The sequence below is a fragment of the Nuphar pumila genome, chromosome 15, assembly GCF_984573655.1.
Source record: "Nuphar pumila chromosome 15, dmNupPumi1.hap1.1, whole genome shotgun sequence".
Classification (NCBI taxonomy): domain Eukaryota; kingdom Viridiplantae; phylum Streptophyta; class Magnoliopsida; order Nymphaeales; family Nymphaeaceae; genus Nuphar; species Nuphar pumila.
Window position 1 is genome coordinate 24765568 of NC_143263.1, and position 72089 is coordinate 24837656.

General features: G+C 37.1%; 2 protein-coding genes across 3 annotated transcripts in view; one reads left to right on the forward strand and one right to left on the reverse strand.

The window, feature by feature from the left end:
• Positions 1–1153: 1153 nt before the first annotated feature.
• NINJA (Putative interactor of JAZ) lies at positions 1154–30113 on the reverse strand. 2 transcript variants are annotated; one of them, XM_089988713.1, is made up of 3 exons: positions 29866–30113; positions 26607–27849; positions 1154–1873 (listed from the first exon to the last, which is right to left on the reverse strand). In XM_089988713.1, exons 2-3 carry the CDS (start codon positions 27766–27768, stop codon positions 1443–1445), a joined length of 1593 nt encoding a protein of 530 aa, XP_089844839.1. In that variant the 5' UTR covers positions 27769–27849; positions 29866–30113; the 3' UTR covers positions 1154–1442. The 2 variants fall into 2 exon arrangements, with proteins under 2 accessions (XP_089844839.1, XP_089844840.1); XM_089988714.1 differs by lacking the exon at positions 29866–30113 and having other exon boundaries at positions 26607–27391; positions 27495–27646.
• A 38349-nt stretch (positions 30114–68462) lies between these two features.
• LOC149814853 (uncharacterized) overlaps positions 68463–72089 on the forward strand; it is an 8707-nt gene continuing 5080 nt past the window's right edge. Inside the window, exon 1 of the mRNA XM_089988830.1 lies at positions 68463–68961. Coding sequence (XP_089844956.1) covers positions 68508–68961 — 454 coding nt within the window. The 5' untranslated portion in view covers positions 68463–68507. The remainder of the gene's footprint in view (positions 68962–72089) is intronic.

Genomic DNA, 72089 nt, shown 5'->3' on the forward strand with positions numbered 1-72089 from the left:
GAAGGAAGGAGATGTTCGAAATGAACTGCTGCCACCTCCGGTTGACCTTTACATGCATCTGACTGATAATGTTTACTGCTGGTTTTCTTAGATTCGAAGCCAGAAATCACTGTCTACCGTGTCATGTTGTCACCATTACAAAAAAATCAGCAAGCAATTGAATTCAAACTCAAACTAGTTGGTTAAAGAAGTTTTTTTTATTGTCGTTTTCAAAAGGGAGGAGGCAGTGCTTTCCTTGGCTTCACATGCATCCTCGGCCCACGGTGGTCGGGCCCAGCCTAAACCCTTCCCCTACTTAGAAGAGGGCCACGTGACACGTCTAAGAGCGTGTACAAGGATATTTGGTGTGTAAGCAGGACGTAGCACACTTTGAGTGTGTTGTTGCATATGACTGCTGTTATTGCCAGTCAGTTGTGAGGCCCAACAGAAGATGGAGGGCAGATCAGGTGCAGTGGCGCACTAAAGTGGGAAATGTGATTGCACCTAATATGTTGTCGAACAAAACAAAAGTGCCATTTGATTCACTCTACAGTTCTTTTTTATTGAAAAAGTTTCAAGAACTGATTCCTATAAAAACAACTTATAGATCACATCTGTACTGCCAAAATTTTGAAAAAACACCAAAAATCCAATAAAATGTTTCTTTGTCCATCTTTTTGAATGGAAAACACTTTTAATCATGTATTCATCGTTTAGGTAATTTTTTTCCGTAAAAAACATCCTCAACTATGGGTTTACTAGGACTTTCACACGAAAACATCTTGACCTACATTGACACTTCGGTGCACTCATGGCAGGTAGGAATGTTGCAAAAGAGCCATAGTCAAGATGAGGACCTCCCTTATCACGACACTTTTGCTCATAAAACCACCCTCACGACCCTGAAACACAGTTTAATAGCCATAGAAGCATTTTTCTGCAAGGGTTGGGTCATTCCAGATTATGTAGGCATAGTAGTGGCCTGATACCTATCAGAGACCGATAAATCACCCTCGCAAGCCTCATCTCCATATCAAAAATTTGCAGGTAGACACACTTGAAAATATGCGAGCGACTCTGCATGTATGCACACGTCTAGTGAATCCTAGTAGAGTGTTTTTCCTTATTCTGTCCCTTAGTCTACGGTCTGTTGAACAGAGAATCTGACTGGATATATGACAATACTTTCCCATTAAGGTCATATTGAAAGAGATATTACAAAGCAATATTTGGTTAATAAGAACATGGCAGTTGTTGAACTATTGCCAGTAGTATAGGACTAGAAACGTATGATACCACAAAAGGATGCACTAAAGCAGGAGAGTTACAGATTTTGGGCATCAACCACAATGACACAGATAAGATTACCTACACGATCCAACAACTGCACTAAAGAGAGGGCATCAGCTTTTTGCTGATGATGATGGATTGCCTGCAGGAAATGAAGACAATCCAATGTTGCTTTATTGGTTAGGGGTGTCAGCAGTTGCATGCTGCACAAACTCATCAGGAGACATATGAGTGCCATGGCATGCACAAACTATTCTGATCTGGTTCTTATCATACGTGTAAGCAACCCCTGAAATGGTCTTTCCATTGGGTCCAGGACCAGTTGTTGAAACCCACGGCAGATCTGGGTATGAACCACTACCCCCAAATTTCACATCAGCAGCAATACCTGGCCTAATACCAGGTGGCATATCATGGGGAAAAGCTTCCAGAACCAGAGGTTCAGCAGCTACATTGGGCTTATTACTCTTCGTGATGTTGTCATTCTGAGATGAGGAAGACATGCCCACCATGTCTGGCAGTTGATGTTTGACACCATTCTTGGAAAGATCTGGTGCTTTCCCTTCATAGGGAGAACTTTCAGATGAGGCAAGAGGCAACTGACCTGAATGGGAAAAGCATAGTGAGATGTCAGCTGATGCCTTTTTCTTGACCAAGATCACAAAAGTGAAGCAAAGGCTAAACAACCAAGAAGAAACAAAACAAGAAAGCAAGGTACTAGTCATTTCAAGGACAAGCCACTTTAACGTTATGCAGAAAAAGGATGCTAAAATACAGTAAACCCACAAAGATTTGCATGCAGATTTGACCTTACACTACTTCATGCCAAGCAGCATCCTAAAGGATTCTAAATTCCACAATGAGAAGTTGGTTCAGCATAAATAATTTATGCATCCAAAATATTGTTCACTCACGTCAACTGAAATATCCAATTTAAGTAAACAAAATCAGATGGAAGCAGGTGCAAAAGTGTGGGTCAAAGATAATGATAGAGCCAAAAGAATGCATATTTAACAAAGCAGACAAGTGAATAAAAGACGTGAATGAACCATCATTAAGAGTGAAAAGGAAAACAACACAGGAAGAAAAAGAACATTGACTTCATAAACAAACATTTGAAGAAGCAACTACTGCCAAGCAAGTTCTCCAAGATGCTAGTGAAACTTCAAAGATATAGTGTTTTTACTCATCTTACATGGAGCAATTATTGGTAAAAAAGTGAGATAAAATCTACTCAACTCTCGGAGTTCTGGTTAAACCATGGTTGTATGTATCGTACGATACGGTACAATACATATCATTACTTTTGGGTTTTGCAATACGGTACACAATCGTATTGTGATACGAGTATGTATCATATCCGTATATGTAATCAGTTTTTAGTTACTTTTATATGTTAATCTCATATTTTTTAGAATAATCTCATATATTTTAACTTTTGTTGGTTAATCTCATATTTTTCAGTTATGTAATCGGTTTCTTAGTATATTTTATCTTTTGTTGGTTAATCTCATATATTTTCCAGTTATGTAATCAGTTTTTAGTTACTTTGATATGTTAATCTCACATTTTTTAGAATAATCTCATATATTTTAACTTTTGTAGGTTAATCTCATATATTTTAACTTTTGTAGGTTAATCTCATATATTTTCCAGTTATTTCAGTTATATAATCAGTTTCTTAGTAAATTTTAACTTTTTTTGGTTAATCTCATATATTTTCCAGTTATGTAATCAGTTTTTAGTTACTTTTATATGTTAATCTCACATTTTTTAGAATAATCTCATATATTTTAACTTTTGTAGGTTAATCTCATATATTTTCCAGTTATTTCAGTTATGTAATCAGTTTCTTAGTAAATTTTAACTTTTTTTGGTTAATCTCATATATTTCCAGTTATATAATCAGTTTTTAGTTACTTTTGTATGTTAATCTCATATTTTTTAGTACTTATTTGAGATTTTCTATTTCTTATTGGTTGTTATTTCATCAATAAAGCATTTCTTTATTTATTTATATTTTTAGATATTTTTTTATATTTTTTTTAAAGTTATCAAAAAAAATTTTGAGGCTTACGCTTTACGCCTCGCGTCGGTTTTTAGTGGAGCGGCTCGCTACGCCTCAACGCTTTTCACAACACTGGGTCAAACTGAACTTAATTGCCAAATGCCACATTCTCTGCCACCAGTTAAGATGCCAATCAAACCAAATAACTAGTGCATGTAGTCATGTTGCAAATACTGTATTCTTAACATGGTATAGCACCAAGATGCAATATGCTACAAATATATTACCATAATATATGGTTCATCATACCGTATAGGTCTAATGCATGACAGGATGTCTTGTATTGTGTCATATGTTGCATAGTTACAAATATTGGTCTCGGATAGGGATAGTAAACAAGCCGAATGAACCGAATATGTTCGGGCTCAGCTTGTTTACCTATGAAAGGAGATCGTGGCTCAGCTCGTGCTCATGTTTAGGCGAGCTGAGCTTGAGCTCGGCTCGTCTTTGAATGACACGAGCCGAACACAAGCTAGCTCATGTAAAAACTTTACATGTTATTTATAAATGAAATATATATGTTTTTTATATATTACACTTAAAATGTATATATTATGTATTACACTTAATAGTTCATATTTTATGTATATATTTTCCATTCATCCTTCTCTTTGTGTGTATATATATATTCTATGCATTCTTTTCTTTATATATTACACTTAAAATATATAATATAATAAAAATTTATATATTTTTAACTATATGAGCTCTCCCGAGCCGAGCCGAACACCATGTGTTTGGGCACGACTTGTTTAAGCTACACGAGCTGCTCGTGGCTCGGTTTGCCAGCGATATGAACCGATCACGAACAAGTTCGTGACGAGCCAAACTGAACCGAGTCACGAGCTGCTCGGTTCGTTTACCAGCCCTAGTCTCAGCTATATCTTGGCAAGGCAAACTCTTGCAATAAGACTGGTTTAGTTGATCAATCTTGGGAAAATGTTGGCACTTTAAAAATATTAAATTAGCAAAAAGAAGCAAGAAAATAACATGTTTAGATAATAAAATGCATAGAAGAAAGAAGAAAACAACATATTTTAACTGAAAATATCATGATATTTTTGTGATACTATCGCTGTCAAATATTTTTGAAAATATCGCAATATTTTTCTTTTTAAATTGCTTTACCTTGAAGAAAAACTATCTAGCTGATATTTTCAATATATCAGCGCTATCTGTGACTATGGTATGTAAAAACCTGTATCATACGAGTTGGCTCAACATTTTTGGTTATGTCTGGTTTTCAGATATTTTTTGGACTTTTAAGAATAAATGGGTTTTAACCCCATTTCACACCAGAAACTTAATAGAGCCCTTTCCTTTTTCATGTTAGACTTTTTCACACCTCAAAAGGTGAAGTATCTTGCGATTTGCCCTAATCCAGTTCCCAAAGTTCCCAATTTCTGCATGATCTTCAAGGGTATGCTCTAATCTGACCAATGGGACGTTTAGATTCATATCTGAAGTGGCCAGATCCTGAAAGCAGAGATGAAAGTTTTTTCCTTCACTCTAGGCTTGCCAACTCTTCAAAGATTAACAAGTTTAGCTATTTTTCTCTAATCTGACTACTGAAGGTTGATTTGTACATGAGGTGCTAGGTCTAGGGATCCAAGGAAAGACAAATGAAACTTGAGATATGAGGCCAAATCTGCATTGAAATCCTTCAAATCAATGTTACTTTCTAATGTTATTTTTTTAAGATCTCTAATTTTGCAATGTAGGGTTCTCTACTTTAATGTGAAACTTACAAGACTACAAATAAAGGCTTATTTGTGTGCCTTTATTTGTGTTAAAAAAAGTATTGACTATAATATTTGATATAAGATCTACTTGTGGCATCAGGAGGAAGAGACAAAATCTAAAAATCATTTGACATGACAATTTGTTGTATAGGTTGAGCATGACACAATAAAGTGTACTTTTGTGTGTGCCACTAGAACTCGAGATCACATATATAAGTTGAAATGCCATCTTACAAATGAAAAGCAATTTATAAGGCTGTACCGCCATCCTAGTCTTTCAAATAGCATAAGTATAGAAATGATAACTAGATTACTAAAAATGGGAAGATAAACACAACAAATGCCAGAAATAATAGTAGAAAAATAGTGAAGAATGGAAACCATCAACACCAGAAAGTGAGGAAATCAACTACGTTAATAAAAAAATGTAATTGTACATAGGAAGTTGGAAATTTTTGTGTATATGAAGAAACTATGAAGAAACTCAATGATGAAATATTAAAGATTCACTTGAGAAAAAATGAAGCAGCAAAGCAGCTTTAGTATATTTAGAAACCTAAATACTTGAACAGTTTCACCTTCGATGTTATGTAATATTGTCTTTTATTGCCTATCACTCTTGTCTTTTATGTTATCATGAATTATGAACAAGTTTGTAAGGAAATGAGTTCCTTCAAAGATGTTCACTCAATCACCAATAGTGGATACTCAAAAGAGTTCCACCAAAATACCAAAATGAACACTCAAAGAACCACAAAATGGGTTCTCTCACAAACACCCACTAAAAGAAAATAGAAACAAAAGATAAAAATAATGATTTTATTTATCTCAACTTATGCAAGATTCATACATTTGTAGTGGGGCTTTGCCCCATATTTATACACAAGTGAAGGAGGCCATAGGGAGTCGCTGGGATGACTCTAAATAGAGCCGTTGGGAGCCCAACGGTTCCTTATGTTGACTAGTCAACATGTGTTGACTAGTTCAAATGTAGCAAAAAAAAAAGGAAAAAACTAAAGAGACTATTCCTAGTTACATTACATATGACAATATATATATATATATATACATTTACATTTTTTAACACTCTCCCTCGAATTTATGGTTGGATAACCGAAAGTTTGTCCAAGATAAAGTAAAATCTAAGAGCAGCGAGAGGTTTGGTGAAGAAATCCGCCAATTGATATTCTAAAGTAACATAAGGAAAATCAATAGTGTCGTGTAGGAATTTCTCTCGTACATAGCGACAATCCATCTTAATGTTTTTGTTTAGTTCGTGAAAGGTCTGATTGCTGGCAATGTATATGAAATTTTTGTTGTCACAACATAGTCGTGATGCTTCTTTACTCTGAACACCCATTACAGCCAGCAATCTCCTTAATCAGACCATTTCCATAGTGGTTGGAGTCATGACTCTGTGTTTTGCTTCAGTTGATGAGAGAAAAACTTTCTATTGCTTCTTGCACCTCCAAAAAATCAACGATTCACCTAAAAATACACAAAAATCAGTGGTTGAGTGACAGTTATTTGGAATCACCTCTCTAGTCAGCATCAATATAAGCAATTAAATCTAAGGATGAAGAAGCAGACAAGAAAAGTCCTCGAAAACAGAAGTTTTAATATATCTAATAATACACAAAATTGCTCCCATATGAACAGTGGTAGGAGCATGTTGAAACTGGCGAGCATGTTGAAACTGGCTTGCATGTGTGAACTGCATGGACAATGTCAGGTCTAGTAATTGAGAGATATGACAATGCCCCGACAAGTTGTCTGTATGGTGTTGGATTTTCAAGTGGTTCCCCTGTCATCAATCTTCATTTTGACATTAACAACTTTGAGATCAACCTTCTTATTATTTGAGATATCAGACCTGTCAACAATATCTAAAGTAAACTTAGATTGAGTCAGCATATAACCTCTAGAAGAATAAGCAACTTCTATACCAAGAAATTTAAAAAAAAAAAAAAACAAATCAGTCATTTCAAAATATGTTTTGAGAAGTCTTTTAATGTGTGAACGATATGATTATCACTACCAGTGATAATCATATCGTCCACGTAGAGGAGAAGGATAATAATACCTGCATCAGAAATCTTAACAAACAAAGTCGTGTCAGTCAGACAAGATTGAAATCCAATATCAAGCATAACTTGACTAAACCTGTCATACAAAGCCTTTGGTGTTTGTTTAAGACCATGCAGGGTCTTGTCTAAGTGAAGAGCTTTTCTTTTAGGGATAACTATGTCAGGCGGTGTTTCCATATAAACTTCTTTAACCAAGTTTCCATTAAGAAAAGCATTTTTAACATTCATTTGATATATAGACCATCTTTTCACAGAGGCAAGATCTACAAAGGTCCTAACTGGAGCAAAGGTTTCCTCATAGTATATTTCGTACTCTTGAGAATATCGCTTAGTAACTAATCTTGCTTTGTACCTTTCAAGAGTTTCATAACTCTTGGGTTTAACCTTATACACCCATCGACAACCTATAGGTTTTTTTCCTAAGAGAATGTCTTGAACAGTCCATGCATTCGCCTTTTCTAAGGCATCTAATTCCACTCTCATAGCTTCTACCCACTTAGGACATTTTTTTTGCTTCAACATAGTTGGAAGGTTCTATATAAGAATGTATTAATACAATGTAGGCTTGATACTTAGGTGAAAATGACTCATAAGACACAAAATTTTCAGGGATTTTTTATACTCTAGATGACCTTCTGGTTTGTATCTCTACCTGTTTTTCATTATTGGTATACTTTTCAAGAGCACGTGGATGTTCTAAATTACCACGCCTGGAATATTGGATAAAATCTTTATCTTTATGAGATTGTTCTTCACTTATCACATCACTTTTAAATTTTTTATCTTCATCAATATCACAATCACCAATCTTTGAAATTAAATCCAACAGAAAAGAATACTCATTTATTTCCTTAATTTTCTCAATTTTAAAAAAAACTTCCTTTTTCTAAAAATGATGCATTCCTTGAAACATATATACTTGTAGTTTTAGAGTCAAAACATCTATAGCCTTTTTTATTATTTGCATATCCTAAAAAGACATAAGAAATAGCACGAGGAGATAGTTTATCATTTTTATCAGTAAAAAAAAAACACTTACATCCAAAAACTCTCAATCTAGAGTTATCTGGGACTTGTTTAAAAAGTTTTCAATAGGAGATACCGTTTTTAAGGAAGAAGACAACATTTTGTTAATAAGATAATTTGCAGTTAATGTGGCTTCACCCAAAAATCTTTAGGTACTTGGTTTGTAATAAGTAAAGTCCTTATTGTTTTTATAATATGCCTAAGCTTCCTTTTAGCTAAACCATTTTGTTAAGGGGTATAAGAACAAGATTTTTGATATATGATACCGTATAGGTCTAGGTCATCTTTAAATTCTTTTGATAAAAACTCTCCCCTGAATAAGTGCGAAAGATGAAAATATCATTCTTGAATTGATTTTTGACTAAATTGTAAAATATTTGAAATGTGAGAAGACTTCAGACTTGTATTTAAGGAAATATATCTAGATGTGTCTCGTAAAATCATCTACAAAAATTACATAATACATAAAACCACCTTTTGATATAACAGGTGCAAGTCCCCACACATCTGAATGTATTAACTCAAGTGGTCGAGAAGAAACAAAGGTTCTTTCTTGAAATGATAATCTCTTCATTTTACCAAGAGTACAATTTTCACATGTAAAATTTTCAAAATTACAAAAAAAAATCATCTTTGAAAAAAAATGAATCTTAGATATACTAGGATGGCCAAGTCTCTTATGCCATAGATCCAAATCCAATTTCTGAACATTGCAACAAAATGTATTATTAGGTATTTCCAAAAAATCCATGTAGTACAAGCCTCTTTCTCTATGCCCTTCCCCAATCAACTTCCCTAACTGGCGATCATGCACTCGACAACCACAAGAGGAGAAAAAAACATTACATCTATGGTCAGATAATTGAAAAACAGATAAAAGATTTAAGTTTAGTTTAGAAATATCTCTAATTTTTTTAATACAAAATCTTTTTGAGTTTTGAGAAATGTTTTCAAATTTTTCTATTCCTTTTATCTCAAGAGATGTTCCATCAACAGTGAAAACATTTGACTCACTGAGTTATGACATTCGGATAATATATCACCATTTGGTGTCATATGAAAAGAGGCACCTGAGTCAAGAAGCCAAAGATATTTACCGGGATTGGAGAGGCCGAAGGAAGAGATCGTGACTCCAGTGGATTAGGATGCTCCTTTGAGTAGAGATTGAAGAGCCTCCACTAATTGTGTTAAGGACATGTTTCCAATAGATGGTTCACTTGACTCTTGTGGAGGTCCAACAGAGGCAACATTCTTATCATAAGGTTTCTTCAATTTAGGACAATATGTGTAACAACCCCAATCCATACCCTTTTAAAATACGAAATATTTATCTTTTTTTTTAAGAGTTGCGGAAACCTTCCCAGAGATCTGGGGTCCTCACAGTTCCACTTTCCATTGGATAACCCAACCACCACAAACGAAGTTGCAATCATCATCCATATCAACCAACTAAAACTTTTTTATTAATGAGTAAGAAAATTTCAAAGACAAGGTTTTATTCAACTGAAAATAAAGCGACAACTGGAAATAAGCAGAAAAATTTAAGAGAGAGCCCATCTGTCTTCTGTTGAAGCCGACAAGCCCAAGTATGACTCTCATCCACCCTCAAATGCATGTCCAACTTCACTGTTCACCATATCCTATGAAAAACCAACAAAGTAGAGTGTCAGAACCGAAATTCTGAGCACAACTACTTCTAAAGAAACCAGGTGAGATAAAGAACATGGATAAGATTTCATGCAATGATTTGAGTGAGTGCAGATATAAAATTTGTAACATTCAAATATCCATAACTACCAACAATTGCATAGACTCACCAGTCAAGAACACTAAAGCAGTGTCATATATCAAGAACTAAATAATCACACCTTGCAGCATGACTTCACAAAGTAAATCATATGCTACTACCAAATTATGTCATGATATCAAGAATGATTCAAACATGCATGATCTAATTCATAACAGAAAAATGCATGATTATGTGCAATGCATGATTTCTTCTGTTCTCTTTCATTTAAGTTCCATCTTTCCATATGCATGCCCTATTAGATGCACACATCCTTAAGTTCCTCTTTTTAATTACCGTTGCCCGCGGATACACCAAACGGGTACAATCTCCGAGGTCAAGAAGGTCCTCAGGGTAGCTTAACACACAATTTGTATTTTATTACTAGGTTCCAACTTAGCCCTCGACCGATATCAGGAAACAACACCATTCATCGGAACATTAGACTTCCACATCTAATGTCGGGGACACAAGGGACACCCCACGCCCACAAGTGCCACTTCCTTGGTACCATAAACAACAGCTGTGTCAAAACACACCACTCCCGGGTAAAGTGGCGGACTCTCCCTAAAACCGTGGCCAGGAGAAAGAACCTCAATATCGGGTTCTAGGGACCAAATTCACGCACACGGAGTTTTTGTATCCTCACGGTCTCCCCAAGACCGGATATCCAAGATTCTCATACTCCAGATGAGATATCTCAGAATGTATATTACGTTGTTCTTATTCATTATATTTTTATTAAAGTTAATTTCTTTAAGTTTGCAACACCATATGCAAAAGTAAAGTAAAAACCCGCATCCTCCCTTGCGGGGACCCATTCGAGACTCTAGCCCGTATAAACCACTAGAACAGTGTAGTAATGTGTCAAACCATCTTATGTGGTTCAAGTGATGCAGTTAAAAACATATATGAAAACAAACCAAACCCACGGCCCTCCAGGCCGGCGATGGTCCATTTAGGTCATCAATGCATCACACAATAAAACCCAAGTAGTATTTATTCATACACTAAGCCAAAGTGCCAAAAGCATGTGCACTCATGCAATCATAAACATAAACATATGCATGCCCTTGCTGATTCATATGCATGTCCACTATGTGTGTGTTACCTATATCACATACGGGTATTAACCAATCCATGGTTTCTTTAAGTGTATGAGTGTACATGTACTATTTCACATATAAATCAAGTGTACATGTTCAAGAAGACTTACTATTAATTGAATCATGCGCACACTCATGTGTACCATAATCATAACAGTCAAATGAAAGCATAAACCTCCACGACAAGTGTTTCCAAATGCACATCCATATATGCCAATATAACCACAGACATGAAACAACAACACTCACAGGCATGGTTTCAAAGATTCATGTGCAAGGATTCACATATTTATACCAACAAGTATGTTGTCATTCTTTGATTAATTTTATTATATCATGTGAACACGTACTTGTAAATGCATGTTTTTCACTGAAATAAACATCAAATGCACATCTTCTTTCAAATGTGCCCTGGCTCGGTTTGGAAATGTCATCTGCCCATCAACACAAATTTCTATCAAGCTCCACCTGATTGTCAACTCAAAATTTTATTAAGTGCATGCCTATCTTCTGCATAATGTGGTCAAGTACAGACAACATGCAAATACTAATTCTTAACACATATATTTATATATATATATATATATTTACAAACGTATTTAAAGTACGAAGGTCTCTCTTCATCAAGAGATTCACATCCAGTTTTTGCTTTTGCTTATAATCCACAACCTAAGAATAAGTTCCCAAAAAAAGAATGGAATTCTGAACCAGAATGGAAACATCCAACCAAGATAAACTGGAAAGGTTCTGAAAGAAGAAATAGACAGATTGATAACTTCTTTCTACCACAGGACATTATACAAGGGCCAGAAAAGTGAATCTTTTCTTTATCAAATTAGACCAGGTGGGTAGCTCGTCTATCGAAGTTAACCAGGCAATGACTCTTGCTCTAGGAGATAGAACCAAACTGATGTGGATTCCTTACAAAGAGGAATTGGTCCGACAGCATTTTTAACAGGCCATTGTAGCATGGTGCCAAAAAACACACACTAGATAATGTGCTTCTCTACCAAACTTTGTTACCAACATCATTTGAGTGTTGGCCAGATTTATCAAGATCAAATGGGAAAAAGCTTACCTAGTCTTTTTACTCTCACTATCCGAGATTCAAGCTTAATATAACAGATGATAATTTACTTTATGCAAAGGTAAACCCTGAATGAAGCTGATGTTGATAAGGAATCACAAAAAGTAATTTGTAAACAAGCAACCATCTAAAGTCTGAAATCATTAATTGACTAAAAAGAATATCCAACTCAAGATTACAGCTATGTACAGTTTTACTCATGATGATTGCTAAAGCAATTCATGCCTGAAAGAACAAATAAAGTGCACAGTGCCACATGGACATACTTTAATCAATAGGACAGCCGAGACATTCAATTTTCATATAGTTGGCTCCAAACAATTATCGAATACAGCAAAAAATCCAGGATATCAAACACATCACCACATTAAGACATCCTAAGTATTACGTTTTCAGAACTTACACTAATTCAGGAATCAATTAGGGAAATAAAATTGAGGGGTCACGATTATCAGGGTATATCCCCTTAACAGAAATCTGAAAACCCCTCTCTATTATTCGAACACCCCTGTAGCATCTAGATTTTTTATGAATCAAAGGTATTCTCCCTCGTAATAAAAAAAAACTGAAAACCCCCAAATCACAGATTTGGGGTTTTAGGTTTAGGGTTGATATAAACCCCAAATCCTACCCTCAAACCCCCAACATGGAATCGAACCCCTGTTCAATTCCTCACCCGAAATCCAAGAAGCACCGTACCTGTTTCCGATGGGTTTCCCGGCGATCGAAGGCTGGAGGCGCGTAGGCACGGTCAACTGGTGTCGCTCCACGCTGCTGCCGTGAAGAAGGGAGCTCGCTGGAGGTCGGCGATGGTGGATGTGGGCTGCCGCAGCTCGCCGACGACCTCCTCCCCTCCGATGCACACCCAACTCGACAGAGAGAGAGAGAGAGGGAGAGAGAGATCGAGTGAAAGAAAGAGAGAGGGACTGAGTGGAGAGAGAGACGAGGGAGGGAAAACCCCTAACCCTACTCCTCCTCTTATCGGCCCCCTCCAGTCCGAGATGGGGGGAGGTCGGTTACGCCCTGCGTAACCCCCCCCCCCCCCTTCCCCCCTTTCCTTTTCTGTTACGGCATTTTCGGGCAACCCTTATCGGGTTGCCCTTTTCTCTTAAAAGGGCTGTTACATGAAGTGGGGCTCGAGTCCGAACCCGGGACCCGTAACCCGGCCCCAAAACAATATGGATCCACAAGTTGGATCCAACTGTAGATCCTCGGATAAATTTTAAAACTTAAAATTTTATTTATTTACTGTTATTATTATTATTATTATATCGAGATTCATATCATTTATACCTAATTTCCCTTTTATGGGTCCTAGATCCGAAATATGGATCTAGGCCCAATTTGAATTATTTTATAATAAAAATTTTGGGTTTTACAATATGTTTTTACATGTCCCAGTTCATGACAACAGTAGCAAATAACTTTCTTTCATACTCATTGCCTTACTTCTCATCATTTGGCCTTCCATAGTGTGGTGATTTGTAGGTACGAACATAATTTTCTGGTCTAAATATAGTTAGAACCGAATCATCATCACTCTTAGAGATTTGCTTTTTAAGCCTGTTTTCCTCCATACTTAGTTCTTCTATAGTGTCTTCTATCGAAGGGACTTTCCCTCGATGAAGAAAAACGCATTTGGTGGATTCAAACTCCGATATCAATTCATTAATAAATTGGTAAAAGTGTTCCGCATATATTTGATTTTTGCGGAGTTCTATGTCTTCCGGACAATGCCACTTTGGTTTAAGAAGAACCAACTCTTTCCATAGTTTGGACAAACCATTATAATATTCTCTAATGTTTTTGTCTCCTTGAACCATATTTTGTATCTTGTCTTGCAAGTTGCACACATGTGCAATATCTTTAAGAGAATATATTCTCTTAAGATAATCTCATGCATTGTTTGCATGTTCGAATTTAGCAAGACTTGAACACTTCTTAATGTCGACGCTACTAATGAGCCAAGACATAATCTTGGCATGTCCTATTCTCCATTCCTTCCACTTTTTCTCATAAGTAGCCATTGCCTTATTTTTCTTAACCTCCATAAGAGGTACCTCTTTCTCACCATCTACTTTGGTAAAGATTAATTTGGGTTCCAGATTGATCTGATCCATTAATTCCCTTTTTCCCATATAAGGTGCTTCATAATTGAAGCCCATGTTACATAGTTTGAATCATTGAGCTTAATGGGTTTTATGGTAACATTTTCATTGTCATCCATTTTTACAAGGGTAAGACAAAAGAAAAGAATAGAGAAAGATAAGAGAAAAGAACGAGAGCAAAGGTGGAAGTCACGAGTACTCTACTACCAAGCAAATGCTACCAATCATGAGCACTTCAAATAAAAATTGCAAGAGATCTTCAACATTTTCAAATTTGGAGTGGCACACTTCCTAATGTACCGAAAACAATTTCAGCTTGATCACCAAGCTCTGATACCATGTAAGGAAATGAGTTCCTTCAAAGATGTTCACTCAATAACCAATAGTGGACACTCAAGAGAGTTCCACCAAAATACCAAAATAAACACTCAAAGAACCACAAAATGAGTTCTCTCACAAACACCCACTGAAGGGAAATAGAAACAAGAGATAAAAAATAATGATTTTATTTATCTCAACATATGCAAGATTCATACATTTGTAGTGGGGCTTTGCCCCATATTTATACACAAGTGAAGGAGGCCATAGGGAGTCGTTAGGACCCCAATGGTTCCCTATGTTGACTAGTTCAAATGGAACAAAAAAAAGGAAAAAACTAAAGAGACTATTCCTAGTTACATTACATATGACAATATATATATATATGTATGTACATTTACATTTTTAACAAAGTTATGATTATTAAGACTTAAGACTGGTTTAAATTTATAAGACCACATGCTTTTGCTTATATATGGTCAATTTAATAGTTTATTAACTACAATCTACTTCTTAGAGGTAAAAAGGTCAACTGTAGAGTTTGTTCTATAATTTTAAATATTTTTACTTTAATAAAGTTGTAACTTTTAGTTTATAGTTTTTTATTTCCTTTTTTTTATATTTTATGATATGATACACTATGACAAATATGCCTTGGACTTTTTTGATATTTTAACAATGGTCGCAAGTGGTCCATCCCAAATTTCCTCTCTTCCTTTATTGGTTTATTGCATTGCCTAGGAAAAAGGCATGCGACCAGCATCAAACAAAAAATTCAGATTAGTCATAATTCCACTTCAAATGTTCCATACCTAATCTAAAGATGACTTGAAAGTTTGTAATAGCTTGTTTTGTTTCCAAGCCAACCAAGATAAAACGTTAGGTGAAATCAGATACAAGTAGATGTAACAAAAACAACAAAGTAACCCCAAATATGTTTAACTCTTTCATCGCTTTTGATGATAACATAGGATAATTTATGACCTGTTTAAAAGTTAGAAATGTCACAAGTAGAAAGTAAACCACTACTGCAAATGTCGCTTTCCTCATTAATTTATCACCTGTTTATGATACCAGCTCTTCTATTTTCTTTTATGATTGCAACTGAGAGAGAATTGAGGAGAGAGAGAGATAAGGGAAATATGAGAGGGAAAGAGGGAAAAGCAGTGGGAGGGAATATCACTTGGAATTTCTAAGAGAGCCAAACCCTAGCCATGAATTCCTAACTAGACCCCATCCTACTCAGACAAACCTAGAGAGGCCAAGAAACTCAAAGAGTTATATTGATTTTGCCAAAAACATACGAGTACATGATCACCTATTTATAGCACCACATGAGCTAAGCTTCCTTTATGAAGCCTCTCTAATGCTATACAAGAGAAAAATACTCCTACCACAAAGTAAAATTACCCAAGGGACCAGTCCTATATGGACTTGGTTCATGTACAATGAGTGATCCAACCCATACACATTCTCAACCTAAAATACAATGACTGGTCCAATTATAATCCAATTATGCCTTGTGGATAAGGTAGAGACATCCAAGCCTGCTATTCTCCTTCAATTTCAACATGGGTCTAAATAAGAAGTGTAAAAATATCTCAAAAGAGATAATGTGCAAAACAAGCACCACCTTCATAAAGGAATAAGTGCACAAAGGCACAAGAACACTTAGAACAAAAAGTACCCAAGGCACAAATGAAGAACACAAATGCCAAAATATAAAGAAGTTTATTGAACAAATTGGAGAACAATGCTCCAAGCATTGAATACATTTATGAGGGGGTTTCACCCCTATTTATACTAAAGAGGGACCCTTGGAGGGGCTCCCACTAGACGTTGGAGCCCCTCCAACAGTTAGAAATCTAACCGTTGGAGGGGTCCAACCTCTAGTATTGGACTAGGGTTACCGGAAGCGCCTAGCTAAAAGGGGAAGCGCGCTTCGGAAGTGCGAAACGTCGCGCTTCCGAAGCGTGGGGGGAAGCGTCCCCCTTTTTTGGGAAGCGTGCTTCCCTTTAATGGGGGACGCGCTTCCCTTTAATGGGAAGCGCGCTTCCCATCACGCTTCCCCTGTTTTTTTTTTCAATTTTTTGTATTTTTTATTTTTTCGCTTCCCCCTCGCTTCCGAGACGCTTCCTAGGTCGCTTCCGAGACACTTCCCGAATCGGTCCTAAGTGGTCCCACGCTTCCCCGCTTCCTAAAATTTTGAAAGGGCCTCGCTTCCCGCTCCTGCTTCCCGTATCGCTTCCCACTCCCGCTTCCTCAACTGGCAACCATGTGTTGGACCCCCTCCAAGAGTTGACTAAGTCAACAAGAAGGAAAAGAAAAAGGAAAAATAAGAGAAAAAAGAAAAGGAAAAGAAATGTACAACATATTCACTAATGTGAATATGCACAAAAAGAGGAAAATTACCAAAATACCCTTGGGGGTTACATGATGTAAATATATATATATATATATATATATATATATATAATGATAGATGTATATGTATCTTTATATATATATATATATAAATATATGTATACAAAAATATAGATACAATTTAACACCCTCCATCAAACTTAGGGCACAATGACCGAGAGTTTGCCGAGAAGAAAGTTGAATCTTGGAGAGCAGAGCGCCTTGGTGAAGAAATCTGCCAACTGAAACTCTGAGGTCACGTAAGGAAGATCTATAACTTTTTGCAAATATGCTTCCCTAACCTAGTGGCAGTCCATCTCAATATGCTTTGTGCGTTCATGGAACATGTAATTTTTAGCAATGTAGATTGCACATTTATTATCAGAACATAACTTTGTGAGTCCTTGAACCTGAATCCCCATGTCTTGCAGCAGTTGATGAATCCACACAATTTTCATGGTTGTAGAAGCCATGGCTCGATATTCTGCTTCGATGTATGATAGAGACATCTTCTGTTGTTTCTTACATCTCCATGAGATCAGGGATTCACCTAGAAAAATACAAAAACCTGCAGTGGAGTAACGATTATTTGGGTCACCTCCCCAATCAGAGTCAGTATACGCAATTAAATTTAACTCAGAAGATGAGGAAAGAAAAACTCTGTTGTTTACGGTTCCCCTTATGTATCTGACAATTCGAAAACCAGCACCCATATGGACGAATGTAGAAGCATGCTGGAATTGGCTTGCAGTGTGCACGGCATGCGAGATGTCTGGTCTTGTGATGCTAAGATACATTAGAGACCCCACAAGTTGTCGATAAGGAGTAGGATCCTCCAAAAGAATCTCATCATTGATCTTCATTTTTTATCCCACAATTTCAGGAGTCTTAGATTTTATCGTCAGAAATACCTGATCTGTCAAGAATCTCACACGCAAGTTTAGTTTGAGACAATAAATAACCTCTATGAGAGTAGGCTACCTCTAAAACAAGAAAGTATGTCAAATACCCCAAGTTTGACATTTCAAACCTTTCTTTTAAAGTGGTTTTAATACTTTTGATGTCTTTTATGTCACTGCCTGTTATCAACCTGTTATCAACATGTCATCAACATACAACAGTAAAATCACAATTCCTGCATTTGACATTTTGACAAACAGAATAGTGTCAGTGTAGCATGAAGTAAAACCCTCTTGAATCAAAACTTCATTAAATCGATCATACCAAGCCTTAGAGACTTGTTTTAAACCGTAGAGCGCTTTTTGCAAACGAAGGACTTTTCCCTTCGGTACGTCCATTCCAAGAGGAGCATCCATGTAAACTTCTTCATTAAGATCCCTATTTAGAAAGACATTTTTAACATCCATTTGGTAAATGTTCCATTTTTTAATAGATGCAATGGTGATCAAACATCTTACAGTGACCATCCGAGCAACGGAGACAAAGGTTTCTTCGTAATCAATATTGTATTCTTGACTATATCCTTTTGCGACAAGGCGGGCTTTATATCTTTCAAGAGTGTCATCACTCTTGGTTTTGACTTTAAAAATCCATCTACATCCTATTGATTTTTTTTTCTTTTGGAAGATATTGAAAAGTCCAAGTTTTGGCTTTGTTGAGTGCTCTAAGTTCATTATCCATGGCGTCCCTCCATTCTATCATTTTCTTAGCTTCTTCAAAATTCCTAGGCTCTTGATATGAGTGAATGGCACTAAGACATGCTCTATGTTTTGGAGAAAAAGACTCAAATGATATAAATCTAGAAGGATTTTTCCTAGATTTTTCGGTTCTTCGAGAGTGGTTGGAAGATTCATTAGGATCACTATACTTCTCTATTGCACTTCTAAAGGTACTTTTATCTCTATGTGAATAGGTAATTGGTTCAACTATTATTTCTTCTTCATGTTGGATGGGTTGTAAAGTACTTACACTTATGTCCTCATCCTCATTTAATTCATCATCACTAAAGAAGTCCTCGTTCCTAAATAATAACTCAAACAAAAAAGAGTAATCGGCATTATCTTCATGAGTTTTATGTTCTTCAAAACCACTCATATTTTCTAAAAATGTTACGTTTCTTGAAACATATAGTTTGTCATTTTTAATATCATAACACCTAAATCCTTTTTGTGTTTCTGAATATCCCCAAAAAGCACAAGGGATAGCTTTGGGAGATAGTTTATCATTCTTGTCGGTGAAGACAAAACACTTACAACCAAAAATTCTTAGTCTATTGTAGTCGGGTTCCTTTTTATACAAGGTTTCAAAAGGGGATATTTGATTCAAATTTTTGGATGGAAGTCGATTTATGAGATAAACCGATGCAAGAGCCGCTTCGGCTCAAAATCTTTTTGAAATTTTTTGAGAAATAAGTAAGGTCCTTATAGTTTTTATTATATGTCTACATTTTCGTTCGGCTAATCCATTCTGTTGAGGTGTTTTTGGGCAAGACCTTTGATGAACAATTCAATTATTCTCAATGTAACTTTTGAAATCATTTAAAAGATATTCTCCCCCGGAATCGGTTCTAAAGATTTGTAATTTGCTATTGAATTGATTTTGTATCATCATATGAAAAACCTTAAAGGTAGAGAAAACCTCATGTTTATGTTTGAGGAAGTAAATCCGACTATATCTTGAGAAATCATCAACATAAATAACATAAAAAAAACCTCCCTTAGATACTACGGGTGCTAGTTCCCATACATCCGAATGCATAATTTCAAAAGGTTTAGATGAAAACATAGTTCTTTGTCCAAAATATAAGCTTCTCGTTTTACCAAGAATACAATCATTATAATTGAAATTGTTTTTACAAAAAGTTTTAGCAAAATGTAAATGAGAGAACTTGGCAATATTTGGATGCCCAAGGCGTTTGTACCAAACATTTATATCTTTATGTTGTGCAACATTACAAAAAGATTGTTTTGAAATTTGAAAAAATTTCATAAAGTATAGATCTCCCTTCCTAGAGCCTTCCCCAATCAACTTCCTGGACTGGCGATCCTGTATCCAATATTTATTTGATGAGAACTTGATATCACACCCATGATCCGATAGTTGAGAGACGGAAAGCAAATTTAAATTTAGTTTGGGGATAAATCTAACTTTAGGAATAAAAAAATCTTGGCTTTCAAAATCTTCAATTCATTTTATTTCAAGAGAAACCCCATCCGCGGTAGAGACAAAAAAATGTGATTTTTTTTTAGTATTTAGAAAGAACAAAAACATTTAGAGTCATATGAAAGGATGCACCCGAGTCTAAGAGCCAAAGAGTCTTACCGAGAGGAGAGAAGGTGGTCATGGTGGCTCCGAAAATGGATCCCTTGAGGAGAGGTCGAAGAGCTTCCATGATTTGATTTAGAGACAAAGTAGCATGGTTGGAAGTTGAAGGTCCTTCCTCTTTGGTTGGTTGGAAAGTTGTAGACATAGCCACCATCTTTTTCCATTTAGGACATACCGGTTTAATATGTCCCGGTTCTTTGCAAAAGTGGCATATGATCTTACTATAATCGCTTCTTCCATAATGCCCACCATTTTCTCTTCCTCCTTGACTTTTGTTAAAGTGAGGGGGTTTATATGTTTTGACATTATTCCCCGGTCTTAAGACGGCATAAGCACCCTCATCCTCATCCTTAGAAGGAACGACCAACACACTTAGATTGGTTTTATTCATTCCCAATCTAGTTTCTTCTCCACTTAGTTTGGTAAGCACATCTTCCAATGGAAGAGAAGAAAAAGAAAACAAAAGAGAAGACCTAGTTTGTTTGAACTTGGGTCTAAGTCCATTTAAAAAGTTGAAGAAGTGATCTTCTTCTAACTGTTTGGCTCTCAATTTAATTGCCTCTTCACTCTATTTAGGTTCTTGGAGAGCAAGTTCATCTCAAATCGTGGATAACTCCGCAAAGTACTCTCTAACGGACATTTCACCTTGTTGAAGAGTTAATGCCTTCTTTTGGAGATAATATTTATGGGACAAATCTCTTGAAGTATACATTCTTTCAAGATACTCTCATACTTGAAAATTTTTCTTGAATTTCAAAATATTAGCATTTATTTTCGTTTCAACGGAAGAAAAGAACCATGAAAGAATTTTAGTTTTTCATCTCCCATTCTTCATGCCTTTTGTTGTATTCTTCAAAGGCTTTTTCTCTCTTCACCGTTAAGAACTTTGATTTCCCCCTCTCCATAATGGTGATCTTAGGTTCGGGTTCCAGAATGGTTCCTTTGACGTATTCCCAAAGACCTTTCTCTTTAATATGAGCCTCCATATTCCCGGCCCAAACATGGTAGTTGGAGCCATTTAACTTAAAACCAAGTGAAAAATGAGACTCTTTTTCACCCATTAGAGAGGGAAGAGTGGAGAAAAAATACGTACCACAAAAGGACGAAAAATCCTTCCAAAATAATGAAAGAAGAAAAGCCCCCACACCTTTCACCAAGAAACCAGAGTCACACTTTTCAAGGCACTTGCAAATACGAAGAATCACATGATCTTTAATCTTCAGCCTTGCTCTGATACCATATAAAAATATCTCAAAAGAGATAATGTGCAAAACAAGCACCACCTTCACGAAGGAATATGTGCACAAAGGCACAATAACACTTAGAACAAAAAGTACCCAAGGCACAAATGAAGAACACAAATGCCAAAATATAAAGAAGTTTATTGAACAAATTGGAGAACAATGCTCCAAGCATTGAATACATTTATGAGGGGGGTTCACCCCTATTTATACTAAAGAGGGACCCTTGGAGGGGCTCCCACTAGGCGTTGGAGCCCCTCCAAGAGTTGACTAAGTCAACAAGAAGGAAAAGAAAAAGAAAGAAAAAAAGGAAAAAGAAGAGAAAAAAGAAAAGGAAAAAAAGGAAAAGAAATGTACAACATATTCACTAATGTGAATATGCGCAAAAAGAGGAAAATACCAAAATACCCTTGGGGGTTACATGATGTGAAAACATATATGTATATATATATACATATACATATATGTATGATATATATATATATACAAAAATAGAGATACAATTTAACAAGAAGATCTGATCCAATGGTCCATTCATGGGGTTTGTAACAATCCACCACACTTCCCATTGCCTTGTTCACAATGCAAGAAATGTAGCTTGGCTTCAACTTCTCATGTAGCTTTTGGCTCCACTTTACTAGGTCTTCATTTCGTCTTTGTGACATCTCCATTTACATGGCCCATACCCATACATAGTAAGATCCCAATTTTAAAAACCCATTCATTTACCCCTTACAACTAATACCATCATATAAACCCAAATTTATTTCCATAGTAACTTAACCACTTTACTGATAGTCTACTAGAGTTACATCGCTCTTCCATGGTCTCAGCCCCTAAAATGTGTATGAATATGGCATTTTGGGTAGGTGAAGGTCTCTTTCATTCTTCTTCCCTTGAATATTCCAAGCATATGGTGTGTGGCTTTGTTTTTCTTTCCTATGTGTTTTCTTTCCCAAATAAAATTTTACTTAGGAAATTTAAAATGAAGAAAGAAAAGAAAATGTAGTAAAATGCACATTTGTATGGTGCCTTAGTCATGAATGGTCTTCTTCAATTTTCTTCTTTACCCCTACATCATACTCATGCATGTCATTTAGGATAGAAGGCACTATGCAAGGTCTCTCTCATTCAGCCTTGCCTTTTTACAGCTTATCTTTCTCATAGTTTCCAGCCTTTCATTCACCACACCAATTGGGCATGGTTGGGTGAAAATGTAGCAAGATCACTTCCAAGATTCGATCAAGGACCTTGCATGCATGCATGTTTCCTTCAAGTTTCTTTCCGGATTAGTAGGAGATTTGTGGCATCTCCTTTTGACTCTCCTTTATCTCCCCTCATTTTTATAGTCTTCCAATATATTTTTGTACATGGGTTTATATTGGTCGCTCGGTTGCCATGCTTCATTACAAAGTGAACATAGCTCATGCCTCTTATATTCACTAGTCATTTCTTTCACATGTGCACAATTTACAATTAGTTGAGGTGAGGAAAGGTTTTCACGCTTCTCATTTGTTTTGGACATAAATGCATATTATTTAAATCAGAGCAAACATTTGAGCAAATTCCTTCCATAGCAGCATACCAAAAGTCATTTTAGTCCACCGAGACCATCTCAAGGCATCATCTTCCAAGTGCAACGAAATTCTACCCACTTGGCTTCCGGTATTTGAGCAATGTTGAAGGATTTCCAACTTTGAAGAGCCAGCTGGTCGGTTCCTTCATACTGAATTTTGGAAACTCCAAGTTAGCTTCTTCACTTGTCATCATGTGGGAAACATTTCCCAAATCAGCACATCCGGATTGAGTTTCTGCACATGCTGGTGCATCTACCAGTTGGTGTGGTGTGCTGTCCAACCTTGCCATGAGCCATTGGAATTAACTTTCTATGTTGCTCATGTGTGCCTCCATCACATGCACTGTCCAACCTTGCCATGAGCCATTGGAATTAACTTCCTATGTTGCTCATGTGTGCCTCCATCACATCCCTCACATGCAACTCAACTCGCAATCATTTTCTTTTGTTGTTCTCTGGTCAGCATGCATGTAGGAGTGGCTGGAATCTGAATTCCCAACTACAAACAATCACACAGAATTTTCCTACAGTGTTATTTTTCTGCACCTGAGAAATTCAACTTCTAGAACAAAATTCTCCACACACTAATAGAATCCGCCAATTCAGTCACCTCCACCAAGATGTCAAGCAACTCAGCAAATTTTTAGACAATTAATTACTCTAAAGTGTCGAAACCAGATATGCACTGTGTGCAACAAAATGCAGTTCGCCACAGTAGAAGAAAACAGAATTTGAAAATCAGATCAGAACTCCCAACTCCGAATTCCAAATGCAATGAAACTTGTGGAATGAAAACAGACACCTCAGACTGTCTCCACACAAAATTTGATGTGTTTTTATTGAATAAATTGATCAGAATCTGTCCGGAAAGTGGAGCTAATTTCTATGACTGTGGAAATGCAAAAAACTGAATCTTGCAAGAGCAGAATTTTGTTCAACTTCCAACAGGCAAATATCTTCTAGAAGCCAAATGACATGAAATTTATGTCAAAACTTAAGTTCAGGAAAAATTTCACGCAAATCCAAATTGTGTAGGTTGCCTTCTACAAGCTAAAAAAAACACTCTCTCAGCTTACTAAACACAGTAGTTTACAGGACAGAGCAATAACAGAGTAGATGTGAAATAGTTGTTCACAATTTCACAGACCAAACTCCAAATAATGCAAATTAGAATTCAATTATTATCTATGTCACATGGGTGCAGGTGCAGCGCAATTTCAAAAAATTTGGACACGGGGACTCGGCTATATATATATATATATGTATATATATTTTTAAATATATATATATAACAATAATAAGACTCGGTCAAAGTTATCCCATTAGGGGACACGGCTATATATATATACCAATAATAAGACTCGGCTATATATATATTTTAAAAAATATATAAAAATTTGTTTTTTTTAGTTTTTTGTCCTAAACTGGACAAAAATAGACTCGGTCAAAGTTGACCAAGTCCAAAATGTGGACAGACTTGGCCCCGGTGCATTGACCGTGTCAGCACCCGTGTCCGAAGCTGCACCCGTGTTGGGGTGTGTCGACGCGGGTGTGTCGACCCCCTAGCCGAGTCCGTGTGACATAGATTATTATCTACACACTCTGATCTATCTCCAGGAAATTTTTCAGTTCAACACAAGCTGATTTGACCCACCAAAATAGCTACAGATCATAAACAAATTTTCTGTGACAGAACAGAGACTCTGTCTCGCCGAAAAAGTGACATAGTTCACAAATACAGCAATTTCTCGCCCAATTATGGTCAAATCAAGAAATTTTTTATTCTAAGAATATCTACACACTTTAAAGAATTAGAAAAAATTCCAAGTCGTTCCAACAAGTTTTTCACCCCCAAAATGGCTGAGACAAAATAACTGGAATTTCTTCCAGAAACCAGTGAATAGAACAGAAAGTCTCAATCAGACTGTAAGAGCACGCAATTCGAGAGTCTAATAACTTTCAAATTCAGACGAGAGCTAAATAGGTGGGAGGGCTAGAGAGAATAAGGGAAATACGGGAAGGAAAGGGGGAAGTGAGTGAGGAAAATGGAGAGAGTGAGGGAGGGAATCTCACTTAGAGTTTCTAAGTAAGAGAGCCAAAACCCTAGCCACAAATTCCTAACTAGAGTCATCCTAATTTAGAGAAATCTAGAGAGGCTAAGAAACTCAAAGATTTTTATTTATTTTGCCAAAAGATACAAGAGGAGTATATGATCACATATTTATAGCCCCACATGAGCTAAGCTTCCCGTAGAAGCCTCTCAAACACTATATAAAACCAAAATACCCCTACTACAAGTACAATTTCCCTAACCCATACACCCTGTCCCAAAAATACAAATGGATTGATCCAGTTATAACCCAATTATGCCTTGTGGATAAAGTAAAGACCACTATTCTCCTACAATTTCAGCATGGATCCATATGAGAAGGTCCAATCCAATGGTCCACTCATGGGGTTTGTAATAGTTTAAGGGTTAGAATTATCACAAGCAGAAAGTAAGCCACTAGGATGAAAAGCTGTTGTATTCTCTTCTTCTTTTTCTTCCTCAAATTTTCTCCAAATCTAGCTACTAGGTCTGCCCATGGGATGCTGGACATGGATCCTGCTTCCAATGGAACAAAAGAAACATGCGAACAATGATTGGTTCAAAATCTACTTGACAAGGCTAACCTTGAGCAAGGTTAACAACATCCAAAATTATGATCATGCAATATGATGCCAATAGATGAAACAGTTGGAATATAAAATGCTATTCTGCAGGCCAATATAAAAAATTAATATTAGGTACATGTGATCCAGAATAACTCTAAGAACATAATGATAGAGATAAACTAATGAGAAAGAGCAAGCCCAGACCCCTTCGAAAAGGAAAATGGATCAATGACAAGGTGAATACAGCAATTGGCATCTTGCGACAAGGCAACATTAATATGAGGACATGAATCATTTACATTGAAGAATAGATGATTAGCTTAACAAGAAGAGGAGGAAAAAATCATAAAAAACGCACACAAGACAAAATATGAAACAACAAGGGAAGCAGAAGCAAGAAGTAGAATTCTGAAAAGATTTAATACAGATGCATACTTATTTTAGGAACATTCTAAGAGCTGATTAGAAGCTTTTGGGGACTGCAGTGAGACCAAGAAATATGGTGTCTGATGGACCAAGCAGTATATTCAGGATTGTGAGGTTCTGAAAAAAGGCTTTTTTAGCCTAAAAATCCAATTCCCAAGGGAGTAGGAGCTACAAAAGAAAAGCGAAAAAAACATTTAAGACTTGGTAAGCTCCTTTCCAAGATTAAATTTTCACACCGTTCTAGTCACTCACAGATTAACAAACGGATGTTGCAATCTTCTTGAATCTTTAGTTTCTAATAAGGAAAAATTCACAAGGAAGCATTAACTTTCATTATACTTGGAGCAATAATCATTCACTACCCAGAAAGGAACTACAAGTAAGCTAACTCAAACAATAAGAGAAAAGAACAAAGAGATGAACCTGGTGATATCCTTGATTCATCTTCAACATGCCTGCTAGCACCTCCCTCTCCTGTGCTCTTGTTGGAGAAATGCTGAGAATGAGAAAGCCCTCCTAAAGAAGACTCTGTATCCAATGCCGGAAGCTGGACAGAGGAATAACCAAAAGCAAGCTGGGAGTTGCCAGCACCCATTGGTTGAACATTGGGGCCTTCATTGTTTGAACTAGGTGGCATTAGTTGCATAAGACAAGGGAAACCAGAAGGAGAAACAGCTGCTGCTGAGCTAGGGGCCTTGCCAGGAAATGGATAAGGAACAGTTACAACTGTGAGAGGTTGCAGTGAAAATGGAATTCCACATGGAAGATTTCCCAGCTCACCTTTGGACTCACTTCCTGCAGCAAGGGCCTGCTTTAGAACAGGGCCTTGGCCACCCACTGTACTTGAATCAAGAAATCCTTGCTTATCCTTCTGGTTTGTAGCACCAGAGACAGTACGGCTTAACTTTTTCATACCATCCCTCTCTACCAATGGGGTAGTCCTAGAGGTTGAACCCTCAGACTCCTCTGCGACATTCTCATTCTCTGCTGAGGAGATCTCTTCTGTTGTCATCGAAACTGTAGAGCTTTTCACCAATGAAACACCAACGGCCCTCATACCATGTGCATCAGTAAAGTCAGTTTCTTTTTCGTGTTTCTTTTGTTTGTCCAGATCCACAAATGACATTTTGCGTTTGTGAGCAGTGCCTGGCCACAACTTCCCGCCAAGGTCCTGCTGATCCACCAACTCTTCATCTATGTCTTCTGGCCTGTCCAAAGACTCCAAACTGTTCAGACTTTTTTTAGTAGCAAGCCATGATTCTTTAAATCCCATAAACTCTGAAGCATCCCCACGTAACACAGTAGAAGCACCTGAATCTGGGGCAGAGCATTTCCCAAGATCTGTCCAGAAGTTCTCTTGTTGATGTGGTCCTTTATCAGCTCCTTGTGATTTATCATTATCATGTTTATCAACATTGGTTTGAAGAAAATGTTTCACTGAAGTTCCCGAACCATTCATATTTCCATCTAACAGTTTGTTTTTACCACCTTTTGCATTTTCAGAACTTTCTTTACCCTTGAATTTTCCAGCAGATCCACCCCAAGATAGACCCAAGCTTAGCTCAATCCCACTATCGTCTTCCATTAGCAATTTGAGATATCTCCAGTGCTGTTTCACTTACGCTGCTGTATTTAATGATATAGTACATGTAAGTGCTGCCTTCAACTGTCAAATGCCAAATATAAACAAAGTTATTTTAACAAGAAAAAAAATATGAACCATAATAAAATGGGGAGAAAATGCAAAATCAGCCTTAACATCATGCTAACATTTACCCAAATTTACACAAAGATATATCCATCAAGTGTCGAATTTGCACATGTTCGCATGTATGAAAGTTTTCACCCATATCCAAATAATTTCAGCTAATATTAAAAACCCTTTGTCATTCAAATACTGTATTTTGGCTTCCGTTCCATATCCCCCTATACACCAGTCATATTGAAAACTTCATAAAAATGGCCATTTCCCTGTATCTATGGCAGTCATATCCATGTGACACAGTGAAAACTGCTTCAGCCAAGCAATGAGGAATCAATAACTAAGCCTTAATTTATCTAAAAATTCCACTGGCATGGTGCATCTCTATGATTTCAACAGCCAACACCTAGACACAGAGCCATGCACACTCTTTTGCTTCCTTTGTGCCTAACTTGCATTGAGAGCTTAATTATTTCACAAAAATCCCTTCTATTTTTCTTAATTTTTTACCCATAATGATACAGAAAAATGATGTATGTGACAATAAAGTTTCACTGCTCAATTAAGTGGATGGTCCAGCTACCTACAAATTATTCTAGCTTTAAGATGAAACAGGGTGACCTATGATCTTCTGAGGCAGCAACTACTGTCAATAATGTTTTTCAAGGGTCCACATTTCTTTTGAAGTCTTCGTGTCCCAAGGTTTAAGGTCCAATAATTTATACAAAGATTGGTTATTTTCTTAATAGGAATGAATGGCTGATCTATGATTCACCTAATGTGTGAAATGTGCTCTCAGGCTCTACAGCAGGAAATGGTTGGATCCAGTTAACTTGTCAAATACATGTCAGTACATCAGCAGCTTACTTGGTTTCAGTGCAAGGCTCATGGTTTGATCGTTTATAGAAAGCTCGATTTCTCTAAGAGGCAAGACTGCTTCACTTAATTTATTGATGCAGTTAAACTGGTTAGATATTCTGGTCATCTTTGATAAAAACAGGCTAATATGGTGGGCGGGAGCATGAGTGGAGGGGTGTGCATGCAGGTGCATGCTCCAACCAAATCTATGACATCAACCATCTGTATGGGAAAGATGGTGTATGATGGATGGAGTCCAAATGAGTTCACGATTAATTGTACAATAGATTATGTCTCCAAGTAAAGGATCATCTTATACTAATCAATTATTATATGATGCAAAATTGTGATCAACATTTTTGACGTTTTTCTTCATGAGACTAACAAAATCATGGTTAATAAAACATGCAAGCGCGCACAAGTGCTCATGCACATGCACATGCACATGCACATACACACAATTGGGCGAATGATCCTAAATATTTAGATATTTTTGAGGTTAAACACAATCTATTGCTATAAGAATCTCCTACGGACACCAACTACGTTATGTGATACCTTCTTGCTGATCATGTCAAGATTGCTAATGCATAATTTCACGATAAAAAGAATCCCTAACTGTTTTCTCTCTCTATCAAAGTCCATCTGAAAATTTCCGGAGCCATCAAGGATCAAATCGATTTGAAATTTTCCCACTAAAACAAAAGGAAAATTATAAATAAATCAGCTAGCAAATATCACTTTTTCTGCTTAACAATATCCTCGACAATTGAGGTGGTCACCAAGTAAGATTCAAACTTAATATCCATCATGTGTGTTATATATCCTCAATCAGACACTAAAAACATTCAAAAAATTAACTTAAATTTGACTGAAACAACCTAAACTTGCAACCCTCCACCGAAATCCACGATCTAGTCCATCATCAACCTCACGATGCAAACAGGAAAAAGTAAGGAAAAAAAAAGCAACAGAAACCCACAAAAATGCACATCAACCACCGCTTATCTCTTTTTTTCCTGCCTCATCTAAAATCACAAGCCATAAACAACAAAAACAACGAATTTTTAAAGCAAGAAAACACACAAGAGAGGCAAGCAAGTACGAGAAAAAAGGAAAAACCTTATATCGAAGCAAATTCCTCCCGAATCCCATCTCAGACCCCATCTTCCCCTCTTCAATCATCTTATCCCTCAGATCGCCCTCCAGTCCCCCTGAAGAACCCCAAATCGAGAGAGAGAGAGAGAGAGAATCAAAGATTTATGGTTTGCCCCAGAAAAGATCTCACGGAGAAGAAGAAGAAGACGGAGAGCGGATTCGATCTTGATCGACCTTGTCAGGCAAAATTAATTAAATTAACTAATTCTCCTTAAGTTGTTCCACGGTCCACCTTATCTTTCCCTCTTGCCGCTATGGTTTTGTGCGTGTGATTCTCATGCACAACCCGTAAGGAGTGGGTCTAGCTCGTTGACTCACTAGGCCGACATGGTCCAGGTTTTGGAGGGTTAGGTCAGGTTCCACTGCGTTTTAAACCCGAGCTCAGCTGATCCGTGTTATGCTTGGCCAGCGGATAATTTGGATTCAGTCGGACCGGGTTGGATCTTCTGACCTTTGTTGGGACCAATGGAGTAAATAGGCCAATGCCTGACTCGATTGTGCTTAGAAGGTTAGGTCATGCTAGGCAGAAAACGAACTCGAATGAATCCCGTTAGGCTTGCCAAATATTAGGGCTGGTAAAACGAGCTGAAGGAGACGAACTTGAAGTGTTCAAGCTTGGTTCATTTATTAGGTCAACCAAACTGAGTTCGTGCTCATAATCAGACCAAGTTAATCCAGCTGACTTTGAACTGGCTTGTTTATAAGAAAAAGCACATTGTTTTTTTTTATAGGCAAGATGGGTTAGGCAGACCTCTACCAGTTATACAGTTTTGAACTTGCAACATCCCAACACAAGGTGATGTACACTTTCGGCTCTTACCAGACAAGTTAAATTTTTCAGTTCTTTGTCTCATTAGAACTCATGGGGACCCTTGTTAGGTTTATGGGGTCAGGGTTGGCATGTGTACCTCAAGGGAAAAAAATGGTAGCATGTGAATGAGAGAGAAATGTGATTTGAAATCAACATGTGATTCCATTTCATGTCGTTCAACATCTTGTAATTTCAAATCATAAGGTGGAAATGAGAACCATGCAATAAGAAATCACACAAAATGAGTAAAATGACGTCAAATGTGATTTATCCCATTTTGTCACATTTGCTTGCACGTGAAGAACGGAGGAAATGAGAATCATTTTCTCATCGTTGTGAGGGAATGATCCTCGTTGAGAACTATATGATAGTAAGCTCTTGTTTGCTTGGATTTCAGATTTTAGTAGTAAAGACCTGCTTAATTAGCATGGTTTATTCACCGAAATTAGCAGTACAGAAGTGCTTAACATGGTTTATTCATCAAAATTGTGTCATAAGATTCTATTTTTCATGTGGCAAAAAATCAACATCTCACACCACGAAGAAAAGGATTTCCTTGCAAATAAGACACGCCAAACATGATCCAAACGTTAATTTTATTTAGAAATTCCATCTACTTAAATCAAGAGTGAATACTATGAGTTGCAGTGGTTCACTCTCACAATAGACGCGCATGTATTTGTATACCAATTTTGGTACCAAGGTGGTAAGCTCTTGATTTACATAGTTCTAACTTTCAAAAGCAATCACTAACCTTTGGATCATATTTGCATGTTTTTATTTCCTACTTTCATGCATTAAATTTGACTTTAATATGATGTTTTAAGCTATTTCTAGGCCACCCTTATTTTCATGAATTGTGAGCTATTGATTTTTCACTATCTTGATGACACATTCCCATTTTGGGACCCGTATCCACCAAGGTACCCTAAGATCCATTTCATGAAACGGACCAAATGGATCGAATCCCTCAAGCCAAGGTCTGATCGTCCAAGCCAAATCCATGCAAGAGCATTCTTGGTATTTTGAAAATTTTGTCGGTTCACCTTGGAGGATGCCCCAACCCTTTTGAAGGCTCCTAGATGGATGTGAGATGGTGATTAAAAAGGTCCTTAGGTTGGGAGGAGGTTTTACCTAAGTTTAAAACTAGGTGTTTTGTTATTTGCTTTTGTGTTTTAGTAGGTCTCGTTAGATATGCTTTTGTTTTAATTAGCTCTTGTTATTTGTGAATCTATTAAAGAGCTCCCTTGGCCTATAAAAGGGGCTCACTTTTGTAATATGATCATCATAAATATTGATTCTGGAATTACTTTCTCTCCCAAGAACTCACCCCTAGGAGCACAAGCAAGCGATATGTGTGGCCTCGTGTAATGCTCCAAAATTTTTAACTTTGAAAATGTAGAATTTTAACCAATTTTTTTTTTTTTGAAATAGCACAATGGATATAATGGGTTTTAAAAAGTCGGACAATCCCGACAGGTTACAAAAATAAAATAATTGCTTGAGGTTGGACCTGATTCCTTTTAGAATTAGATCCATCCTTAACTCATAAATTGAAAAAAATGATTTACATTCCATCTTTCTCACATAGTTTGAAATATTAAAATTATAGGTTTACAAATAACATCAAAACATCTCATTTAAAACGAGACACCCAAAAGTTTGTCCAAGGATCGCCAAGACTATTAGGAAATGATGGTTCATGGCATCGCTGCATACCGTACTTTTGCATCAAGTCTTCATTCATCACCTGCACCCCATGAAATGGGGTCAAAACTCTTGCGAGCTGGCAAGCAAATCCACATAATATGCATCATAATAATTAATCAAACATCTATTATGGATATTATAACATGCTTTATAACAATCATATCATTGCAGATAATTCATTATGTAAATCCAAACATCATAGCATGGAATCTTAAGTAAATAATCATCATGGTAATCATGCAGAAGCAATAACTATGTTAGTTAGTTAGCAGTGTTAGCAACTTTAGTTTTGATAGGCTTGCACATTTGGATATGCAGAGGTAATTGTCATCATGCCAGCTAGAGTATACTATGGTGTTCATTATGCAAATTGTATATTTGTTGTAGTATCTAATGACCGGATAAACAAATCCAAGCCTGAGGTTCATAACCGAGAGATCTTCAGCGCAAGGGCAAACTGGATTGCAATCTCCTACTACTGCAATAGCTGAGGTATACCACTTTTGGGCAATCTTGATCTCCCTAACTCAGAGTGACTGGAGGTCCAAGGACGCCTTTGCTCCTTAATTCAAGTTAGTATGACATATAGCTCAAACCTATATGCAACATCGTCACTCAAAGCTATATTGTTTCACCCTCTTTAAAGTGTATCATGGTGTGAATGGGTTATATGAGTGGTTTCATCTTTATTAGGGTAGTTAGTATTTCATGCCCTCGCTTCATGAAGCAAATAGGCTCAATAGTATTCATACTCTCCTCAGAGTAGTATACATATAAGACTCATGATTTTTCAGGTATTTTTCTTATTAAGAGAATGTCGATCTTACTTATGACTCATATCTCTAAGATCTGAACTGAAAATTGATAGGACTAATTAAACTTAGAATAACTAGTCAATAATGAATTTTGAAAAAATATAGCCTTGTAAATGAATTTAAAAAAAATATAGTCTTGTAAATGAATTTTAGAAAAATATAGCCTTGTAAATAAATTTTGAAAAAATATAGCTTTGAAACTGAATTTTGAAAAATATAGCCTTGAAATCAAATTTTTGAAAAGTGTAGCCTTGAAATAGAATTTTGAAAAATTAGAGTCTCAATATGGAATTTTGAGAAAAATAATATCCAACATAGAATTAGCATAAATTGAGGTTATCAAATGGAATATCTAAGAAATGATAAAAGAATAATTAGTTAAAGTAAATAGAAAAGACAACTAAATAATAATGACAACTTGAATCTAACCAAATAAAATAATGAAAAGTTAAAGTAACTAAAAAATATAACTAAGTAGTAATGACCAATCTGAATCAAACCAAATGAAAGTACACTAAAGGGGGGCAATCTTTCCTAATGATTAGATATTGGATTCCTTAAATCCAAGTAAGATGTACTAAATCCAATAAGAATCTCCAAATATTTCATAAATTCAAGTAAGATGCACTAAATCACATGTGAATCTCTAAATATTTCATAGGTGGAACAAATAAAGTATAAAAGCTAAAATATCTAGCTTGAATAGGTTTCCATATTAGGAAAATTCAACATGAGATATGAGGGTCAAGGGTTATGCTTAGGAGAATTTTTTTTAGAATTGAGATGATTTAATCTCAACTCTTTATTCCTTGTAATTGATCTTAGCCATCCATTTAGTAAGTAATCATTACCTCCCCCCTATAAATACCCCACCAATTTGAGAGTTTTAAGCGTCCAAGAGTTCATCTCTCCCTTTCATGTTTTTGGAGTTTCTTCTTTCTTCACTTGAGAGTAGTGAATGGTACCTCTTTAGGAACTCTTCTCTACCTCCTTAGTTTTTTGAAAGATCCAAAGCAAGGAGAAGCTCAAGCCTAAGTTCTCAAGTCAAAGTAAATAAATTTATTATTTATGCATCTTGATAATTGTTCAAATTTCTTCTCTCTCCTAAATTATATAAACATGTGTCTTCATAACACATGTAGATATGGCAAAAGAATATGCAAATTTTGCTATTCTTTCAATCTTATCTCTTTTTCTTTAGTTACATGATTTTGCCATATTCATGATTTGAGAAAAGCAATTAAAAATTCTAATGATAGTTCATTACCATGAAAAATTTCATTGATGTTATAGAGTCTTTACTTTTAAAAGTTTAGGCATACTACGAATTTTGATTTTGAGTCTACCTAAGAAAAATCATGTTTCTCTCTAAATTAAAAGATTTTATGGAAATAAGTGTGAAGGTGTTATTATGAAATGCATTCTTGAAATCAATGTGGATGTGAAAAGAATTAGATTCTTATGGAATTTTCAAAGTTCGTATAAAATAATGAAAGGCAATTAGGGGAAAAGAAATTTTAAAAATCTGTACAACCATGATTAATCTATGAAAATATGTCTAAAGTAATTTGGATGATTTGAAGATATATTTTTGGAAATTGGATTCATTCAAGATTTAAAGAGATTCGAATGATCCTTCAATAACAATTAGATTTTTTTGAAATTTGGATTCACTCTAAGATTTGAAGCAATTCGGATGATTTTGATTCAACAACAATTAGATTTTTGGAATTTGGGTTCACTCTAAGATTTGAAGCAATTTGGATGATCTTTCAATAACAATTATTTTTTTTTGAAATTCATATTCACTCTAAGATTTGAAGCAATTTGGATGATTTTGATTCAACAACAATTAGATTTTTGGAATTCGGATTCACTCTAAGATTTGAAGCAATTTGGATGATTTTAATTAAACATCAATTAGATTTTTGGAATTCAGATTCACTCTAATATTTGAAGCAATTCAAATGATCTTTCAATAATAATTAGATTTTTTTGAAATTCAGATTCACTCTAAAGTTTGAAGCAATTTGGATGATTTTGATTTAATAACATTTAGATTTTTGGAATTCGGATTCACTCTAAGATTTGAAGCAATTCAGTTGATTTTTATTCGACAACAATTAGATTTTTGGAATTCGGATTCACTCTAAGATTTGAAGCAATTCAGATGATTTTGATTAAACAACAATTAGATTTTTAAAATTCAGATTCACTCTAAGATTTGAAGCAATTCAAATGATTTTGATTCAACACCAATTAGATTTTTGGAATTCGAATCCACTCTAAGATTTGAAGCAATTCAGATGATTTTGATTCAACAAAAATTAGATTTTTGGAATTCAAATTCACTCTAAAATTTAAAATAATTCGAATGATTTTGATTTAACAACAATTAGATTTTTGGAATTCGGATTCACTCTAAGATTTAAAGTCATTCAGATGATTTTGATTCAACAACAATTTGAATTTTTTCAAATTCGGCTTCATTCTAGATTTGAGAGTGATTTCTTAGAAAATAACTACTCAAATTTTAAACTCCCTCAATAAAAAGAAACCAAGAATCTGATATGGAGGAAATGTCAAAAATATTCTACGAAGGGGATTCCTTTCAAAGCTTGAAGTCTTATGCAATTTTTAGAAATAATTCAACATGAAACCCACACACTTTAGGAGTAAGATGTTCAAAGGGGTGATATTACAAAGAGGTTTGCATCCGATACCCTATTTGACATAGTTTCAATCATTATGCGATTCATGAATATCGTTGCCTTAGGAAGGGATAGATATGTCTATACTTAGACCTTAGTCAAACAAGACTTGAAAAGAGTTCACAAGAATATGTGTATACAAGAAGCAACCAAAACTCTACGAAGCTCATGACAAGGGCTAGGTGATAATACAACAAAATTACGAATGAGAATCATATACATGTGCTCATAAATGTGTCAAATGTGCATTGACTTAGACTAACAAACTTATGCATGAAGTACAATACATACTTGTCTATGCATAGGACAAATGTCATATAGATATATACAACACTCATATGGTAGTGTGTCATATTGCCTCCAAAATGAGAGGTTAGACAAAGAAAGTGCATATGACAGATACATGCATAAGTCGCATATGGGCCTGTGATATTGATGTCTATACTCTCATATATGATGCCTTTGAAAAATAGAATATTGTTGTACCCAACTTAGCATGCTAATTATTGATGCATTAAGGCACGATGAACATCTCATATGTGTATGGAATGAACTAACTGCAAAAAGGCATTAAGTGGTCTGTTGAGAGCTGGGTGGCCACATCCCGTGAGAAGAAGTCTTGCTACTTATACTAACTCCTACACATTTAAATCTGATATTTACCCCGTCACTGGCAAAGTGCTTTTTGAAGGAGCATGTGATTTGGGCTAGGCATAGACCTTCTCATGACATACTGCCCTGTGGGGAGTCTGGGGCCATTAAGCCTTAAAACCTCGTCTGACACAAGAACATGACTACTAACATTACCTATAATGAAGATGGAGTCACCCATGTCACCCATTCACAACTGCTTTACCAAGAGAGGGTGGATGGTACAACATCGAGTGACAATTGTCGCATGTAGGTTTTTATAACTACATGTCATACCGACTTTAAAAATGAGGAGCACGACATCCTCAAACCTTCGTCACTCGGAGTCATAGAGGTCCAACTCACCAGACTAAGGGTATACCTTAGTTGCTGTAGTGATAGGGATTGCAATTTGAATTCACCCATTCACCGATCATCTTTCGATCCTTTGGAGGCCACGACTTGGGTTGGGGATCCGAGCAGCAGAAACTACAACAAATATATATATCTTTACATAATGAATACCGTAGTATTTCTCACTATCGTGATGACCACCTCTGAGTACCTAGAGGAGTAAGACTATTGAAACTTAATACTAACCCTACTAACTCACTGATATAGTTAGTTGCGATTTATTTGAGATTATGTTGTTATTTCTGATATTATGTTTTTCTTCTGAACATCTCATTATTGTGAGTATGCTATTGATGTTTTTATCAAGCTTATGAATATGTCATTTCATAATTCTAGCATGTTAGTCACATTGAGAATTACATATTGAGGAATATGATAGATATTTTGATTTCTTATCATAATACATGATGCTTAAGTTTGCTTACCTACTCAAAAGAGTTTTACCTCATTGTTATGAGGCATGGATAATGAAGAATGATGCAGTGCAAGTGCTCGATGCGCAGCGGGACCCTGATCCAAACATCCCTAACTATGTTACGATCTTGGAACCAACTATTACTTGTTTTATTTTAATGAAATACTTTATTAAGCTTTTGATGATGTATAAACTTTGATAACTGGATTTATTCATGATGTATGGAATAGTTTTAATTTCTTATGGTTACGAAACTCTGTTTCAAATATATTTCTCATTTCTGTAACCCACCAGAATCATCCAATTTTTCAAAATACAAACTATTTTCGTTGTGCTATTTCAAAAAAAAAACAGGGTTAAATTTCTAGGTTTTCAAGTTAGAAATTTTGGGGCGTTACAATACATGTTATGACATGGTTTTGCCCAACCCAATTCATGTGCTCTGGCGCCTTTAGCTCATATGAGCACCTCGCTGGTGAAGGTGACCACAAGGATCTTTAATGTGTAGATGTTTGCATGTGAAGTGAGACTTCCTCTCACAATGTGAGGTCACAACCCACCCAAGCTCACAAGAGAGCATTATCTAGTAATGCATTTCATTAGTTAGTTCATTTTTCCAACAATATCCACATACAAGTCCAATGATGTTCATACATACATCAATGTGTCATGTCATAGCATAATAAAGCATAACATTCAAATGCAAATAGATGTATTTCTATAACATGCTTTGTACATCATTTATGTGTAAGCTTCATAGCCAATTCATGAGGCAACAATTTATGTCAGAAACAAGAACATCATTATCACATGTTTTTATGCATCATATGTTATTTATGTGAGCTTATGCAAATTATTTGAATCAAGTATAACCTTAATGTCATATGTATCTTTTTCTTCTTGTATTTTTTGCATAGCCTTAGAATTTCGTAGGCAAATTGCATTTAGCATAAACATGTACAATTGTTGTCATAAGGCACTCGACACTAGCATAGACATTCTCTATGCATTTTTGACATGTTGCATTCATGTCAAGCATAAGCATAAGCTAAGCATAATTCTTCCATGTACGATGTCAAATTGCATTTATCACAAGCATAAACATAGACAATATGATTATTCCATGTGCAATGTCATATTGCATTTATTATAAACATATGCATAGACAAATATGATTATTCCATGTGCAATGTCATATTGCATTTATCATAAACATATATGCATAGACAAATATAATTATTCCATGCATAATGTCATATTGCATTTATCATAAACATATGCATAGGCAAACATGTTGATTTCATGTGCAATGTCATATTGCATTGATCATAAACATATGCAAAACATAGTAATTGTCATAAGACATTCAAATTATCATTTTTAAACATTCATGTGCATGACATTTAGTAGCCTAGCTCACTACACATTCAATCATAATGATATTCCAACGTTTTACGTGTGAAAATTTAAACCTACACATAGATTTCTCAAGTATGTGCATAAGAATATTTTCGCTAAGTCATTTTCTTAGGCTAGCATATTTAATACAAATGAGCAGGCATGCTACGTATTCCCTATTATACCTGTTTGCAGTCATAGGAATTCATCTTATTTGTTGTAAACCACTTGTTTTAAATAGTTTGAATATTTTTCTTCTTCTTTTTTGTTTTCTTCTTTTTGTTTGCTCTTTTTTTTCTTGATGTCATTGTGATTGGCGGCTAGTCTGCCTAGCCAGCCGGGTCTGGGTCTGGGTCAAACCAGTAGGTCAGGCCTAGGTTTAGACCTTGGCTAGACCGAACCACTCGGCCCAGTCAGTCTGAACCAGCCCAGTGCAGACTGCCCGAACCAACCAGCTTGGTTCAGGGTTGGTCTGGGCCGACCCACCTGAACCAGCTCTGAACCACTCCTCTAGTTTAGACCTAATCAGGTTTGAGGCATAAACTAGACCTGGTCTGGACCGTGACTGGGTTTGTCCAACCGATTGCTATGATCACGCTTTTTTTTTCAATAAGGTATCTCACATATGGTTATGGCATTTGAGACTAAAAAAAATATGTGTTTCAAGCATTCAAAAGAACTAAATCTCAAGAATTAAGAATGATTGAAGAGACTATATGATATATATTTTTTTTGAAATGAAAACTTTTTTCCTACCACTAATATGTGAGACCAAATTTGCATACTTTTCTATTTCTTCATTCCTCACAAATTGAATATTACGTATGGAATACCTTAGAACCATGGATGGGTTTGCAAAATGGCTAACACTTGAGGTGTTTATGTTTTATATCCATAAGTCATTTTGAACTATATAAACTAGTCATGAGGATCATTTTTCCCTTTGTGAAATATAAATCTTAAATGGGAATTTTATCATGTTCACACGAGTTTTTCTAAAATGCTACATACGTAGAAAAATTGCATATTCACTTTGTAAAAAAATTATCGAAAATGAGAATCTCATTTTCAAGCATGAATGTGTTAGAGGAAGAAAATATAATTCATGAGATACACATTTATTACTTCAAGAATGATAAGTAACTCAACCATGAAAATGCAAATCACTTATCTTGATTAGAGCAGGGCTTGAAGTGATGAAACACCATTAGAGTTGGTGAACATCATTTTCGACCATGTTTTTTTTTTAAATTCGTGTGTGAGTCAAGAGAGTGTACACATGTGTGCAAAATCATGGTTCAAACCATGATAATTCCTTCTCCATACCCACATGTATTATGGAATGCATGTTTATACGGTTGGGGAGAGAGAGAGAGAGAGAGTTTGAACAAAAAAATCAAAATACACAAAATGGAGATCAACTTACCTCTTTTGTTTTTGCAAAGAAGCTTGAATCGATTTATACCTTGTTCTTCATCCACAAAGTGGTGTACAATATAGTTCTTCAAGGGCACCCTACACTACACTCAAAGTAGAAAAAGAGAGAAACACCAAAATCGTGGGAGAGGGAGAGAGAGAAGGCACTTCAATGCCTCTCTTCTACTTTTTGAGTGGTATTTATAGGCAAAAATCTATGAGTAGATGAGATGTGTTGTTTAGATTACATATAAGAAGATGGAGGGTTGAGATTGGTCTAACCCTCTTCTAATTTTTTTTCTCAAATATGACCCTTGACTTCCATTAGTCATGTGAAGACTTTCACCAATTTTATAGGTTGACGCATCACGGTTTGAAAATAAAAATTTGCAGAAGTTGGTCTAGAATACGTCATTCTTAGGAAAACATTATGTCAAGTGACAGAAATATATAGTATGTATTTCAAGATTTTAGCTCTCATCTGAAAACAAATTAAATTCTAAAATTTGGTGGGCTTGAATCAAACATATCAAGCCCACCAACATTAAAAAAAATCCCAACATCTAATTCTTCCTGGATGATTTATAACTAATTTTTCTTAAAAAAATAAAAATTTGACAAATTTGTTCTGTGATAAAAAAATAGTCTGTGTTGTAAAAATTTGATTTCTTGATTTGTAATAAGTTAAGGCCTGAGATTTTAAGGATATGCATGTAACATAGGTAAGTACTTTCAGTTAAAATATTAGAGCCTAAATTTTTTTGTACGATTTATGACAAAATTTTTAAAGTCAAGTAAATTTTTACATTATCGGTCCCGAATTAGTGGATTGGTTTGTTTGAATGCATGTGATGGTTTCAAAGGTGAACTAGATGGGTATGTGACATGCTGATGTGTAGTATGCAGACCTATTGAGGCAATGTGCTTGTGTAATCTTATGTGGACGTTTGAATGTAAAGTTTTAAATTATGTCATAATGTTATATTGCATATCATAATGTTATGAGATGTGGCTTGCAATTATAATGGCAAGATAGGACAATAAAGGTATGTCATGTGGTGTCATAGTGCACAAAGTCATAAAAAGCATACATATGCACATGAATGCTCATAAGTACATGATTGAACAAATGATTTAAAGGAACTAAGGACATACTAAATGGGTTATCCATATGAATGTGTTAATAAACTGTGTAATTGTCATGAGTGGGCGATATGATGCTCTTGACATGAAAGACAAGTTAGAAAGTTAACCTGGAGGAGTACTTCGTTTGGCCATGAAAGGCTGAGTGGTAAAGGACACATGAATCAAAATGCATTGTCCTATTGCCCTTAATGAAGATACCCCAATTACAGATTTCTGAGTCTACCTTAGAAAGGGTAGATGGTACACTCTGATGGACCACATTATAATTCTTTAGAGCAAGAAAACTCATTCGGTCCCTAGTCCTCATAAGTTAGAGGGCAAGACTACCAATATTGTTTTAAGGAGGTATGTCCATGTTCTTATGCAAAAGTTTGGTAGGATATATCATGTTTATGATGCCACTGGTGGAGTTTTTCTCAGTCATGAACTGCCCAAGTGGAAACATTTCAGTAAGTCACTTGGGGAATTAAATTACATGACATAATAAACCCCTAAGTGGTCTCCTCTGATTCGAGACTTGTCATGCGTGTACCCGTATGTGGTAAGTAAGAGAAATAGAGCATTACAATTGAGTAGGTTCATTTGTGTTAAACTTATGTTGAAAGCATGCACTTGATTATTCAAATGCTTAATCATTGATATGTTTTTGTTTTGTAATATGTTGTTTGAATTTAATTGCTATAGTCGTCCATTTGAATGTATTATGATTTTTATTTTGCATTGTATATGTTTTGGAAGGATGTATAAATACATATATACTTGGTTCTATACACACATGCAATGTTATAATGTTCTTACTGAGACTCGATGAGTCTAACCCCAATATCATAAACATTTAGGTAATGAGTGAATGAGCTAGAGTAATAGCGGGATGCTACAGGCGGTACTTAGAACCAACTATTTTAGTCTATGATTATTAAGACTTGTTATTTTGTTTTAACAATATTGTGGGCCCTAGAGTCCAACATTTACAAACAGTTTATTTGTTTGATGAATTGTTTCAACTGGTTCATGGATTGTAATGTCTTGTTTCTATTTTGGGTTTCAGATTCTTGATTGGACCCGATCCATGTTTTGGGCATGGACCCAAGTCCGTTATATAGAAAGGATCTAGTCATATGTTGAGTTAGAGTACCTGTAACCCACTCAAAATTCTAACTGAAACAAAAAATGAATACTCTACTGTATTCTAAAAAGTTAAAAAAATAAGAGATTTAAAGTATATTTTTTAGTTAAAATTTTGGGGCATTACAGCAGGGCTCCTATGGTTCCCTGTTGTGTACAAGGTCATATCCTTGCTGCATTCAGGGATGCACTCAATTAGTAGAGAGTGTGACTTCTCTACTATGCACAATGGTGCTTACTCATCAAGCACAGAGGCATCCTGCTCTATAGGCACGATATTGCAAGGATCTTGGCTGCTTTTTTCAGGGTGGCAGCCATGTGAAGCAGGCTGGTTGAGTCATCAACCTGGCTGGACCTGCACATGATCCATTGTGCACTGATAGGGCATTGACGACAACAACACTAGAAAAGGAATCACTTCTAGTAGCTGTTTGGCTGGTCGGATAGTCGACTCCCAAACATAATGATGTAGGGACAAGGACCTTCAAAGGTCGTTGTTGTAGGTGGCTTGTGGTGGAGTTGTGTGTAGGAATTGTGGACACTCACTATGTTGAGTATGCATTGCTCATCCATATATACCCAATCGCTACATCAGGTGATTCATGCATGAGTATTGCACCATAAGGAGTGCGAAGATTTGCAATCACTCACCTTTATTTAGATTTGTATCATTCGAAGACACACAACTGCGATTCAAAATCCATTCAAGGGATTTCTTCTCATAATTTTCACTATAAGCGTTCTAAGGACTGACGTATGTCATGTACGGACCCGTTCATCGATAATGTTAGCTCCTATTGCATCACAGTCTTTCACACATCTCAAGAATCTTTCAACAAGTGCTTTCAACTTTAAATTCAGCCCACAACTTGCCATGTGTATTCAGTACATAATTGTGATTAGGTTTGTGCATAGTTCTAACAAAATGTCAATTGTCTCATTCAGGTTATGATGCACTTTGGTGACACCTTGCTCTGATACTACTTGTTGTGTCCACTACCCGCAACCCCAGTATCTATGTTGTGATACATCTTAGTCATTTGAGAGGTACATAAAAAATATGGTCAAACAACTAAATCAGATATGTCAAAACAAGGCCCAATAAGTCGTTCGAGTAGGGTTTTTGGTCCAGATTTGTAAGGATCTGATCTTGATAATCTAAGGCAGTCTAGGGACGTATAATGGAGTCTAACACAGATAACGGGGTGCTGTGAACTCAGACTGGGATGTCTAGTAGGCTGGTGAGACCAAACAAGATATACAATATATTTTGCCTAATCAACAAGATGTAGTTTTGGGTTTCTAGGATTGAGAAAGGTATATGGCTTTATCTAAGGCTGCAGTAAAGGTCAAGGGATAATACAAAAAGTCTAGAGACTAATATAAATACCCGGGATAAGTTTGGAGATGTTTGATCATCAGAACTATGTGTAATACCTATGATTTTATTTTTGTTTTAACTTTTAAATTTGGGTTAAAACCAATTTCATATTCACATGAAATTCGTGAGTCTAAGTTGGCTAAGCAGTGCTTTGAACTCACACCAAGTTCCATGAGAAACTCAAAGGGGTCACACTTAGCCTAGTGGGGGTTTCAGGCACGGTCATTATGGCCCAGAGGGGTTCAAGGGTGACTCAGGGTTAATTGGATATTGGATGAGTTAGGCTCTGATCCAAACCTCAGTTTGGATCCAATATAGTTTTGGATCTTATGTTTAGATATGGACCTTTAAATGAATTTTGGATTTGTAGCTCTTTGTTTAGTTCCAAGATCCAACCCAAATGAGAATTGGATTTAGATCAAACTTTTGGATCTAGATCAAAATTTTGGATATGGATTGGATTTTTGGATCTAGATCATTTTGTATCCAGACCCAAGTGGGATCTACTCCAAACTCTAGAGGCCTCATTAGGAGGGTCTTTAAAAGCCTAAAAGAATCTAGAGAGGGTGGGACGCCCCCCCCCCCCCCCTAGTGCACCCCTAAACTAATTAAATTAATTAGTTAGAAATTAAAGATAAATTAGTAGCTAATTAAATTAATTAATTATTTAGTTAGATAATTAGTTAGTAAAATTCCAGAATAGGATTATTAGGGATGATATTAGGTTAGTTTTGAAGTGGATTGGACTCTAAGGAGGGGACGCCCCCCCCCCCCCCCCTTTGTGGACTTTCTAATATTAAAAAAAAAAACAAGAGAAAGGACTCTCTCTTATCTTCTTTCATATTCTTTTCTTCATCTTCTTTCTTTTTTCTCTTCCTTAGAGTTTTTCCAGAAGCCATTGAAGCTGCTCCAACATGCTAGAACAGGAGACGAAGGTGTTGGGGGTTCTGAAAACACGTTTCAGGTAGGATTCATTTTACGCATAGCATAGATCAGATGCAAACGTATAAACCGTGCATTTTGCTGATTCTACAGGTTGATCCATGGTGGATCGGATCTAGAATAGGATTGAAAGAAAGTTTTGAAAGTGTTTTTAATTCAATATCATGCTTTAAAACAGATTCACAAATTCGTTTTTGGTAAATCTATGCTTGGACGGATAAATTGTGAAATCGGATAACCCGAAACACATAGTTTTGTGTTCCTACATAATTTTAGATGGTTAAATCTTTGTTTTCAGCATGAATGGATGCATATTTGCTTTCTTACATGCATTTATAATATGAATCATGTTTCTGCAAATTTTTTTTATGTGTTTCATTTTTCGCATGCTAGAACCTTAAACTAGTTATTTTATGCAAAAATCATGATTTATTTTAATAGTTTAGATTCCAAAGCATGTATTATGACCATATAACGTCTCTTTATGACTATAGATGATGTTTAGATACTGTCTATGGGTTGATGCATAATTAAAAATTGATACTCCACATTTATACTTGAGTTTTCTTGCTTTTCTCATGATTTATATTTTATTTTTTATGTTGTCTTGATTTTCTTGACCGATCTATCATGGTAAAATAAATATACCTCTCAAATCGGATAACCAATAGCCAAACCCTTTTATGGAGACCTTTCAGATATCTAAGAGGTGTCTCATAAAAATATTAGGCCTTATTGGTGGTACGAAAGTGAAGGTTATGGCTGCTGTAACCCAAGATAGAAATTATTTTCTGTGTGCAGAGCGATTTTTGATAATCGGTTTTACATAAAACCTAATAAATCAATGTTTTTGAGTTAATAACTGATTTTTGGGTATGTCATTCATATAATATGAATATATCTGAGAAAAATAAAATAAAAATAAGTTTTGTTTTTTGTAAATCTTGAAGTCTTACACAAATCATGAAAAATTCAAGATTCTGAAGAAAACCTGGATCTGGAACTATCTTTGGTAGGGTCTGGTGCAAAAAACCTAAAAAATTCATATAATAGAGTTTTTTGGCAAACTTGAATGATTATGAAAGATAACAAGCATACCTTTCATTAAAAAAATTGGGAGGATAAAATCCCTCTCGGATTGTGTCTGGTGAATGCTTCTTTAGGAAGCAAGCTTCTTGTAGGTTCTGTCAAGAACAAAAAAACAATTTTGGGTCTGTGAATTTCCATGGGCAAACAAAATTGATTTTCTAAGATCTACCACTTGGAATTGAAAGTTATATGTGTTCGTTCTAATGGTCTCTCAGACCCGTGAACAACATGCAAATTTTGATGTTATACAGTTTTTTATTTTGGATAATAACTTGACTTAGTGAAATTATTTTTCTAAAATCCTGTGCTTGATTATGATATGAGATGTTAATCATGCATGTGTTAATGTGGAATTTGCCATGAATATGCTCTATGTATGCATGTGGATTATTTGGGCATGATGGCATATGAGATTGCATGTTAAACATGAAAATTAAGCATGATAATTAGATCAAATTATATGCACGATCATGCATGTATTGTTCTATTAAATTTATGGTCCATGCTAAATTAAAATAAATCTCATGCATCATGAGGTGTGGTATGTGGCATGTGTTATGTTGTAAGTCATGTGAGGCATGTATACATTGGGCTCAAATGCGAGTCAGGTTCGATGGAACCAATGGGGTGCTTGTAAGTACCTGGCTTGACATTGTTAAACATGCTCATATACACATACACTCTAACTGAACTCTTGGTGACCCCTTACTAGAGAGAGCATGTGCCTTGAGTTGGGTTCAAATGAGCTATGGTAGGACACCTCAATGACTGTAGGGGGTGTTGGTTCTTGCCTTGTAAGGTCGTGGTTTGAGCTGCCCATAGTGGAGCTTAGGGCTATTGAGCCTGGTGCAGAGTGCACCTAATGTGTAGTTGAACCTATTGTAAATAACACCTAATAGCTCATTTGTTCCAATGGCCTACCTTGGAGAGGGTAGGAGGTACGCTCGTCGAGTGACATGTTTTGAGGGCATTGACACCTCTTGGGCCTCTAGTCATCGGTGTAAGGGGCTGGGGCTGTCAATTTATCCTAGCTAGACAGTCAAGCTCTTCAGAGTAGGAATCGATTCCCTGGACTACTGTTAAGTTTCTCTCTTAGTTAAAGACCACTTTAGTGGATATTTGGTCTAGCACTTTGAATCAATGGGTTAATTATAATACATAGCATAATAAATCCACATCTGATTGCTGAGTCTAGATTAGGTCATGAGTGTATACCCTTCAGGAAAGAAAAGAAAAATAATACATTAGATTAGGTTCACTAGTGGTTAAATGATTCATTGTATATTGACATAAATTTTTATGCATGTCATGTATAATTTCTAGTTCATGCATATGTTGGCATACATGAATCCTTTTGATTATTATTTTGATTACTAATGATTATGCAAGTACATTACTTGAGGATAAGAATGAAATATTATATAATCCTGCATGGTTAAATTATTATTATTGTGATCTTTAACCTTGCTGGGTTTATATGTTATGACATGTTGTGATTTGAGTGTATTGGAAAAGATGTATGTTTTATTAATTTGTGTTCTTTCCATGCCTGTGTGTAGGGTGTTTTCCTACTGGGGTTATGGCTAATGCCTCTATATTTTAAAATTTCAAGTAACGAATAAGCTAGAGAGCGATGACATGCGGCTCAGTGTGACGTCAAGAGGGTCATAGTCTTTTAGGCTTGTTAGATGGACTAAATAATTTTTGTTACTTTATTATTTTTCTTTAGTCCTTTAAACTCTGATATTTAGAAGACTAGTATTTGATTTACTGCAATTAAATTGATGATTTGATTCAATTTTTCTAGTCTTTCAAGTGTGTGTTGGTAACTGTAACCCGCCCAAGGTTTGAACCGAATAAGAAAAAGAGTTTCCACTGTGTTCTTAAAAACCATCTAAAGGGATTAAAAAAAAATCTCTGAAATTTTTGGTTTAAAAAATTGGGGCGTTACACCATGGTTGATAGGGCTCTTTCATATTCCCAAGTAGGGTCTGCTTCGTTCAGCGAGGGTAAATCATGAAGGGATTGGGCCCTCAAAGATCTACCTCCACACTAAGGACGAGTCAGATGTGCACTCTATAAGAGCGAGTAGAAAGGGTGTCAAGGGTTAGGGACGCTAGGAAGGAGAAAATAAGAGAAGAGAGCATTAGAGGGTAGGGACGCCAAAGAAAAAGGAGAGAAATAGGGGACGCGACTAGAGCCTTAAAAGAAGAAATCTTTACTTATTAAAAAACCTAAATCAAATGAGAGTTTCAGCTCTCTTTTATAGAGTGGAGGACTAGCCTAATCCATAATCAATTATAACTACCCAAGAAACCAATCAAGAACAAAAAAACAAGAAAGAAAGATCTACTCTAACCATAACTCCCTGACGCCGCATTAACTAACCAAGAAAGTCAAGAAAGAATAAATAACTAAACTTCCTAAATGACTAATCATTCAGGGGCAGCCAGGACTCTTTTGAAAGAGGGGGACATCCCCTGGGACTTCTTGATTCATGCTCTCTATGGAGATCATCTGGGTATGGATGACCCTCTTTGCTTGCAAGGCTGGGCAGGTGGAGCCTGGGCTTGAATACTGGGTGTCTTTTGATAACTAAGCCATAACAATTTATTAAAATCAGAGTAGCACCACTCTGATTTAAACTCAAATTGCTTCTATGAAGGCCCAACATCTTACCTATTTAGGTGAATCCTAGTTGTTGGTTCTTTTGCCAAAAAAAAGTATATATACTAATATAGATGTGTTATTAACTATATGAATTAGACATAATCGGGCTAATCGAGCTTAATTGAGTTTGATTTCCTATTAAAACTCAGCTCATTTTTGTCTATAGCGACAAAACTTTTGTTAAAATTTGACTCGTTAATTTTTTTTAAACCAGTTTGAGCCAAACTTAAATGGGTCGAGCCCAAGCTAGCTTGGCTTGTTGTGCAGCCCTACCAATAAGGCCTGGACCCGTTAAGAACTAGGCCAATGCTTGGCTCATTAATAAATGGGCAAGGTCATTTCTATGTCACCTAAGACTCAAAATCCAATCAGTCAAGGCTAAATAGGCTTAGATCGGGTCAGGTAAGGCCAGCCCATTGCCCACCCCTATGTGTATTCATACTAAGCTTATTTTCTCATATTGTTAATTGTAAATAGACTAGGGCTCCGCTAATTTGGTAGGGGTGACTCGTGAATGTCATCAAATTGATGGAACATCACAAATTCGATACCCATGGGTAGTGTCCCTTGCCATAGGGTCAAAGTTTGGTGTACTCCTCAGTGGGCAGGGGCAACCTTAAGGGTTTTTACCAACCGGAGGCCAGCCAATGTGCAATAGGTGATGGGGGAGTTTTTCCCTTGGATTATCACAAAAAAAACTAGTGATAATATTATACTTGTTGGTTTGTTGAGGTTCGTGTTGGACAAACCCAGGTTGGAACTAGAAGACGGAGTGGTCGAAAGACCCAGATCCGTAACCGACAGGTACTCCAAACACAATTCAACAAACGCAAGAGGATCAAACATGTTGTTCCTCGATCTTGGGACCTATGGGTGGTGTGTCGGAGAGACTGAACCCTGGTTAACACGATAGGGAAGAACACGATAGAAAAGAGGTCGAAGGTTCCTCATGGTGATGAATGAGGCAGCTTTGGTGAAACAAGGTCCAAACTATCAATTGGGTAGATACAATTTGGGCTCAGTGGGTGGTCGAGTATGGAACACATTTCCAATCATGTGGGACTTGAACCAAAGGTCCAAGGGAAGCCTAGGAACATATGGAAGGGTCTGGCATAGGCGTTGGGTAGAGGAGAATGGTGTTGACAGTTGGGGGTTATCGGTTTAGGAAAATCGAGGCCGTTAGAGTCTCGACAGGATGTGGTTTTGGGTTTTGAAAGGGGTTCGGTTGTGAATCTAAGTCTAGAACTCGTAACAATTAGTCCAATGACTCTAGGGAGGTCTAGAGATGTATGAGAAGGCTCGGTGTAGTTGTTGGGTAAAGGAGAAGGTTTTAGTAGGTCATGGGAACTCAACTTAGGCAAATTGGGCAAATCAGGTGCCCGGTAAGGAGCAATTTCAATTTTCGTGTTCTAGAAATTAGAAAAAAGTTGATCTAAAGCTATAGAAGGATCCTAGGGGTATCTTGGAGGTTTGTAGCAGGTTGAGATGGTTCCTCCCATGTTCTACAACTCTAAAACATGATATGCAATTCAGCAACACCGACATGATAGACATGAAGCAAGACCACACAATTGGAATGCCAAAAAAACATTGGCCTTTCAACGAGGATAAACAACCAGCCCTTGGAGACCTGATCCAATGTGATTCAGAGAGAATAAAATGTCAAGAGAGAGGGACACTCAGAGATAGAGAAAGAGAATCAGCTAGAGAGAGAGAAAGGATAATTAATTCCAATACTTACGTAATATCTAAATAGAAACCCTAGGTCACTTTATATAGTATGTGACCTGAGTTTGGGTCCAGTCTCAATGTAAATATAAAACCCAAAAACCTCATACACTCTATAACTGCAAAAACAAGATTCTAACTGATAGTTATAACTAGACTAGAGAGGTGGTTAGTTAGCTTGTCAGGGTCCCTCCCTAACCATGTCCAATTATAGTATGTGACCTGAGTTTGGGTCCAGTCTCAATGTAAATATAAAACCCAAAAACCTCATACACTCTATAACTGCCAAAACAAGATTCTAACTGATAGTTATAACTAGACTAGAGAGGGGGTTAGTTAGCTTGTCAGGGTCCCTCCCTAACCAGGTCCAATTACCCAAACCAAGTTACTAAAAACATAATTAAAATAAAATAAAAATATATTTTGCTGGATTCAAGTGATAAAATAGAAAATAGAAAGTAGGAGAGACATCTTCCCTTAATTTGGAAAGTAGGGGTTGCCCCCTTTTTCCTTTTCTTTCTTTCCTTTCTCCTTCAAAAGGTGGCCCCCACTTGCTGAATTTGTAGCTCCTCTAATTTAGCCACTTTCTTTTCATTTTCTTTCTTCTTCCTTGATGTGTCAACTGTCCTCATATGTAAAAGAAGTTTCTTCCCTTGTAGGGAACTCTCCTTATGTGTCATGTGTCATGCCTATTCAACCCATATCCTCCTCCCTTGCTTGAATAGGAAGAGAGAATGTGTCATTTAATTTTTTCACCCTACCATCAGCCACATAGGCTTTCACATCAATATACTGGACCTCAGATAAGCTGAAATTTTCCTCTATGAGTATGAGGTGACATCTTGGATTTGGAGCATGGATTCTCAGGCATCTTTCATAATATGGGTTGAATAACAAGTGTTGATGATGACTCTTCAACCTTGACCCATATAAACTCGACTTTCTACTCTATAAATAAATAGATCACAAACTAATATCAAAACCGAATGTCCTGCTACACCCGCTCAATTAGAGCCATAAATCGAGACATCAAAACCTACTAAAATCAAAAGAACAAAATAATTTGGGGTCAATTTTGAATTATAACAAACCACTTTGTCCCCAAAGTGGGAGAGACTACGGGTCAACTGAGATCAAATATATAAACTTGGTTCTTGCCAAACACCTTGGCCACATAGCCCACCATTATTGTCGTGAAGTCTCACTTGATGATCTTACGCCTAACAAGGTAAGGGTGCCACTTTTCCACAGCAAGAATCATTGCACACACTTTCTTGTTGAGAGTCGACAAGGCACATCTTTGGTTGTGCAAGACCTCACTCATGTACATGATGGGATATCCTTCTTGAAAAAGGACATTACCAATCTCACCATCACATGCATCTATCTTCATCATGATGACCATATGAAGATCTGGCAAGGCAAGAATGGGAGCTTGCCACATAGCCTTGTTTTTGTTCAAATTGGTCCGGGTTCCTTGGCCGAAAATCGTACCAGGGCCCATGTCCACCACTAAGAGTATCATATGGTATTAGGACCATCTAGGTGACTACCCATGTGGTTCATCCAATGCATAAGAAAATTCAGCCTTCAACCAAGCCAAAAAGATAGGAATGTCCATGAGACCATCCCTTGGGCAGTGAACGTGTAGACACATTGGGTGCCAGGTAACAATGTCAAAGATCATTTGAGATGCACTCTTTTAGGCTTAGGGAGGGTCTTTCCCTTCACCTTAAAAGCATTGAGTTAATACACCTTGAGTTGCCCTTTCTTGAACTCAACCAATTTTTGAATCAATCTTTCACGAGAATCCATACGCTAGTCATTTGCTCCTTGGGGAGTTGCATGCTTTGAGGCTTCTCCATATGTAATTGAGCCTCTCAGGGTACCATAATCTGACCATGGAGGTATATCCAAACCTCTCAATTAAGCCTTCCACAAACTTAGGCCAATCTGTTTGTCCATTCAACCATTCAAATCAAGCATGTCAATTGGATGCTCTCCCTCTCAAGCTAGCAATCACCTCATCCACTCTCTTGTCCATGGGGACATCATGATAGGCATAATATCTTTTCTCTTTCACAAGCCAATCATACGTGTATTCTCCCTCAAAGTAAGACAATTCGGGTTTCACCTTGTGGCCAAGCAAAGACCATTGACCATTTCCCTCTAACTTGGCTTGTAGTGGATGCTTCTCAAGGATGAAGTCATTTGATTCTCTCGTGCGGACACCGGTGAATACCAAACCCCGATTAACATTGCGCCTTGGAGTGTTGAGAACCTCCATGTTTGCAGCAATGTCAACTATGACCTTCTCTAAATGGTTGGTTTGCTCTTTGTTCGCTTGCCTTTGTCGAAAAAGTTTAGCTTGCATTTGTTCGGTGATCATTTGGGCTTGCTTGGCATGTCGGCGAGATTCTTTGATCTTCTTCAGATAAAGAGGTTGTGGTACCTCTATAGTATAAACTTTGCTATAATACCAACTATTGTACCCTCTGGTTTGTCGAGGTTTGTGCTGAACGAACCTAGTTTGGAACTAAAAGATGGATCGATCGGAAGACCTGGATTCATAATCGACGTGTACTCCAAACGTAGTCTGATAGACGTAAGAGGATTGAATCTGTTGTTCTTCGGTCTTGGGACCTGTAGGTGGCGTGCCCTAGTGTCTGAACTCTGGTTGACACGATGGTAAAAAGGTAGGAGGTTTTTCATAGTGATGAACAAGGCAACTCTGGTGAAACATGGTCCAAACTGTCAATCAGGTAGATGTGGTTTAGGCTCGGTGGGTGGTTCGGGTATGGAATAAGTTCTCAATCATGTGGGACATAGACAAGAGGTCCTAAGGAAGACTAAGAACATGTGGAAGGGTCTGGTATAAGTGTTGGATAGAGGGGAAGGGTGTTGACGGTTGTCGGTTTAAGAAAATTAGGGTAGTCAGGGTCCTGACGGGGTACAAATTTGGGTTTTAGAAATTAGAAAAAAATTGATCTAAGGCTATGGAGGGATCTTAGGGTACCGTAGAGGTCTGTAGCAGGTTGAGATGATGTCTCCCATATTATAAAACCCTGACACATGATCTGCAATGCATCAACATCGACAGGATCAACAGGAAGCAAGACCACGTGGCCAAGATGCCAGAAAAGCTTGGACCTTCTGACAAAGTTGAATGATCAACCCTTAGGGGACCTGGTCCAACGTGAATTCAAAGAGAGAAGAGAGAGAAGAAAATGTCAAGAGATAGGATGCCTAGAGAGATAAATGAAAATCAATTCCAATACTTGCATAATCTTTAAATAGAGACCCTAAGTCACTTTATATAGTGTATGACTGAGTTTGAGTATAGACCCAATCCAAAAATAAAATACTAACTCATAAACCTTATGCACCCTGTAACTGGAAAAACATGATCATAACTAATAGTTAGAACTAGACTAGAGAAGGGATCAGTTAGCTTGGCTAGGTCCCTCTCTAACCAGGTCTTAGTTACCCTAACCAAGTTATTAAAAGCATAATTAAAATAAAATAAATAAATATTTTGCTGGACTGATGTGACACAATAGAAAATAGAAATTAGGAGAGAGATACATCTTTCCCAAATTTGTAAAGAAGGGGGTGCCCCCTTTTCCTTTCTCATTTACAAGGTGGCCCCCACTTGATGACTTTTTTATTACTCTAATTTAATCACTTTCCTTTCCTTTAACTTATCTTTCCTTGATGTACCAAGTGTACCTATATGTAAGAAAAGTTTCTCTCTTTGTAAGGAGTTAGTTTTGTGTGTCATGTGTCTCTCTTGTAAGACTCGTATCATCTTCCCTTGCTTGAATATAAATCAAACATATGTTCTTTGACTTTTTTATCCTACCATCAGTCACATATGTCTTTTTGTGGAACCTATATCCTATTTCCTAGCTTAAATAGGAATAAGACATATGTCCTTTCACTTTTTCACCCTCTTCCACATCAGCATAATGGACCCCACACAAGTTGAAATTTCTCTCTCATGAGCATGAGGTGACATCTTGGGTTTGGAGTATAGATCATGGGACATCTTTCATAATATGGGTCGAATAACAAGAGTTGATGATGACTTCTGGATATTGACCTGTATAGACCCGACTTCCTACTCTATAAATATATGGATCACAGACTAATATCAAAACTCAATGTTTCGCTACACCCGCTCCATTGAAGCTAAAAATTGAGACATCAAATCCTAGTAAAATCAAAAGAACATCAAAATAAATTGAAGTCAATTTCAAAATTGCTAAAGAAGCTGCATCATAAACAACAAAAATGAAAGAAACTGTATAAATATGATTAATCAAAATAATACATAAATTGTTTTTTGTAATATATGACTACACAATGTCTCTCTCCGATGAGAAAACAAAGTCGGTACTCAATGTCAGAACTATTGATGGTATGCAAGACAGTTTTTTACAATATTCTGTATGCCATAGTAGCTTGAAACGAAGGCATAGCACCATCCAACTCCCCGTAGAACTAAAACTCTACCGTGTCTCCCATGACCGTTTCAACTTTCCAAAGTTTTACGTGCTTCTTTATACCGTCTCCTTATTTTATCCGTTCATGGGCATCAGTACACGGGTATGGTTAACCAAAATAATTTTTACTTACCGTCAAAGTTGTACTTAAGGGATTGGATCAGATAAACCACCCTATGCGTCATTCATTTTTCCCGCACCATGCATCAATCTTATTCACACCATGCTAGGATCCTGCTTGCTGCAGCTTTCCATGGCAGAAAATTGCTGCTTTGAGATGACGTTAAGCATTTGGGAATTCAAGATCATAAGATCTAAGCCACCACCATCACCCATCCTTACATACTCGTGATCAACATCCGAAATTGTGATCCCATGCTCAACCTTTTGCAATAACTCTCTATTATCTTCATCATCTTTGTTCATGAAACAGATGCTCCCAGCATTCAGTGTCTGCGATCCATGTTGAGAAATTTGCAAGAATCTTCCATTGTCTTCATCATCTTTCTTCATGGAAGCCCCACTCTTGGCTTTCAACATCGACGATCCTTGTTCACTAGTATTTGCCTCTCGTTGATCAGAAAACTCAACACCTGCTCCTTCGGCCGATTCGTGCCTGTTACTCGAACCTCTTAAGCTAGAAAATGGCATAAAGCAGGAGATATCTACTTCTTCGACCCTTTGCCGGCAAAGCGGACAGCTCGAATGCATCTCAAGCCATGCATCTATGCAAGATATGTGGAAGGCATGCCTGCACTTTGGAAGCAGGTGAAGGATATCCGTCTCTTCGAATTTCGAAAGGCAGACTGCACATACAAGGCCTACCCTTGAGCTTCTCAAAGATGAGAATCGACACAAAGGGAGAGATGCTATGAGCTTCTTGTCAACCCCGGAGGATCTTGGCAGCATTGTTGCCGCAGGCGTCTCCTGGTCGATGGCATCAGAATTACTGTTTCTGCAATTGAATTTACAACATATGACGCAGATGAAAGATAAGATGAAGAAGAAGGACAAGGCCAAGATGATGTAGGAGGCAACCAGTGATAAGGCGGGCTCATGGGTTGACATGGTATTGGTAGGTGGCGTCTCCTTCTTGGGTTTGCGCTAAGGCAAAGCATAACCAAAGAACAAGAGAAGATACACTCGTAATATGATCACCCAGGCCTGAACAAGTCAGACATTACCCTTACCCCTCTGCATGCATTTTCTAAGCCCTTTCTCTTGCTGGCCCTCCATGGTCTTTCAACTTGAGAATTCTTAATGAGACTCTAACCAGTCCGGCTATCTTATCTGATCTTATTTATTTTCTTAATTAGGCAACATTGACTTCAGCATATTTAGATTTAAGGCGATGACATATTTTGTTGACATTTTTGCTTTTCCAATTGTTTAATGTTGCAAGTCTATCTTGAAACACACACAAGGTCTCTGCACGCCAGGCTAGGTCGGTCACCTCAAGACGTTTAAGCTGAAGGAAGTCATGAGCTTCATAGGGGTGTGCAGGCAGGTCTCCCAACCCGATGCCAATTTCCTTGTGTAATAAACAGAAAAAATCTATCTTGAAATGAAATGAAGAGGTAAAAATCAATGTTGTTAGAATCGACTTGAGTCATTCACATCGAATCGGCCCAAAGGCAATTCAAAAGGGGTCGATTCAACTAGTATTTTTAATACTTTTTAATATTTTTAAGAGGTTTAATTTTTTTTAACATTTATTTATTTATTTTTTAATGACACGTGTCATCCTATGGTAAAAAGTTCTTATTCACAAATGATTTGATTCAATTCAATTCAGAGGGCTTTTTGAGAAACCGATTCACCTACTGAATCGATTTTAACATTGGCAAAAACTAAAAATTTTGTGGCAAGGAATAGCTTTGAGAGGATTGTAGGATCAAGCCTTGAGGCGGTGAGTTGGTTTAATAGATTGGATGAGGTTCACTAGGCCAAGACATGAGGTCATTGCTTGTTGGGAGTTGATTCATAGTAAAGGCTTATATTATAGCACTTACGAAAGGGAAATTATTTTCAGTTCATAGTAAAGGCTTATATTAAGGAGCAAAGAAATATATATCTAGTCGAAGAGTCCAGACCTGTTCGGGTATGGAGAGAGAGAGAGAGAGGGGGAGGTGTGGATAGGAATATCCACCAATGAGGGGGTTCTCTTGTCTGGTAGGAGCAGCTAGTGCACGCCACCTTGTATTTGGATGTTGCAAGTTCCAATCCCAATGGTATCGTTGTATAACTTGTAGGGGTCTCCCTAACCCCAGCTTGCCTGTACAAAAAAAGAAGAAAAGGGAATATTCACCAAGTTTTTTAATAGAGAAAAATGACTTCATCATTGACCTGAAGATGGGCGTGGAAGGATGCGGCGCAGTTGTTTGATGTGTTTAATTCTTTATTCATGTTGAGCAAATGATGGCGTGAACGCAACTGCAAGCCTTTCAAAACCTACAGGCAGTTGTTGGTTTGTCAACTAAACATCTGAAGGAGAGTGTGGTCCATCCATCTCAACTCACAAAGATGGGAGGCATGTTTGATCCATCTATCATGGTGGCCTTTTCTTCCTTCAAGAAAAATCATGGTGGGCCTTTTAAGGGTGATGGTGCACCCAAAGAGAGAGACCAAGAAGGAAAATGGTTGCTTCAGAACAAAACCATTAAAAAACAATAACAACAATGTCGTCATCATTGTTTGCTGCAACTTGAAAATTTTATTTTCTCTTTAAAATACATCGGATTTTTTTTTGGTTGACTCTGCCTCTCTGGCCTTTAAACATTTTTTTGTGGTCAGCCTTATCACCACTCGTCAGCATGTACGCAGTCCTGAGAAGATATAAATCATTCCGTATGACCAATAACTGTTTTTCTGTATTATGGTTAAGCCCATATGATAATCTGGGCCACCATCATAAGCCTTAACCGTTGACTTCTCTTAGCCGCTCTGTTTACCACCACTTTCTTATGGCTGGAATCCTGCTTTTCCCAATAAATTTTCCAGTGGGTAATGTTTCTTTCTTGAAGAACTACAGCAAGCCATTTGTGAGTTAAAAAGCATGGGATCCAAGCATTCAGTGCTGTTCCATTGAGTGGGGATTTTCACAGTCTGTATAAGAAACGATTATACTCTGTTCAAACTGAAGAAGTGATTGTGTATCCGAATCCTCCTCCTTTACATTTCCAACATCACAAGAGGTGCTACACCGGTCCACTGTCATGCTCATTTTGGTGAACGAAATTTTCATTTGCTTTTTGAATTGGTTCTGACATGCTGCTCAATTGGCCATACATGGTAAATGTGCTGGAAGAGAGGTCTTGGGCATCTACATTTTGGTGGCAGATGGGGCATCTTGAATGACTCTCAAGCCATTTGTCTATGCAATGTATATGAAAAGCATGCTTGCATTTGGGCAGCAGAAGAAGCCAATCCGTGTCTTCAAATTTAGCAAGGCAAACTGCACATACCCAGTCTGCGCTTGCACCCGATCCACTGCTACTCATTTTCAGTGAGCCTTGTCCAGCGCCATCCAATTGGTGAACAGGATCCCCAGTTGCTCTTTGAGATGATTCCGAGATGCTGCCTGAAGTCCATGAGGCATACCAGCATGTCAAGGATGAGAAGTCTTGGGCACCCACAGTTTGCCTGCATATGGGGCAGCTCTTAAGATTCTCAAGCCATCTGTCTATGCAACGTATGTGAAAGGCATATGCCTGCATTTGGGCAGCAGATGAAGCAAGTCTGTGTCTTCAAATTTAGCAAGGCAAACAGCACATTCCGAGCCTATACCAGAGCCACTGAGCGACATTAATTCAAAAACAGGTAGAGAATTGATGAGGTCCTTGTCAACTCCAGAAGATGGTGGGGGGCATCCGGGAAGAGATCACTTGAACATGGGCGCGACCACCGTTGTTGTTGGCTCTGCGCGTAGCCCGACGGCATCGTTGGTACAGCAGAACAGAGGCAATAAAGACGAAAAAGAATATGATGCAATAGACTGCACTATCAGATCTGGTATCTTTTGCTCTGGGCCTTTAGCCATTGAGAAGGGTAAGATAGAGCAAAGCAGCAGAGTGGATAAACTCATCTCTTCTCGTCTAACGCTTTTTGTGGGTCGACTGGTATGGTTGATTGCAAAGTAACCATCCTCCTTTAATCCCAGCTAGAACTTCTACCTTCATAAAAAAGAAAATACAACATACCACTGACATTTTTATGTATCTGACTTTTTGATGGTTCATCCAAATTTTTTTTATACAGTTGTATATCCATGATCGTGATGACATTTTCATGCATTTAAATTTTATAGATAATGTTTACTGGTTTTCTTACAGTAGAACCTAGAAATCTGTCAATAAAATAGAATTTCATTGGCCCCACAGGGGAGGGTGTTGCTGTGCACCCCCGGAACACACGCACTAAGGCACGGCTCCCCCTACACCCCACTGAGCGCCACATGGCGCCCAGTGGGGACCCAAGAACATGCACTGTAGCTACTACAGTGTTCTTGGGGGGAACATATAACCTGTCCGTGCCCCCACAGCAACAGAATGCAGGACCCACTGAAAATTCTTTCATGTGATTGGCTGGGCACATAAGAGATCAGTTAAGAAATTCCGTGATAATATATACAATCAGATTTGTTAAAATAAAATTTGCTTTCTCAAAAAAAAGTAGCATAGTTGGCAAACCCGGTGAGTCAACTGGGGAATCGCCCAAGTAGACTCGGATCGGACCCCAACTGGGTCACAATTCAGAACTGCCGATCCAACCCATTAAATAAATTTTTTTATCATGTATTTTATTATTTTAATGCATAATTCTTATATAAAGTCACTTGTTACGAAGAATCTTCAATGAAAAAAGTTAATAATCATGTATAATTATATGTTTTTGTAACTTAGCTATTGACATATTAGATTGAAGTTTAGTTATTTCATGTCTTATTTATGTGCTTACACTATAAAATATAGAGTCATGACTCGTTTGAGTCAACCCGCTGACTCGGTGACCTAGTAGGGGTCCGATCCGAACCCAAGTCATGAGTTTTCCAACTATGAAAAATTGTAGTCTACGATATCATACAACCACCTTCACAAAAAATTAAGCAGAAAGTTGGATTCTAATTCAACAAATTGGTCAAGGAATTTTTCTCATTGTTGTTTTCAGAACGGAGGTTGGCCATTAGATTTGCTCTAAAAGTTCCTTATAAAGCTTTTGGAATTTATTTAATAACATAGTTGCAACTATTGTTGTCAATCCTCTTGTTGCTGCCATAATAATAATAATAATAATAATAATAATAATTATTATTATTATTATTATTATTATTATTATTAGGTCATCATTCCATCATCATGAATGATGTCAGCAAGAACACATGATAGTCTCTCAAACATACTGGCAGGTGGGTTTTCAACCAAGCAGTGTGCACTAAGATTCGATGCATAAATGATTGCGTCTAATCTGGCATCAAGTTTAAGAATGTGAAAGTTTTCAGTACTCGATCCATGCTCTCATCTTCACATAGAGGGGTTGGCATTTGATCAAGCATTGGGCCAAAATTTGGACTCGCCCAGCCTTAGCTAGATGGATAAGTGGAGCAAATTAAAGGCAACTCAGAATGCCTTACCCAACTGCATACACCCAATCCTGCAATGATAGAAGGTTAGAAACCACTCCACATGGCCGTAATCTGGGGTTTTGTAAGTCCATTTGCTATTTTTTATGTTACATTTAAGCCAATAAGGCCTAGACGTTGGGGAGCTACACGAAAAAGCTGGTGGAGCTTGGATGATGGAGGTAGTTGAACCAGGTGAGGACGAGAGTGGAAGATCGTGGCCATTGGGAGCAATTAATGATTGATCTTCGGAGGATAATGGTAAGTGGAGTAATCAAGAGCCAACTCAGCAACGTCCAAAGGTGACTTTATGGGCTGAAATTGCCAAAAATGAACTACTTTATATATTCATTCATTCGAAATAAACATGTTTATTTATTCTAAAATGAACTTGCACATACATACATTTATTTTTTGCATTCAATATGAACTAACTCTTAAAATCATTCATTCATTATCAAATGGACATACTTATACATACATTCATTAAAAAATGAACATGCTCATACATTCATTCATTTATTTAAAAAATAACTCATGCATACATTCAATCATTTATTAAAAAATGAATATGCTCATACATACGTACAATCATTCATTCATTCATTTAAAAATGAATCAATTTATACACGCATTCATTTCATTCATTCGAAATAAACATGATCATTAATTTAATTCATTGGCGTCATATAAACATCAACATTGTTTTTCAATGCAGTTGTAGTTTTTTTTTACCCAACCAGTGTGTAGACTTGTTATTTATCGCTTTTTGCATGTTTTTTCACAATGTTCTCTTGAGGTTTTCTCTGATACCAATTTATAGTACCCTAAAAAATTTTATGGTTTGGGTTGGACGAACTAGCATTGAGATCGAAAAAAGGTTCGATTGAGAATTTGGGGCTTGCAGCAGATGGGTACTCTAATCGGAGTTTGACAGGCTCTAATGGATCAAACCTATAGTATTTTTGCCTTAAGGCATATGGGTTGGGTATCCTAGGGTTTGTACCTCAGTTGACGAGATAAGGGAGAGGATGAAGGTTCCTCGTTGTGGCAAATGAGGCGGTATGAGTAAGAACAAGGCTAAATGGCTAATCTAGGTGATACAGTTTGGGCTCGATGGGGTATTCAAAGATGATTCAAGATTCATAACTTGTGAGACATGATTTAGGGGCTCTATGGAGGTCTAGAGATGTGAGGGAAGGACTGAGATACATGTTACACAAAGAGAGAGGCTGCATGAGGCCAGAGAAACTTGGTTTAGGCAAAATAACCAAATTGGGTACCTAGTAAGGTGCAGTTTTTGGTTTTCATGTTCTAGAATTTAGAAAAAAGTGAATCTAAGGCTATGGATGAGTCCTAAAGGTACTTGAAAAGTTTATAGTAGATTGAGATGGTGTCTCTCATGTTCTGCAACTCTGACACACGATGTGCAATGCAACAATGCCGATGGGTTTGACAAGAAGCAAGACTGCACAGTCAAAACATCGAAAAAGCTTGGGCCTTTCGACGAAGGTGAACGACCAACCCTTGGGGGTCTAATCTTTATGTGGATCAGAGAGATTAGAAAGCACAAAGAAGGAGAGATGACAGAGAGAGAAGAGAAAGAAGAGAGAAAAAATGTCCAAGAGAAGGGGACATCTAAAGAGAAAAATCAATTCATAAATTTCATAACTCTGAAAGGAGGTGGATCTGTAACTTCAATCTAAAATAAAAAATCTAAGCCAAATCCTCTGTACAACCTCTAACTTGTTGACCCTATGCCTGCCGGAAACGCAGGGGGGGCGACCCCCTGCGCTCTGCTGCCGGAAACGCAGAGGGGCGACCCCCTGCTGCCGAAAATACAAGGGGGGCGACCCCCTGCTGCCAAAAATGCAAGGGGGTCGACCCTCTGCTGCTGGAAATGCAGGGGGTTGACCCCCTGCCGGAAACGCAGGGGGGTCGACCCCCTGCCAGCGGAAACATTTACCTGCGCATCGCCGGGCGGCGGCGGAAGGCTGACGGGGAGCGGTGGACAGTGGGGGCCGGAGAGAGGCCGACGGGCGACTGGAGCAGTGGAAGAGGCAGCGAATCAGGAAAAGAGAAAGAGGGCTGAGATTAGGGATTTACGCGACATTTAGCGACTGAATTATTTCGTCGCTACGCCGTCGTAAATCAAAATACGAAAATAGCGACAGAATCTATTTCGTCGCTAAATAGCGACAAAATCTATTTTGTTGCTAAATAGCGACGAAATAGATTCTGTCGCAAAATATGTCGCTAAATGGCGTGATTCTTACAACAAAACCTTCCATCGCAAAATCCGTCGCTAATTAGCGACGATGTTTGCAACAGAATCTATTCCGTCACTATTTTCGTAAATATTATTCATTTTAGCAACGGATTTGTTTCTCTCGTTAATCCATCGCTAGTTAGCGACAAAATTATTCCGTCGCTAATTCCATATTTTCTTGTAGTGTTCCTAGACAAGATCCTAACCGATGGTCAGAACTAGACTAGAGAGATAAATTTGCTTGACTGGGGTCTATTCTTAACTGAATTCTAATTATCTAACTAAGTTATTAAAATCCATATTTAAATGAATGAAAAACTATCCTAATGTAGGACCCTCATAAAATAGAATCGAGGAGAGGGAGGGCACCCCACTCCCTTTTTGTAAAGTAGGGGATGTTCTCCTCACTTTCCTTTTTTCTTTTTTTTTAAGAAAGTGGGGGTGCCCTCCTTGGTTTTTCCCTTTACTTCTTCCCAAGTTGGCATCTCTCCTGTGAGCTTCACTTGGTTTTCTTCCCTCCTCTTCTTAGTTGGCCCCATCTTGTTGACCTTATGGATTCTCACATTAATCTCTCTTCCTTTGCTTTTCTTTCTCTTCCTTGATATGCCAAGTGTCCTCGTAGATTAGAGAAGTTTTTCTCTTATAGGAAGCTTTTCTGTTGTTCCATGTGTCCTTGTGGGACTCATAACTTCTTTATTTGCATAAATAGTAAGAGGACATGTGTTCTTTGACTTCTTCACCTTATGTTCAGCCAGATAACCTTTCACATCAACATACCAGACCCCACACAGACTGAGATGACCCCTCATAGAGAGTGAGGTGGTGTCTTGGGTTTGGAGCATAGATATTGAGGCGTCCTTTACAGTATGGGCCATTTCACAAGCTCTGACAACTCTTGGATCTTGACCCCTACGGTCTTGTCCTGATTCTTCAAAAAATGAAGGAGCCTAACATCTCACCCCCAAGACCTCTTATACCCGCTCCAATGAAACAATAAATCAATACATCAATTCTATAAAAAAATAAAAAAACATGAAAAGAAATTTTTACTGATTCTGGGTCGTAACAACAGTTATACAAAGTTTTCGACAAATCCTTGGGTTGGGCCTCCCCTTATATCACTAATTAATGAAAGAGATAAGAGATGCCTTGAAAAAATCAAATCACTATCAATAGTTGCAGGCCTAGTGATCTTCGGATCATGTGCTTATCCTCCTCTTTATTTTATGTGATAGGCTTGGAACCAAGTCTATTATCTTTGTTTCGAAGGGCCAATCATTTGGTTTGGAAGGGAAACTTACCCATTGGGTCTGTATCTAGAAAGGATATTTGGAACTCGATTAGATCAGATGTAGTGCAACACATATGGTTTAAATTCATTTGGGCTAAGGGTATAATCCCTAGAGCTAGTTGGGTTGTTTATTTGGCATGTTTGCAGCGGTTATTGACATAAGACAGGTTGAGAAAGTTTGGCATTATCTTCCCAAATAGGTTTTATTTGGTTTTTTTTTATGCCATGTTTCATAATCCGCGTGGAAATATGTGTAGCAGATTCGAGAGATGAAGGGCTCCACATTCTTTAGTTATAAAGGAGCTTTCTTGGTGGGCCTCTATTAAACATGACCAGAAGTGGGTGCTAAAATGTTGGGGATCTATTTTTCATGTTATGCTATGAAAGCTATGGTCGATAAAAAATGCTATTCTCCAAGATAATGAAGTTTGTTTAAAGGATTATATTATTTATATTGTTTGATATGGTTGTTTGGAGAGTTTTATGGTGCATCATTGGCCTCCTGAGTTGATCCCTATTATCAAATTATTTGCTATAGGGAGTCCTACGATTCAACAGCCACTTGGTGACATTGATTTCAGCATTGCTTTGCCTTCTTTTCGGCCTACTATTTTAGTGATTTTTGTGGCTTTTAATGCCTCTAAAATCCTTTTCATTGGTGGGTTCAAAAGATTGCCAACTTTTTGTTGATTTGTGTGAGGAGTATTTTGATATTTTAATTACCTCTAATAATAAGTGGTGTATGCGCATCAAAGCTGCATTGGAAGGGCGTGGAAGGTCCCATGATCTTTTGTTTTTGTTTCTAAATTTAACATTAAGAAGGCGTTGGCCATGGACTATATCTTATTTCTGTTGCATAGTAATGATGTTTTTTTTTTGTATTGGAAAGATAAGCCACTGGATTGGATCCTATCCCTTGGGTGATCAATTGTAATTTTATCTTCTTATTAATAAATTTCAGAGCATAGATTTCAGTGCGTGGAAGGTCCCATGATCTTTTGTCTTTTGTTTCTAAATTTAACATTAAGAAGGCGTTGGCCATGGACTATATCTTATTTCTGTTGCATAGTAATGATTTTTTTTTTGTATTTGAAAGATAAGCCACTGGATTGGATCCTATCCCTTGGGTGATCAATTGTAATTTTATCTTCTTATTAATAAATTTCAGAGCATAGATTTCAGTGTTTTCTCTAAAAAAAAAGTTGTGTTATTGTGATTCTTGAGAGTATCATTTTGTGGGTTGTATTTGTGATATTACCCTAGTAAGCATTATATTTTGAATTCTTGAAGAGATCATTACATGGTATCAGAGTCATCATGCTTGCAATTGTGATCAAGGCTTGGTGGTCTCTTCATCTTTAAGTGCTCCTGGTGCTCATGGTGTCATTCTTGTTCGTGCATCCTTCATTCATCGTCCTTTACCTCTTTACTCTCTTTCTCTCTTCTATTATTTTCTCTACCTTTTCTACAACTGAAAAGGAAGTTGTTACCAACGTTCCTATCAAATTTGATGTAAACAATTACTCCATGTGGATCATGGCAAAAGAACTATGGGATATAGTTGATGGTTCCACCATGGTAAATTTTTTTGTTTAGAAACCTCTATATATGTTTTGGATTTTTCAATACTGACCTAAGCTTTAATTTATAATTGTGAAATAAGGACTTGATGTAGCCTATCATTGCCTCAACCACCATTGTATGCTTGATTTCTCTCTTTAAAATTCACCATCTATTTTGAAAAATACCATGTTAAAATCTCGTGAAACTAGAATGCCACATTCACCTATTTGTCTTGAATTCTTAAAATTAAGGACAAAAATATAGACCCCTACAATTACAATCTAATTTACCACCTATAGAGAGGTCAGTAATTATTATTCATGATACTATATATGGAACCCATTACTTTTCCCACTTCTTATGCAGTAGTATCATTCCTTCTGGAATTCACACTTTCATATTCAGCGCTGAATCCAAAAATGGACCTTGAATGGCAATCTTAGATGCCTACATTTATCCTTATTCTAATAGCTCAACAGACAACGACTGAAGTGTCATTCCTTGTGGACAAGCCCCCCCCCCCCCCCCCCCCCCAAAAAAAAAAAAAAAAAAAAGAAAAAGAAAAAGAAAAAAGAAAAACCGTGGAGCCCAGCCTGCCAGTATCCAAACGCACCCTAGATGTGAGTTTTCTTCTACTAGGAATGATGTTATCATAGTTCAAAAATATGATACTGTTGGCATTTCAGGCTATTGGAAGCAAGCCTACAGGTAGATGAGTGCCCGCTTTTTTGCAGATCCTAGTCAAGCCCATTGATACAACTACAAAATAACTATGGAAATTTCTAAAAAACAAGTGCATAAGTCACATCTATATGGTCAAAATTAAAAACAAAAAAACTCATTTGACATGCTTTCATTACAATATATATACATACGTATATATCAAACAGTGCAGTATCAAACAAGGATTGAATGTGTGGTCATGCCACGTGTCCTCCTTGGGTCCATTTACTGGTGCTTCCTGCTTCGAAAGCGTGGCTCTTTGGGGGAAGCATGCCCCCCCCCCCCCCCCCCCCCCCCTATAAGGGCGCTCTGGGTAACTATGGTTGAAACCACACATAGTCAAGTGGTAGGACTTACCATATAGATGTTTGGAATGCCCTCAAGCAGTCCTATGTTGCTCATTCCACGTCTTGGATTCCACAATTGAAATTCCCATTGCGAGTATTTTCAAGGGATGAAGTTCATTTATCAGCAATAGGCCATGGCCTCTTAGCTAGCAGTAGATGATGATCCCAGTTATACAAATACTAAAGAGTCTATTGTCTTAATATTCAATGTTTAGGGCATTATCAATCAATACAAGAATGAATCCTATCTCTTTAGCTGAATTGTACCGTCTCCTATTGATTTAAGAAGCCCAAATTGCTAAGCAAGGAGTTACAGATCTGATGAATACTGCAGCCAAACCAGAACTCATCTGGTTTACTGCGGCCACAGAAACCAGTCATCAAGCATGTGATTCATTCAGTCATGCTGCCTGTTAGTGTCAGCAGAATGCTCTCTTAATCATGGAAACCATCCCCATGCATGCCATGCCTTTCTTCCAATGTTTGGTGATGACAGCAGATATCTTGATTCAAGGGCCACGCTTTATGTTTCAAATGATTTGAGCAATCTTGACAGTCATATTATAGAATATTAGGGGTCTACCAAAGTTGGTGAGGGAACATGTTTGCATAATAAATACGTTTGTTCCCCTAGTTTTGTAATTTCAAACAATATCACTTAAAAAAATGAATGCACTCCAAATTATAAGAAATCTGTTATCAGTGAATAGCAATGTTACCAGTAGCTGTTTTTTAGTAAATGTAAAAAATACTAAAAAATAATTTTTAATATTATTTTAATGGTTTTAGCACGTGTCATTGACACGTAATACAGAACGGTTCACCTGAGTAATGGTATCGGCTGATACAACTGAATCGGTGGTCAAACGATTCATGGCCGATACCGATACTGACAACATTGGTGAATATAGGTTTACATGAGACAATAATGTGTTTCTTTGAGTTTCATCCTAACTATTGATATGTAAAGGATCATCTCATCAACCGGAGGGGTAAGGTTAAACTATATGAGCCATCATGAATAAAGAAGCTCTAGTTGGTAGGCCAGCTGCTCTAGATCATTGTCATCAAATGTTAAGAATACAACTGTTTCAGCGACAGAGCTTGAGTGCAGCTAATAGCCACCCTCTTTAGGGTGTCAACGTGTCGGGTTTGGTTCCATCCAGGCCTGATTGAGATGATGGTATTGGGTTTGCACCCAAGTCCGATCAGACCCATTATGAGAGAAATCATACCCAGATCTTATAAGGATTACATGAACAACACGAAAACCATACTTGGTAAAATAATATTTTTTACTTTTTACATTAAAAATTTGTATCTTTGTCAGAACTGGAGTCGGGCTTGGGTCTGATATGAAATTTCACAAACCATACTCAGCTCCATATATTAATCCAACCCTATGTAACAAATATCAAGAGATTTCTAAAAATCTTGCTATAATATGGCGAGAAATTGCCTGTAAGTTTAAAATGGCAATCTCTAGCGAGATTTTCAATCCGTGATAAATATTGGGATATTTACCATTTTAACAGATATTTATCGCAAGTTTTTTATTTTAAATGTATTTTATTTATATTTTTGTATAAAAATTAATTTTTAATTTATTTTTTATTGCCAAGATTTTGCCGAAAAAAAACACAAGATTTATAAAACATTTCAAAATCTTCCGAGTTTTTGACTCCCGAGATTTTGTTGTTTTTAACTTTTGTCGCTATGATCTGACCCTCCGGATCCGACCGGGATTCTAATTGAACCTTGTCATTTAGTACCATCCTACAGGGTTTGGTACGGGTGGGGCACTGGTCAAACCCAACCCATTGACACCCCTAACCATCTTCCGAAGCCACCTCCCAAACGGGACTCCACTCCCTCTCCGAGAGCACAAAAATGGACCGGAGACTCTTCGACGCCTCCGTCAGGGGCGACGCGGGGGAGCTGCGTCAGTTGGTGGCGGAGGGAGACGACCTGCTGCTGGACCAGGTGGTACCCGCGATCCGCGCCACCCCGCTGCACGTCGCCGCGAGGTTCGGCCATTTGGGGTTCGCCGCGGAGGTCCTCCGTCTCCGGCCGACCATGGTGGCGTCGGAGGACGCGTGCACGGAGACCCCTCTGCACGAGGCGTGCTGGCAAGGGAGCACGGAGATGGTTCGGCTGCTGCTCGATGAGGACCCTGTAGTGGCCTTCAGGCTCAACCGCGAGGGTGAGAGCGCGCTCTCCGTGGCTTGCAGCGCTGGCAATCTCGACGTCGTGAGGCTTCTGCTGAAGGATACGAGGGTTTCGCGTTTCGAGATCGACTCCCCGTTTACGTCCTTGCATTCGGCCGCCCTGAATGGGCACGCAGGTGATTTTGGTTCTTCTGCGCACCGGTTTTGATTATGGTTGCCTTCTTAGTTATGATGTACTTTTGTTTTTTTCGGCAGTTTCTGTCCTCTTCTTGATTCAGAAAAATTGAATTTTTGTTCATAGAATTTGGGAACGAATTCTGGCTTTTGTCAGAAGCCATTTTCCTTTTAAGGTCCGTAGTGAATTGCTTAGCCAATCTCTGTTTCTTGGTTGCATTGCCTTGATGGGAGATGATGTTATATTTTGTTTCTTGGTTCTTCATTTCCCCCTCGAAAATTCTGGATGCTAGGACTTGACCAAGTTTGGACTTGTCTTAGAAATTCTGGTTGGTTCATCCCTTTGATAAGGTGGGAATTGCTCTCCTTCTTCTGGCGTTTGGACATGTTATTTCTTGGTTGTTTTGTTTTCCTAAAAATTCATAATCAACTGGTTTGTTCTGATAATTTTTTTTCCTTTTCCACTGTGAATTGCTAAGTTCCCTCTTTTTGAAACTGTTGTACCTATAATTTGTTAGTTAATGGAAAAATAATATTTCCAAGCATACATTTATTATGAGAAAATACATTGCCAGATTATAGTTTTGGTTTTCTGGAGAAATTTTGAATGCCATCTGTCTAATTATGTAATGTAGAGGAATTTTGTATCTCGCTTCATTATTTAGACAATAGGCGGTTTCAGTTTCCAATTCAATTTTGATGCTGATCTCTGTTTTAATGTCTAAACAATGTAACGTGAATCATGGTTTACTGCAAGAGTCTATCAATTTTATGATAGAACAATTTCTTTTTTTGGCCTGTTCCTTCAAAGAACAAAGTTGGGTTGTTTTCAAACACAAATAATTTATGTGTTTCATCTAAATAACCTGCTCTCCAGTTGGTTTTTAATAGCGTAGGAAGGACAAAGGTAGCCTGAGTTATCCTTTGTTAGTCGATTATAGTGAACTCATTAACCAATGGATATTAATTCTATCCATTCCTGAATTTCCTATTTGCGGAAAAGAGTATGAAAATCATGTCTTCATAGTCCATACCAAGTTTTGTATGACCTGATTGAGTTGAGAAACATTGAAACAGACACAAAATAAGGCAGAAGTTTGCATTTGCTATTATCTATGTCACATACATGGAAAATGTGATGCAAAGGATTGGAGATAAAGCAGTTTTTCTTGAATCATGAAGTAGTAGATTTTTCTTGAATCATGAAGTAGTAGAGCTATTTGTTTGTTAATTTCTGTTTTTCAAAATTTAAAGAAATGCTGTAATTTTTACAGATGACATCTAAAGTTACAAGCAGCAAAAGTAGTACAATTGCAATGGCTCAGGATGTTTCGGAACTCTTACAAATGCATGAAATTGCCATTTCTTGTTAATGCAGCTTGTATCTCAAACATTCTTAACTAGTGATATTGATAGTCTGTGTTTATACACATAGATGTTGTTTGAAGAATGAACTTTCCATACTATCAATGTTGGTGATGTTGTTAGAGCCTTGCTTTCACACTAGTGAAGGCTAAAAGTCTGATATTCATTCATCAAATAAGAGATTTTTCCAAACATCAAATTAGATACTTTATATCTTAGTCACCTATATCGTTAATATCTTGGCGAGGGTTTTTCTCATGGTTGTCAGTTGAGGAAGCGGGAGCGGGAAGCGAGGCACTTTCAAAATTTTAGGAAGCGTGGGACCACTTAGGAGCGAATAAGGAATCGTCTCGGAAGCAAACCGGAAGCGAGGGGGAAGCGAAATAAATAAAAATAAAAAATACAAAAAAATGAAAAAATGGGGGAAGCGAGGGAGAAGCGTGATGGGAAGCGCGCTTCCCATTAAAAATGGTCCTTCCCCGCGCGCTTCAGGGAAGTGCGCTTCCCCACTTACCTAGGCGCTTCCGGTAACTCTGTTTTTTCTCGAAGAGATTTTTAAAATCTGTTTTTTCTCAAGAAAATCTCGGGAGTTTTAAAAAAATTTAAATATAAAAAATAATAAGAAAGATAATAAAATAATAGGTTTTGTATCAATTTTTCTTGCGAAATATAAGGAAATAAGTTTGGAAAGTATTTAAAATACAAAAGAAACAAAAAAATGGAGTGTTTCTACCTTCAGATCATTGGTTTTATGAAATTGTTTAATGAATAATGATGATTTCCTGGTGTTTAAAATTTATACTTGTTTCCTTCAATCATACTGATATTTCTTGGCCAATTTGTTACATGACATCTTATATGAGTCATGCAATTGTCAAAAAGTAAGACAATGTGTAACTACACAAAACTATAAGAACGTAAGCTGCTTAAACTTAATAGAGGCTCTATATTGTTTAAATTGAATCCTATGATACAACCATGTATTACTAGTGTCCGTGCTATCCTTTTTGCATATTACATTAACTATAAGGGGCATTTTTCTACATGTTAAAATTCTGTTGTAGCAGTCAAAATGTCATAAGGTCTTTTATGTCCAGTTTTGATTTTGTAGTTAGAAAGAGGAGTAGACCTCTATATAAGTCTGTAACAATTTCTTTCTCATTAATGGAGCTTCTTTGAGTTTCTCACCTCACTTTCTCTCTTGTGTGCTTCTTTGAATTTGATAGCGGTTTTCCCAATACTTTCTGTTTTTAGTAGTAGTTGCCAAAAGACTGCATTAGGGATGGAGTTGGTAAACCCAACACCACATTTGAACACCATTTACAACAGGTTGTTTGACAACTCCAACCCACACCTCATTTTGGCAAAACTGTATATTGGCAATGCATGCAAATGTTCTTTCCATCCCAATGCAAGGCTCCCAAACAGAGCCTTTTTGTAAAACATAAGTCGAATTCGGGTACTGAGCAACAGATAAAGTTTTAGAAAAATCTGCAGAAGTGATCTGCTGACATGCTGAATGGTGTTAGTTGCTAGCCTCATGCAACTAACATTAACCTGTGATATTGTGCAAAGAAAGTCTGTCCATCGCGGAAGCCCCAATTTTTTACATATATTTATCTAATAAGCAGGAGCTGTAACATAAAGGAACGCCAACAATAAATGTCACCTAGGAAACCATGTGGTGATATACTAGGTCGTTTAAGTTGCCAAGTCTTTGCAAATATTTCTCACTACGTGTTAAGGACCCTCATTTAAGTACTGA

What these genes read in the sequence shown, in the direction of transcription:
- NINJA (XM_089988713.1), bottom strand. Translation starts at nt 27,768, where the DNA reads ATGGAAGACGATAGTGGGATTGAGCTAAGCTTGGGTCTATCTTGGGGT. An exon ending in TGAATCAAGGATATCACCAG is followed by an intron (nt 1,874 to 26,606) that starts GTTCATCTCTTT and finishes TTTCCCATTCAG; the next exon opens with GTCAGTTGCCTCTTGCCTCA.